The 72089-nt window shown below is 37.6% G+C and overlaps 1 protein-coding gene and 1 pseudogene across 2 annotated transcripts in view; one reads left to right on the top strand and one right to left on the bottom strand.

Moving 5' to 3' along the window:
- SCRG1 (stimulator of chondrogenesis 1) overlaps positions 1–14663 on the bottom strand; it is a 21689-nt gene extending 7026 nt beyond the window's left edge. The window contains exon 1 of one of the 2 annotated variants that reach the window (XM_019440991.2): positions 14528–14663. The gene's annotated coding sequence lies outside the window, so the exon portion shown is untranslated. Of the gene's footprint in view, positions 1–4061; positions 4085–14527 lie in introns of those variants that run through there. The other variant, XM_019440992.2, reaches the window with a different exon arrangement.
- An 11368-nt stretch (positions 14664–26031) lies between these two features.
- On the top strand, positions 26032–56589 carry LOC128776444 (60S ribosomal protein L38-like; annotated as a pseudogene).
- The last annotated feature ends 15500 nt before the right edge of the window (positions 56590–72089 follow it).

Here is a 72089-nt window from a genome sequence, read left to right as displayed (position 1 = left end):
CTTCTCCTGTAATGTCTTTTTCTGGTCTTGGCATTATAGAATGAGTTAGAAAATATTCCCTCTGCTTCTATCCTTTGAAAGAGATTGTAGAGAATTGGTATAATTTCTTCCTCAAATGTTTCATAAAATTTACCAGGGAAATCATTTGAGTCTGGTGCTTTCTGTGTGCAGAGATTATTACTAATTATTAATTAATTAATAATTAAATAATTATTGATATTAATTATTATTAATTTCTCTCATAGATATATATCTATTCAGATTGTCTATATCTGTGTGAATTTTGGCAAACTGTGCCTTGTAAGAAGTTGGTTCACTCATCTAGCTTAACAGATTTATGGGCATAGAGTTGTTCATAGTATTGCTTTATTATCCTTTCAATTTCCATGGGATCTGTAGTGATGTTCCTTCTTTCATTTCTGATGTTAGTAGTTTGTGTACTCTTTCTTTTCTTAGTTTGCTTGGCTAGAGGCTTGTTGATTTTTTAAATCTTTTTAAAGAACCAACTTTTGGTTTCATTGATTTTCTCTATTGATTTCCTGTTTTTAATTTCATTGATTTCTGCTCTAATTGTTTGTTATTAAAGTATTGATTTTTATTTTCTTTTTATTGTGAAAAACTTCAAGTATATACAAAAGTAGAGATAACAATTTAATGAACCTCCATATACTTATCTGCTAACTTCAATTATTGTCACCCCTTCGCCTCTCTTATTTCCACCTATACCTCCACTTTTTTTCTCCCTCAGTTTTGGGTACTTTGAAGCAAATTCTAGGCATCTCATCTTATCTACAAATATTTCAGTATATTTCAGTAAAGGTAAGGACTTTTTGAAAACATAACACAATATTCTTTATCACCAAAAATATTTAATAATTTCTTCATATCATCCAATTGTTTGATATCAAATATCATAAGTCATTGTTTAAATTTTTCCACTTCTCCTAATTTCCTCCTTTTATTTTTTTATTGAAGTATAGTCAATATATTATATTAGTTTCAAGTGTATAACATAGTGTTTCAGCAGTTATGTACATTATGAAATGCTCACCATGATAAATGTAGTTACCATCTGTCATTATACAAAGTTATTACCATATTGTTGACTATATTCCCTATACTGTAATTTTTATCCCTGTGACTTATTTAATTTATAACTGAGAATGGGTTCACAGAGATAGAACAAATAATCCTAAAATTTATATGGAACCAGAAAAGACCCTGAATAGCCAAAGCAATCTTGAAAAAGAAAACCAAAGCAGGAGGCATCACAATCCCAGACTTCAAGCTATACTACAAAGCTGTAACCATCAAAACAGTATGGTACTGGCACAAGAACAGACACTCAGATCAATGGAACAGAATAGAGAACCCAGAAATGGACCCACAAACGTATGGCCAACTAATCTTTGACAAAGCAGGAAAGAATATCCAATGGAATAAAGACAGTCTCTTCAGCAAGTGGTGCTGGGAAAACTGGACAGTGACATGCAGAAGAATGAACCTGGACCACTTTCTTACACCATACACAAAAATAAACTCAAAATGGATGAAAAACTTCAATGTAAGACATGAAGCCATCAAAATCCTTGAGGAGAAAGCAGGCAAAAACCTCTTTGATCTTGGCCGCAACAACTTCTTACTCAATACGTCTCGGGAGGCAAGGGAAACAAAAGCAAAAATGAACTACTGGGACCTCATCAAAATAAAAAGCTTCTGCACAGCGAGGGAAACAGCAAAACTAAAAGACAACCAACAGAATGGGAGAAGATATTTGCAAGCGACATATCAGATAAAGGGTTAGTATCCAAAACTATAAAGAACTTATCAAACTCAATACCCAAAAAACATAATCCAGTGAAGAAATGGGCAAAAGACATGAATAGACACTTCTCCAAAGAAGACACCCATATGGCCATCTGACACATGAGAAAATGCTCAACATCACTCATCATCAGGGAAATACAAATCAAAGCCACAATGAGATACCACCTTACACCTGTCAGAATGGCTAACATTAACAACTCAGGCAACAACAGATGTTGGCGAGGATGCAGAGAAAGAGGATCTCTTTTGCATTGTTGGTGGGAATGCAAGCTGGTGCAGCCACTCTGGAAAACAGTATGGAAGTTCCTCAAAAGACTAAAAATAGAACTAACCTACGATCCAGCAATTGCACTACTAGGCATTTATCCACAGGATACAGGTGTGCTGTTTTGAAAGGACACCTGCACCCCCATGTTTATAGCAGCACTATCAACAATAGCCAAAGTATGGAAAGAGCCCAAATGTCCATCGATGGATGAATGGATAAAGAAGATGATATATATATACATATATGTATATATATGTATATATATGTATATATATGTATATGTATATATATGTTTATTATATGTATATGTATATATGTTTATACACACACACACAATGGAGTATTACTTGGCAATCAAAAAGAATGAAATCTTGCCATTTGCAACTACGTGGATGGAACTGGAGGGTACTATGCTAAGTGAAATTAGTCAGAGAAAGACAAAAATCATATGAATTCACTCATATGAGGACTTTGAGAGACAAAACAGACGAACACAAGGAAGGAAACAAAAATAATATAAAAACAGGGAGGGAGACAAAACAGAAGAGACTCATAAATATGGAGAACAAACTAAGGGTTACTGGAGGGGTTTTGGGAAGGGGGGATGGGCTAAATGGGTAAGGGGCACTAAGGAATCTACTCCTGAAATCATTGTTGCTTTATATGCTAACTAATTTGGATGTAAATTTTAAAAAAATTAAAAATAAAATTTAAAAAAATGTGGAAAGTTAAAAAAATAAATTAAAAAAAAATAACTGGAGGATGGGTACCTCTTAATCTCTTCCACCTATTTTGCCTATTCTCCAACCCCTCTCCTTGGACAACCACTAGTTCTCTATATTTATGAATCTTGTTTCTCTTTTTTGTTTTTATTTTTGTTTTTGTTTGTTAGATTCCACATATAAGTGAAGTCATGGCATTTTATGTTTCTCTGACTTATTTCACTTGTTTTCTCTTTCTTTTAGTTCAAAATATTCTAAAATTTCTCTTGCAATTTCTTTTTAACACCAATATGTTATTTAGAATTATGTTAATCTCCACCTATTTTGAGATTTTCCAGTTCTCTTTCTGTTACTGATTTTTAGTTTAATTCCATTATGATCTGAGAGAAGACACTGTACAATTTGTGTTCTTTTCCATTTATTAAGTTGTGTTTTATGGCCCAGATCTCTGGGCTGTTTTATGATCTCTGTCTTGGTGAATGTCCCATGTGATTGTGAGAAGAATGTCTATTTTGCTATTATTGGGTGAAGTAGTCTATAGATGTCAATTATATTCAGTCCATTGGTGGTGGTGTTGAGTTCTGTTGTGTCCTTACTGATTTTCTGCCTGCTGGATCTGTCCATTTCTGTGGGGTATTGAAATATATGATAAATAATAGATTCATCTCTTTTTCCTCACAATCCTATCAGTTTTTACCTAGTGAAGTTTGATGCTCTTTCGTTAAGCACATACCCATTAAGAATTGCTATGTCTTACCAGAGCATTCACCCCTTTATCATTATGTAATATCCTACTTTATTCCTGATAACCATCTTTTGGTATCTACTCTGTCTCGAATAAATATAGCTGCTCCTGCTTTCTTCAGTTAGTGTTAGTATGGTGTATTTTTCTCCATCCATTTACTTTTTATCTATATATGTCTTTATTTATTTTTTTAAGATTTTGAGTAATCTCTACACTCAACATGGGACTTGAACTCACTACCCCAAGACCAAGAGTCACATGTTTCTCCAACTGAGCCAGCCAGGCACCCTTTTATGTGTCTTTATACTTGAAGTAGGTATCTTATAGAAAACATACAGTTGGGTCATGTTTTTTTTTTCTTCTTTATAACATCATTCTCAATTCTTTACTAAAACTTATAATAACTACCACAGCAAGATACCACAGTTTGGATATAATATCCAAATGGCTTTGGATAAGCCACAGTTTCTGGCTTAAACAACAGAAATTTATTTCTCACTGTTCTGGAAGCTGGAAGTCAAAGATCCCAGCAGATTTGTCCTCTCTCATTGGCTACCAGCTTGCCTCTTTCTCAACGTGTCCTCACATTGCTTTTCTCCTGTGCATACGTGGAGAGAGAAAGAAGTGTCTGGTGTTTCTTCCTTTTCTTCAGTCCTATCAGATTAAGACCCTGTCCTTATGACCTCATTTAATCTTAATTACCTCCTAAAAGACCTTATCTCTAAATACAGTTACATTGGAGGTTAGAACGTCAACATACGAATTTGGAGGGGGACACAATTTAGTCTATAGCATTTACTATTCAATAGGAAAGGTACTTAAGAACAAACCTTTAATGTGGATGATCCATAAAATCTACCAGTCAACAATAGTCAACCAGCATGACGAATGATGAGAATTTTGTTGGGTAATCTATTTTTAAATTTGTAATACCATCAATCCTACTTTAGAGCAAGAGCTTCTACATGATTTTTAATTTATTTGTTCAACCAACCGACTAATCAAAAGCAAAGATGAAACAAAACCAACCTCCCTCTTAAATATTACTGAATTTTTCAGTATGACTTGAATTTTATCACTAAAACAAATAAAAACAATTATAATCTGGTCATGCTTTTATTCAAACATCATTGCTGCCTTCAGAGATCCTTTTATTATTTGACCCAGAGGAGGATTGTATTTAAAGATGTTAGAATGGCACAGGTATAAACATAAATAATTAAAATGGGAAAAAAGATATAGATATGAGCAATCATTTTATTTTTCTTAACCAAAATTCAGCGCAGAGAAGTGGAAGATAACAATTTGAATTTAGAATAATTGAATCTAAACATTTCATGAACTTGAGGAAATGTTCATAAAATGGGGAATATTAAAATAAAATTATCCTGAATGTATAGTTTTCACGTATAAATAACAAAGCACAAAAAATGGTAAATATGTATATACATATACAATGGGATATTATTCAGCCATAAAAAAGAATGAAATCTTGCCATCTTCAACAACATGAATAGAGCTAGAGAGAATAATGCCAAGTGAAATAAGTCAGTCATAGAAAGACAAACCCCATATGATCTCACTCATATGTAGAATTTAAGAAACAAAACAAATGAGCAAAGGAAAAAAAGAGAGAGAAACCAAGAAACAGACTCCCAACTACAGTAAACAAACTGATAGTTATAAGAAGGGAGGTAGGTGGAGAGATGGGTGAAATAGAAAATGTGGATTAAAGAGTACACTTATCTCAATGGAAAAAAATAATTTAAAAATGCTTTTAAATTATAAAGCATTATATACAAAATTTAACATTGGGTCATGTTTTTTAATCCACTCTGATGATCTGTCTTTTAATTGGTACATTTAGACCATCCATTGACATCCAAAGTGATTATTGATATATTTGGGCTAATTTCTACCATATTTGTTTTTGTTTTCTATTTGTTGCCCTTGTTAAATGTTCCTATTTTCTCTTTGACTTTTTTTTCTGCCTCCTTTTGTGGTTAATTAAAACCACAAAATGATTCCATTTTCTCTCCTGTCTTAGCTTATCATTTATACCTTTTTTATTTTACTTTTTTTTGAGTGGTTGCCCTGAAGATTGAAATATACATTTGCAACTAATCTATGTCCCCTTTTAAAAAATACTATACCACTTCATGAGCAGTGTGAGTACTCTATAATAACAAATTATCTTAGTTCCTTTCTTCATTCCTTGTATCATAACTGTCATTTGTTTTACTTACATATAAGCATAATAAGTATATATGATATATACATAAACATGCATAATTGAATACATTATTGCTATTATTTTGAATACACTGTTACCTGTTTGATCAATTAAGAACAAGAAGAATAAGTTTTTCTTTTATGTTTACTTATTCTTTATTTCATGCTCTTCCTTTCTTTATGTAGATCTGAGTTTCTGACCTATATTATTTTCCTTCTCTCAAAAGAACTTATTTTAGCATCCATCCATGCTAGTTGCAAATGGTAAGATTTCGTTCTTAGTTCCATCCATGTAGTTGCAAATGGCAAGATTTCATTCTTTTTGATTGCTGAGTAATACTCCAGTGTATATATATACCACATCTTCTTTTTCCATTCATCCATCGATGGACATTTGGGCTCTTTCCATACCTTGGCTATTGTTGATAGTGCTGCTATAAACATGGGGGTGCATGTGTCCCTTCGAAACAGCACACCTGTATCCCATGGATAAATGGGTCATAGGGTAGTTGTGTTTTGCTTGTTGGTTTGTTTTTTTTTTTTGTTTGTTTGTTTGTTTTGTTTTGTTTTTTTGAGGAACTTCCATACTGTTTTCTAGAGTGGCTGCACCAGCTTGCATTCCCATAGCTGGTAATCTTTGATTGGATGTCAGACAGTTTAAATTTTGCCTTGTTGGGTACTGGATATTTTTGTATTCTTATAAATATTCTTGTGCTTTGTTCTGGGATATAACTAAGTTCCTTGGAAACAGTTTAATTCTTTCAGGGCTTGCTTTTATGATTTCTTAGGTGGTTCTGACTCAGCCAAGGGCTAATTATTCCTCACTATTGAAGCCATTTCTTCCTGAGTATCCTATCCAATGGTCAATGAGTTACAAGTTTTTCAATCTGTCTGCAAGTATGCCTGGCTTTTTGTGAGTGTCATAAACTCTGTTGTCTAATTCTTTCCGATTTTTCCCCCTGACCACGGATAGTTTCCTCATTTGCACACACATATCAGTGTTCTGAATTCTTCAGTGGGGCCCTCTGCAGACATCCAGCATTCTCTATGTATCTTTCTTCTCTCCAGTACTCTTTCTGTAAATTGTGACTGCTTTGGTCTCTCTGACTCTCTGATCCATTTCTCAATTCAGGTAGTCTGTTGGATTCTGTGTTCCCTCTCCTTTTATTTTTTCAGCCTGGAAATTCCTTTAAGGGAATAGACTGGGGGAAATTATACCTTATTTGTTTCCCATCTCTTATAGGAAGATGTCCTTCCCTGCTTTAAATCCAGTATTTTGACAGAGGTTGTTTCACATGTTTTTTCTGGGGTTGCTGTTGTTGTATCAGAAAAGTGAGTAAATCTGGTTCTTGTTACTCTATCTTGGGTAGAAGCAAAGCTTTCCATATTACTCTTAAATACTATTTGCAGCTATTTCAGGAGGCATATGAAAGACACATACCCAAATCTTACAGATTCTAAAAATGAGCTATATGGTATTTTGATAATTTTAATCCTTAAGCCAAATTCTCAGAACGTTGTTTCTTCCTTCTACAACCTTTCCCAATTTGAATTAATGGTTGCTCTGACTCTCATCTGTTGGATAGGGTAAGTAGCTATTGGGTCCCAAATTACAACAAATAAGACCCATTATGGTTTGCACAAGGAGCCATTCAGGTTGCTCTTCCTACTTCTGGAATGATGCTTGTATATTTTGTTCTAGATTATTTAGGCTGCTGAAAAGTAGCCTGGAATCATTCTTTTATCTTCAGGCTCAAATCTTCATATACTGCTTCAGGTGACTTAGAAATCCTCTACCCAAGGGGCACCTGGGTGGCCCAGTTGGTTTAATGTCTGACTTTGGCTCAGGTCATGATCTTACGATTTGTGAGTTCAAGCCCCACATCTGGCTCCACGCTGACAGTGCAGAGCCTATTTGGGTTTCTCTCTCTCTCTCCCTTTCTCTCTTCCCCTCCTTCACTTTTCTCTCTCTCTCTCTCAAAATAAATAAATTTTTAAAAAGTTAGAAAGGATCGGGGCACCTGGGTGGCTCAGTTGGTTGGGCATCCGACTTCAGCTCAGGTCATGATCTCACAGCTTGTGAGTTCGAGCCCCGCGTCGGGCTCTGTGCCAACAACTCAGAGCCTGGAGCCTGCTTCAGATTCTATGTCTCCCTCTTTCTCTGCCCCTCCCCTGCTCATGCTCTGTCTCTCTCTGTCTCAAAAATAAATAAAAACATCAAAAAAATATAAAAAAAATAAAGGATCACTAACAATTATTTTGGGGGCAACTGGGTGGCTCAGTCAGTTAAGGATCCAGCCCCAACTCAGGTCATGATCTCACATTTAGTAACTTCAAGCTCTACATCAGGCTCTCTGCTGTCAGCACAGAGCCTACTTTGGATCCTCTGTCTCCCTCTGTCTCTGCCTATCCCCTGCACACGTAAGTGTGCATGTGCTCTCTCTCAAAAATAAAAATAAACAAACAAAAGAATTCCTCTGCCCACACCAAAGACCAAGCTGCAAGGGTATCCAGAAGAGCAGCCAATATTGGTAAAGCAAGGAGTCAAAGAATAGCACTCATGTAGGACTCACTGATACAGTAATTAAGTAATTATGTAAGAGAGAGGAAAACAGGAGCAAGCTGGTTTAATTTGGTTCAATGTAACAGACATTTTTTAAGTGCTTCCTTTATGCCAGGCACTGTCCTAAGTACCAGCAGTACAGAAGAATTCAGAAAATATTAACTAAACCTATCCTCTTCCAATGACTCCAATTCCTTCAACTAAAGCTAAAGTTATTGCAATGGACTCCATATGCAATCTGGCTCTGGTATCTTTCTGAAATTATCTACTCTTCCCCCTTGGTGTTCCTGTTCTAGCTAATCCTCAAATTGCTAGACACCTTATTGCCTTAGGGCCTTTGCACTGGTTAATTCCTCTGCTTTAAAAGCTCTTTCAGGGGCATCTGGGTGTCTCAGTTGGTTAAGCATCGACTCTTGGTTTCAGCTCAGGTTGCAATCTCATGATTTGTGAGATTGAGCCCCACATCTGACTCTGCACTGACAGCATGGAGCCTACTTAGGATTCTCTCTCTCTCTCTCTCTCTCTCTCTCTCTCTCTCTTTCTCTCTCTCTCCTGTTCCCTGCTTGCATGTTATCTTTCTCAAAATAAATAAATTAATTTAAAAAAAAAAGAAAAGCTCTTCCAACAAATTAATGGCATGTCTAACTACTCACTCTCTTCAAGTTTTTGTTCACTCTGCTCCTCAATAAAATCTATTCTGTTTAAAACTGTATCTCCCCTCACATATTCTCAATCTGCCTTAATTGCTCTACTTTTTTGTGGCATTTGTGAACTTCTAAATTGTTAAAAATATTATGTCTACCAGAACTTGAATGTAAGCTCTAGAAAGGCAGGGTTTTGTCTGACTTTAAAATGCACTTCCCTATTTCTGTTTTATTTTTTCTTTTTTATCAAAACTATCATTTATTCCAATCAGCTCATACCTGACTTAAAATATATATTTATATGTGTGTGTACTTTTATTAGAAGATTCAACAATAACAACAAAGATCACTTCCCTTTTTTCTAGCCTTTCCTACCAGATTACTCTCTATCAAAAAATTAAGTGTAGGGAGAGAGGTGAAGGGAGAGTTATAAATTCTTTGTAACTTTTTTGCCAATTGTGTTTGAAGAATTTTTCTATTTTATTATTCAATAGCATTTTTCATATAGTTTTGGTCTCCCTAGGGTTTGTTTTGTTTTGTGTACTATGCAATCATGTTCTTATTTTCAGTGACCTAGCTTAATTTTGTCTAATCCTTGTGGCTTTTGGAAAAAGTTGTGCATTTATTAAACTTGGGCTCTGATTACCCTTTATATATTTCATGCATGTAGGTGTAGTTTGTTCCTGAGTTCATTTCATGACTGTTAACTGCTTAAGCTTTCTTTCCATTAGATAGTTCTAATTATAGCCAGAAACCTGATTGCAAATATTTTTTTAAATACTTAGTAAAAAAGTAATAATACTCAGTGTAAAATATGGAAAATAAAGAGAAGAAAAGGTAGAATAAAATTCAACTAGTGTCCATGTTGAGATAAGTGTTGTTAGCATTTTGGTGTCTTTCTTTTTGGTATGCATAAATGAAGGTATTAAGAAGGAGAAATTGAGATGACCAGGGACAGAACACTAGGAAACTAACATTTGTGGACTGGATAGAAGAAAAGTCAGAGAAAGATCTTATAAACCAGGGAAGAAGTTTGAGAAAGAGGTACAGGGTCATAAGATAATGAGAAAAGGTGAAAAGGATAAGCGAGTAAAAAGCTGAGGGCAAACTCATCACAAAGATTGGTATTAACTGAGATATATTCCTCAGAGTATCTCCACTACACCCTGCTGCATAAAAGCAGATGAATTCAAAATCCATATACCACCATTCCCATTCCTTGAACTCTTTTACACGCCTGTGTCTCTGATCAGATATATGATATTGCCACTGTCTTTAATACTGTTAAAATATATTTAATACTGTTAAAATATAAAGTTGTCAGGTGAAATACAGGATAATCAGTTGAATTTGAATTTCAGATAAGTAATAAATAATTTCTAATATAAATATGTCCTAAATATCACATAGTTTCCTTCTCTTGAGTTAATTTTGATAATTTATAGTTTGTTAGAAAATAGCTCATCTGACCCACTTAAAAATATTGCAATAAATATAGAGACCATTTCCTTATAATTAAATAGAAATCCTTCTTCCTCCGTTAGGATTTTTATACATGCTGCCTCTCTGCAAGGAATGCTCTTTACTTGCCTGGCTTATTCTTGACTTTCAGGTCTCCATTGAAATATCATTTCTTTAAAGGCTTTCTCTGACCATCCAATCTAAAGTAGTTTCAACTTGATTCTGTCACAGTGCCCTCTTCGTTTTCCTAATAATATTTATCACAATTTAAATTATATACTTATGAGCTTACTCATTTTATGTCTATCATTTCCATAAGACAGAAACTCCATGAAGGCAGTCTGTTTTGTTCACCATCACATACCCAGTGACTAATACAATAATGTGTGGTCCATATATGTAGTAATACATGAATTAGTCTCTGAAAACACTTTTTTTTTTATTCTAAGGAAGATGCTGCAGTGGTTTCATGGTATCTAAAAGGTGGTGAACTTCTTGGGACTAATCCTAATGCTTTCCTTCCACTTTCCCTCCACATCTACCATTCACCACTGCTCAGTGAATAGAAAGTCAGACCAGTTATCTCTTCAATCCTATATGTGTCTTTGCCTTGTTGTTCCCTCTCACCTCTTCCCTTTCTTTTAATTTCTGACCAAACCATCTTTTAAGTACAAACCTTAAACTCATCTCTTAAGAAGACTTTCCTGATCCAGCCCACATCACTCTAGTAGCTCCCTTGTTCTATGTGCCTATAGCAGTCATGTGTAATCCATTCTTTTAAGAACTGTGAATTTTATTAAATAATGCCCATTAATGATAGAGAATATGGCTTCAGTTGGAAATGGGAAATTCACTGAAAGGCATTTGGCCATTGAGTAAATTGGTCACTCTGTGTATTTACCTAGAACCAGGAAGGAAGAGATGGAAACATCATAAAGGGCCTTATAGAACATGATGAAGAGCTTGGATTTTATTGACTATATTAGGAAACCATTGGAAGATTTTTTTTTTAAGTTTTATTTGTTTAGAGAGAGAGAGAGAGAGAGGGCACATGAGCAGGGGTTAGGCAGAGAGAGAGGGAGAGAGAGAGAATCCCAAGCAGGCTCCATGCTGTCAGCATGGATTCAGGGCCCAATCCCATGAACTGTGAGATCATGACCTGAGCCAAATTCAAGAGTTAGACATTTAACTTACTGAGCCACCCAGGTGCCCCACCTCTGGAAGACTTTGATAGAATAGTCACATGATCTGATAATGTCTTAGATAATCCTTGATTGCTCTGTGAAGATGTGTTGTGGTGAGATAAAATTGGAAGAAGAAAAAGGCTATTGGTGAAAGTTGATGGAAGATATGGGGCAAGAGGGAAAAAATCAAGGATATCTGTTAGGTTTTTGACCTGAGTGGTATTAACATTTGTTAAACTGAGGCAGAATTGGGTGGGGTCAATTTGGGGGAAATTTAAGAGCAAATTTTCAGACAAGTTAAGTTTGAGATGCCTACTAGACATCCAAGTGAAGAGGTTGAGTAGGCAGTTGAGTATGTGTCTGAAGGTTAGGGCTAGGAATAAAAATTTGAGAGTGATCAGAATGTTTATTGATCATATTTATAGCTATGGGACTGGCAGGGTAGTGAGTATAGATTAAGAAGAGAAGAGACAAAAGACTGAAACCTGGAGCAAGCCAACATTCAGAGGACTGGAAGAGGAGATGCCAGCATCATGAAGGCGAGGGCTATAACTACCACATCTTTTGCATCTCTCAACAGTGCCTGCTTTAATACTGGGCTCACAGTAAATGTTCCAAAAACATTCACTGAAAGAATGAACAAATAAATTGCTGGAAAAGTAAGTGGGTATGTTGCCATACCATGAACTTCTTCTGACTATGTCCATGCCAGAGCACAAAATAGTGTTTCTGTCACAGTCTCTCAGTCACATACTATGATGGAAAGTTCCACACCTGGCAAGCACTTACTGGTAGGTTTTTTTTTTTTTTTTTAAGCACTTTATAAATTACATGTTTGAACTGAAAGTTTCTCTTCTTCTTTTACTTGAGTGCAGATAAATAGCTTTAACTTTTATTTAGCAAGTGGAAAAATGTTTGACCCAGTATGTTCCTGTGATACATTGATTATTTTTTTCATTAGAAGACACCAACCTTAATCCTTGGCAATCCATCAAAACCATATATTTTCATGTGCCAACAAGAGCGAAATGACTTTGGCAAATTTGAAGCAAACTGCTCTATTTTTTTTTCTATTTCAGTTGAAGTACATGCACTTAAAATTCCTCTTGGAGTACATCCACATTACAAAAGAAAATAAAGCTAAAAACTGAATATTTAAAGGAATAAGCAAGATATCCTTAGATAGCTATCTGTTGATTTTTTTGGATTCAAATTTATGTAACTAATATTGTTGCTAAAACTATATGATACTATTCATATCCCAATAGTGGCATAATTTTTAAATGATCAAGGCAGAAGATATAGAATCATGGGCAAGATATTTCTTTCTTTTTTTTTTTTTTTTCAATATATGAAGTTTATTGTCAAATTGGTTTCCATACAACACCCAGTGCTCATCCCAAAAGGATGGGCAAGATATTTCTAATTAAGCAACAAATCATTGCGAGAATCATATAGATAGGGAATTGCAAATTCTGATTGTGTGAGGGTATTTGGCACCAGAAGGCTTTTGAATGGTTAAGTTAAATGAAGACTTAAAAAGAAAACTTATCCCATTTAATGGCCAAAACTAACAGGGCTATGCAGTTTAAGTGTTCAGAGATTTATGGTGCAATACTCATACTGATGTCAATTCTGGGAACTGGTATTAAGAGCAGTGGAATGAAACACAGTTGATGTATTAGACAGAAAGGGCAGTCCATTTTCAGATTTCTTTCAAAACACAGCAAGAGAGAAGCAAAGGCTGTAAAAGCAAACGACAATTCCAGCCCAGAATTTGACATTTAAAGTAACAAAGATTATAGTTGGAAGAGATTAAAATTGCCATCTAGCCTGTGATGTTTCCCATTCATCTTTCTTTGATGATGGAAAAAACACTGTTATTTAAAAAAAAAAAAATCTTTCTTTCTCATTAACTGTGTCAGAAGAGGATTGTGGTAGAATGAGCTCTGGAATGGAACTTCTTAAAGTGTGTATTAAAGAAGAGGTGATATTAGTAAGTGGATAAGCCCTTCAAACATCATTAAAACAGATATGATCAGCTTAAGCACCCAAGAGACCTTCATCAGTGGAAAAATGAAGTTCACATCCTCCCTGAAAATGATCTTCCTTCAGGCCTCTGGGAGAATGCTATAAGATGATATTAATACTCAGTCTTGCACCATTCTACTTATTTTCCTGGCCACAATAGATCACCATCGCTGGAGAAAAGGACCCACATTTGGGAGAGCTTTTTACAGCTTGCATAAACTAAGTTAAGGAATTTTAAAGAGGAATTTTTATAAGCCCAAGAAGGAAAAAGTGTTCCCTTTATCTTAGTAGTACAGACACTGTAGTGTGTTCCATGGTGGGAACGCCAAGGATGAATTCAGTGAATTCGCTCTTTGTATCGCACATTTATACCAGTGCCTTTTTAGGAATCAAGATTTTTTAAAAGCAAAAACATTTACTTTCTTAGACATTGCAGTTAACTTCACGTAGAAATAGCTGCTGCATTAAAAGACTAAACTTATATACCATCATTCTCACATAGTTCTGAAGAGGTGGAATAACAAGGTCTTGTTACATGGGATCAGATTCAGAGTGGACACGGGCATTAATCAGGAATAACAGTGAGGGAGCTGTCTCTTTTTAAACCTATGATTAAGCGACTCTCCCAGTTAAGGAATAAGCATTTTCTAGTTCTTTTTAATCTGATTATTTTCCTTTATCCCAGGAGGTATCACCTTTGTCAAAATACATCCATCTCCTTAGAGAATGTCTTTCTCTCTGCATTTCTCTTTTGACTCAACACATAAATACATTTCTGCTTTAATCTATAGCAGTAATTTGGAGAGAATATGTACTACAAAATGATTTTTAAGGAAAAAAAAATACATACCCTTTCTTCTTCGTTCCTTTTGGTCTTCTTGGCAGAAGAATGTTCTTAAATGCTCCAATTCACTGGGTGAGTTTGGGCAAAAGGAGGAAAAAGGAGGTGCTAGAAGGAGGTCCTTTACAAATAAACCTTTGTCTGCCTTGTCTCTTGCCTAGGATTGACAGACTCACTGCTCCAGCCAGGACTGGGGGAGGAGGGGAGTGGAAGTGAGACAGGGCTGCAAGAACTGCCTCCTTTGGATTCTTCCAAACCAGGCAAGGATGAACTGAACAGCTTCTTTACAGAGGGAAATAACTAGTCTGAACAAGAACCTCAGGGAGGCAGACTCTTGGAGTAATAAAATATAAAACCTGAAGAATTTAGAAAGAACACAGAGAGAATAATTTTAAATTTAAGAGAAGTGTGTGTGTGTGTGTGTGTGTGTGTGTGTGTGAGAGAGAGAGAGAGAGAGAGAGAGACAGAGAGAGAGACAGAGAGAGAGACTGAAAGAGAGATGGGAATAGTGGAGAGAGTGGGGAGAGAGAGAGGAGAAGGAAGGGGGAAAATGGCTAATGTGATTTAGGCAAATAGCTGAGCACCTCTTCGTCTTTCACAATTTCTTCATGTTTTTTTCTAGATACCATCTACATATCTTATAACATTTTGGTTGAAGATGTATTCCAACTCTCCAAGTCCTCACCAAGGAGTCATTACCAGTCAATGGAAAGTAAAAAAGAAAATGACTAAAAAAGAAACCTGTACCTCAAGTAAAGGCACAAAAGGAATTTCAGTCTGTTTTTTGAGCAAACTGCACTGGAATTGTAGCATCTGTTAACTCTCCTTTAATTGTTGGTTAATTTTTAAAACTCAATTTGGACTAGTGTTGCAGGAGTCGGAAAAATTATAATAGGGATAATCTAGAATGGAAGGAAGGGCATTCTGAGTTGTACAGAGGAAGGCATGACGGTGAAGGGGAGGGTAACAACTTTGGGGGTTACAAGTAGTTCAGTGTAGCTGGAAGTAGGGATGGCAGGGGAAAAGATTAGAGGACTAGAAAGAGGCAAGTTGATGAAGTACCTCATATGCTACACTGAACATTTTGTATTTTGTCCTGAAAGTGAACGGAAAGATGACGAAAAGTATTAAAAATGATAGCCCCTGACTGCAGTGTGGAATAAGGATGATGTGGGAGGAAGGAAGCTAGAAACAGAAGAGGGGCTCTTGCAGTAACCCAAAAGAGAAGATAGTTAGGAAGCAGAACTGAAAATATTTGGTAACCAATGAGGTTTTTATGTTTAGGGTAGAGGTAGTTGAGAGAAAAGGGAGACTTTATTAACTCTCAAAGACTTGGAGCCTTGGATGAATAATGCATTACTTATCTTGGAAAAAGAATACAAAGAGAGGAGCAGTTTGGGCTGGAGCAGAGGGGGAGATAGAAACGAGTTAGTGTATTTTTTTCCATTGAGTTAGAAATGTTTTTATTTTTTTATTTTATTTTAATTCCAGTATAGTTAACATACAGTGTTAAATTAGTTTCAGGTACACAATGATTCAACACTTCCATACATTGCCTGGCGCTTATCACAATGAGTGCACTCCTTAATCCCCATCACCTATTTCCCCCATCCTCCTATCCACCTCCCCTCTGATAACCATCACTTTGTTCTCTAAGAATCTGTTTCTTGGTTTATCTCTCTCTCTCTCTCTCTCTCTCTCTCTCTCTCTCTTTTTTCCTTTGGTCATTTGTTTTGTTTCTTAAATTCCACATGTGAGTGAAATCATATAATATTTGTCTTTCTCTGACTAACTTGTTTCACTTAGCATTATACTCTCTAGCTCCATCCATGTTGTTGCAAATAGCCAGATTTCATTCTTTTTTATGGCTAAATAATATTCCTGTGTGTGTGTGTGTGTGTGTGTGTGTGTGTGTGTGTGTGTACCACATCTTCTTTATTCATTCATCAATCAATGGACACTTGGGCTGCTTCCATATTTTGGCCCTTGTAAATAATGCAGCGATAAAGATGGGGGTGTATATATCCCTTTAAATTAGCATTTTTGTATTTTGAAGGTAAATACCCAGTAGTGCAATTACTGGATCATAGGGTGGTTCTATTTTTAACTTTTTAAGGAAACTCCATACTGTTTTCCACAGTGACTGCACCAGTTTGCATTCCCACCAACAGTTCAAGAGGGTTCCTTTTTCTCCACATGCTTGCCAGAACTTATTTCTTCTGTTTTTGATTTTAACCATTCTGACAGGTATAAAGTGATATCTCACTGTAGTTTTGATAGTTTTGATTTACATTTCCCTGAGGATGAGTGATGTTGAGCATCTTTTCATTTATCATTTAGCCATCTAGAGGTCTTCTTGGAGGAATATCTGTTCATGTCTTCTGCCCATTTTTAAATTGTATTATTTGTTTTTTGAGTGTTGAGTTGTATAAGTTCTTCATATATTTTAGATACTAACCCTTTATTGGATATGTCATTTGCAAATATCTTCTCCTACTCTGTAGGTTGCCATTTAGTTTTGTTGATTGTTTCCTTCACTGTGCAGGGCCATTTTATTTTGATGTAGTCTCAATAGTTTATTTTTGCTTTTATTTCCCTTGGCTTAATAGACATATCTAGAAAAATGCTTCTACAGCCAATGTCAGAAAAATCACTGCCTGTGTTCTCGTCTAGGATTTTTATGGTTTCAAGTCTTAATTTAGGTCTTTAATCTATTCTGAATTTGTTTTTGTGTATGGTGTAAGAAAATGGTTCAGTTTCACTATTTTGCATGTAGCTGACCAGTTTCCCACCATTTGTGGAAGAGACTGTCTTTTTTCCCATTGGATATTCTTTCCTGCTTTGTTGAAGATTAATTGACCATATGATTGTGGGTTTATTTCTGGGTTTTCTTTTTTTTTTTTTCAACGTTTTTTATTTATTTTTGGGACAGAGAGAGACAGAGCATGAACGGGGGAGGGGCAGAGAGAGAGGGAGACACAGAATCGGAAACAGGCTCCAGGCTCCGAGCCATCAGCCCAGAGCCTGACGCAGGGCTCGAACTCACGGACCGCGAGATCGTGACCTGGCTGAAGTCGGACGCTTAACCGGCTGCGCCACCCAGGCGCCCCTATTTCTGGGTTTTCTACTCTGTTTCACTGATCTAAGGATTTTTGTGCCAATACTATTTTTGTGCCAATACCATGCTGTTTTGATCACTACAGCTTTGTAATATAATGTGAAGTCCGGTATTGTGATACCTCCAGCTTTGCTTTTCCTTTTCAAAATTGCTTTGGCTATTCAGGGTCTTTTGTGGTTACACATAAATTTTAGGATTTTTTTGTTCTAGTTCTGTGAAAAATGCTGTTAGAATTTTGGTAGAGTTTGCATTAAGTGTGTAGATTGCTTTGGGTAGTATAGACATTTTAGCAATATTTGTTCTTCCAGTCCATGAGCAACGGAATATCTTTCCATTTCTCTGTGTCATCTTCAGTTTCTTCCATCAGTGTTTTATAGTTATCAGAGTACAGATCTTTCACATCTTTAGTTAGTTTTATTCCTAGATATCTTACTATTTTGGGTGCAGTTTAAATGAGATTGTTTTCTTAATTTCTTTTTCTGCTACTTCAAGAAGTGACTTAGTTTATGAATGTTGAATTTGAGGAGTCCTAGATGCAGCTAGGAATGGTTAGTAAGCACTTGGTTAAATGGACTTGGAGTTCAGAAAAAAGTATGGGCCAGACAATTAGAGTTTACTGATTAATCAACAAAATATTGACTAAGTAACTAATCAAGTTATTCAACTAAATGATAGTTGAAGCCATGGCTTTACCCGTTAAAAGTTACCAAGTATTTTCTGTGTGCCAGGCACTTCACATGTCTGAAACTCATTTACTCTCCTTTATGAGCCCATGAAGTAGATACTATTATTAGTCCCATTTTATAAATGCGGAAACATCAGAGATTTTAAGTAACCTGCCCCATATCTCACGCAAAGCCAGAAAATGGCAAGTCCCTTGCAATGTAGTTCTAGTGTCCATGCCCTTCACTATTGTGCTTCTCAGAATGGATTATAGAGTAAGAAGAAAATAGGGCTAATCAGAATCAGAATCAGAATCTTAGGGACCACTGGCATTTAAGGGATGACTAGAGAACAAGAAGCAGTGGAAAAATCAGGAGAGTATTATCATGGAAATCAAAGAAAGGGCATGTCAAGAAGAATGGAGGTAAGTGAAAGGCCCCTGTTGACAGCTGTTTGAGGGAAGCCATACATGCACACCCTGATATGGAGGTATGTAGAGCAAAGCGTAGAGAAAAGCAACAAGACCAGAAGCAGTTGTCAGTCCTAAGAGAGATCACATCTCTGGTCTCCGTTTTATTGAAGCTGGAGCAAAAGGTATGGAATTCAAGAAAAGAGATGAGAGGCATATGTGCAATTAACTACATATATTCTTTGTATATTTATAAATGTGTTTCCTATGATACTGGCTAAAAAAATACTATGCCACAGATAGGGTTAATTTATGTGTATGACTTAAAAGTATAGAAATATGTGCATTTGAAGAGGAAGATGGAAACTATACAGCCTTCACTCCGTCTTGTGAGCTATCCGTCTTGTTTACCCCATGTCAGTCAATCTAGACCAGAAGTATGGTGCCAACAACAAATTGATTTGCTTGTAGATGAATTCTCTCTTTTCCTCTTTATTTTACTGTTATTTTCCTGTGTGTTGATTCTTTTTTTAAATTTCTTTTATTGCACTGCTCATTTTGTTTCCTTGCATTTAATTGACTTTTAATTTGGGATTCAAATCTGAAACCACTGTTTGTCTTCTTATATATGGAGACTTAAGACATCTTGTTTGTTTTGTTTTCTCTCCTGACAGCCGGTTACTTAGAGCTCATCAAACCCTGGTTTATGTTGCTCTGGAGGCCATCTCTCTCTTCGAGACAGTCTCTGGAGTCTCCCAAAGTAAACCTCTTATGTGTGGTAGGTGAGGACATTTAAATATACTGCCCATTTTCTAGAAAATACTCCCTGCTATATTTTTATGTGATAGTATATGTATGTGTATGTGTGTGTGATTTATATAGGTGTATCTTATCAACCTAATGTCCAATCAGATTTGTTACAAATAGAAAAGCCCCACAAATTAGTGACATAGTCAACTCATGAGTAGAAAAAAGTATGATATAGGACTTAAGCAATTTTGTTAAAAGTATTGGTATTAAATTTAAAAAGCAAGCTGATTAGTATTTTATAAACAAACAAACAGTAACAACAACGACAAAATCCTTCCCATCATTTGGAGTTTCGGGAAATGTCTTAGATATAAATAATTTTAGGCATCAGATATCTAAAGCTTACGAAAAACTGGAAACCCACATAAGCGCTTCCTCTGATTTCTGGGATCTCTGGGAGCTCATGCATATGCCCTGATTTAGAATCTGCTGCTCCACTGTTCCATAATTGACCCCTTTCTCTCATCTCCCTCAGGCTTACATCCTTCTGGAGTCACTGAGGGTGGCAGTGTGGGGAAAAGCAGCATCTGGTTTTAACCTTCACAGTTTCCTCCCAAGAGGGAAACAGGACCTGTTTTATGTGAGTATCCTTGACAAAAGGAGTTTCAGAATAATCATGCTCATTGTAAACTAATTTGCAGTCTGTCTGTTGCAGTACTAATGAGCCACAGATAAAATTACTTTCTCAAATCCCTTTAAAGTCTTCAATCAGTTAAAAAGAAACAGTTAACCTGTTTTATTAACTTTTTTGAACTTGATAAAAGAGTATTCTTTTTTATTAAAACTATTTAAAGTTTCCCTTAAGATGTCCTCTGAAGTTGGACCACTTGTGCTTAGCATGGTTTTTACAGCTGGGTTGAACAAGATAACCTCTATTACTGAGATGTAGCTTTCTGCCACTGACGTGGAACTTATGAGAACAGACCCCACTGAGTAGTCTCAAGTGAGGCCCCAAAGGAGGCAGCAGAAGTACCAAGAAGCTGTTGAGTAAAAGTGTTCAGCTGATGCCATTACAACTACAGGAACAGCACCGCTTCCAAGAGGCATTCCTATGGGGGTGCAATTTCAAAGGGCTGATGTACTTGGCAGCTGCTAGGATTCCCACACAGGCAGCCGTGGCTAGAATGGGAATTGGAGGCGGAGACTTCTTGCTCAGAAACTCTTAGTCAGAATAGCCAACACAAGACCTCTTTTACCTGGGCATGGAGAGGGGGGCACCACCCCCGCTGGGTGGGCTGGGCTTTTGCTCAGCGTTTATACACAGAGGTTTTGAGTAACGTGATCTTTAAATATGATAAAAATATGATAACATATGAGCACCTTGAATGATGTGATCTTTAAATATAATATTAAGTATGATTTAAAAATGAACATCAGGGGAGAAGTGTATCAGGAAAAACTATCCACTTTTAAGGAGCCATGGAATATTTAGAATGAATGATAATATTAACATAAAAAAAAAAAAAACGTTGGCAGGAAAAGAGGCCAAGAAGGAAAGGAACTTGAAAATAACCCCTTTAGTTTCCTAGCAGTCTAAAAGAGGCACTGGGCTGACAGTAAATAGAATCATAGCCCAAATCCCAACAACAATTCTGTGGTTTGTTAGAAACAACCCACTTATTATACCTAGAAAAAACGAACGATTAAGTGTGCCAGCGTGTGTTCTCTTGTAGACCCTGAGTTATTGCCCTAAGCCTCCCACAGTTATTTCACCGCTACAAGCATCTGGTAGGTTGGTAATGATAACAATAATAGTAATGATATTAGGAATAATAATGTCATTGCCAAGTGTGTTAAACACTCTAGCAATGTTGGTTTCTTTAACCTAAGCAACATTCTTTTATGAGGTAATTTTTCAGATGAGGGAACTGAACCTTAAAAAGATGAAGTAGGTTGGCCAAGATCACGCTCACAGCTGGCGAGAAGTGGAGCAGAAACTGGAGAGCAAGACAAAACTAGGCTCTTAGCTTATTGCTTTCATAAATAGTGAAAGGGGTAGAATGAGAGATCGGAGATCTGAATACCGTTCAAAAAGGTCGTAGCCCATGATTTGAGTGTAAATGGACCACATATATGCTCTCGTAAGACTCCTAAGAGCCATCGTTCTCTTAAGGTGTCTCCTCCGTCTATTTAATGTTAATACTTGGCTTGCAACAATTCTTCCTTGGATACTTAGAAACTTAAATCAGCTAAACAGAGTTTTCAACAAAGTCAGATATGGAAAATGGCCAAAATGTCATTCCTTTGGATAGAGTTTCTAAGTAATTATAGTTCTAGGAGTAAAAATTATGATACCAGACACTCAGTAAATATTTGTTAAATGAATGAATGGGTTAATAAATAAATTGAAAAGGGGCGCCTGGGTGGCTTAGTAGCTTGAGCATCTGACTTCGGCCCAGGTCATGATCTCGTGGTCCATAAGTTCAAGCCTCAAGTCAGGCTCTGTGCTGACAGCTCAGAGCCTGGAGCCTGCTTCAGATTCTGTGTCTCCTCTCTCTTCCCCTCCCCCACTCGCACTCTGTCTCTCTGTCTCACACACATAAATAAACATCAAAAAAATTTTTTTAAATAAATAAATTGAATGGACACAACACTTGGGTAGAGGGTAGTTTTTTGGAAATTATTCACCATTCAGTAATTACTTATCATCTGTCACATACTATGACTAATGTTATAGTGTCCCTGAGAACGAAGTTCAGCAGCTAGCCACCACTGTTGTCTCAAGGACTTCTCCAAAGTGCAGGCTACTAAGTTCTACTATACATCCTCAGTTTTCCCCCTTGTAAATTAAAGGGTTTAATTGGTAATTTTTATGGTTCCTTCTATTTCCCACTTTCTATAATTGTATGATTCTCAATCTTATTTTAATAAACTTAAAATGTTAGAATAGTTTTTACACCCAGTATTCTCTATTATTTCACATCTCAGATTATTGTGGTGCATTTGTTACAGTTAGTCAATATTGATACATTACTACTAACTAAAATCCATACTTTATTCTTTTTTTTTTTTTTAAGTTTGTCCCTAATATCCTTTTCTAGAATCTTCTCCAGGACACCACATTACATGACATCTCCTTAGGCTTCTCTTGGCTGTGACAGCTACTTAGACTTCACTTGTTTCTGAGGATCTTAACAAAAAAACCATTTTTTTTTTTTTAAGTAATCTCTACACCCAGTGTGGGGCTTGAATTCATGACCCTGAGATTAAAGGTCACATGCTTTCCAACAGCCAGCCAAAGTACCCTGATCTTGACAAGTTTTGAAGAGTATTGGTTGGTTTTATAGATGTCCCTCAATTGAGATTTGTCTAGTATTTATCATATTATTAAACTTGGGTTGTATGTTTCAGGGAAGAAGACCATAGAGTTAAAGCACTGTTTTCATCACATCATATGAAAGGTACCTACTATGAATGTGACTTATCAGTGTTGATAGTAGCCTTAGTCAGCTGGCTGAGGTAGTGTTTGCCAGGTTTCTGCACTGTAAAGTTGTTCTTTTTCTCTCTCTCTCCATACTGCACTCTTTGGAAGGAAGTCACTATGCTCAGTCTACACTGAAGGAGTGGGGGAGTTATATTCCATCTTCTTGAGGACAGAGTATCTACATACATTTTTTGGGATTCTTCTGCACATGAGATTTATCTTTATTTATTTATTTGTATCGGTATGAACTCATGGCTCTTTACTTTATACTTTGGATTATAATCCAATATTACTTTTAAAGTTTTTTGTTGTTCTAATAGCTCTAGCTTTGGCCACTGGGAGCTCTTTCAGCTGTATCCTGTGTCCTTTTGGTATACACCCTCATCAAGTGTTTTCTCAGTCGGCATGCATTAAGATTCAGTTTTTGTGTTGTAAGGTTTATGGGTTTTGATGAACACATAGCATCATGTATTCACTATTACATTATGATATAGAGTAGTCTCACTGCCCTAAAATATCTCCTGTGCCTCATTTACTCAGTCTTCCCCTGCCTAGAACCCCTGGCAACCATTGATCTTTTTACCATTTCTATAGTTTTACCTTCTCCGGGCTGTCATATCATTGGAACCATATATTATGTAGCCTCTATAAATTGGATTCTCTCACTTAGCAATATGTATTTAAAAGTCATATTCATATTTTTATGGTTTGATGGTGTATTTCTTTTTATCACCGAATCATATTCCATTATATAGATATGCCACAGTTCATTTATCCTTTCACTTGTTAAAGGACATCTTAGTTGCTTATAGTTTTTGCAATCATGAATAAAGATGCTATATACATTTGTGTGCAGGTTTTGTTTGGACATAAATTTTGAAACAAGTTAATATCTTTTTAACATTTATGTTTCAGTTTGTAATTGTTGGTTTGTAATCATCTAGCTTTTATATGGCTTCTCACATAGAGCTATTTTAAAAATAATGAACAGTTTCACATAATAAATCTGTTCAGAATCAGGTACCATCTTTTATAAAGTATAAACAATAAACCCATTAATATTTTGTGGAATAAAGGGAACTTTAAATATAGGGCACTTTAGAAATATTTACATTTAATGTTTTTTGAAATATGAGCGGACCTGTGGTCTGACAAGGCCATTTCTTTCATATCACAAACAGGGACATTTATAGGTGTTAAATTAGCTGCAAAATTGTTCCTTTATTTCTCCCTCACTAATAAAACATGTTAAAAATTACATGTTTGGAAATCCAAATACAAGGATTTGTAAGTTGAAGTAATAAATATACCACTATATTAGATAACTAAAACCAGCTTCCTTTATGTGAATACCTATCAGATAGGACACATGAAATGCCAAGCAATAACAAGCAATGGAAATATTCTCCCTAGATATTTCATCTCTAAATGCATGAATGTGTTACCTATAGTATAATCCTATTAAAACATAACTCGTTATTCCATAATATATGGCTATATATTAGAGTGGGAGGCAAATATATTCACTGAAAGTCTAAAACATGGTAACAATTCTACAAGGAAGGAAGGAAGGAAGGAAGGAAGAAAGAAAGAAAGAAAGAAAGAAAGAAAGAAAGAAAAAAGAAAAGAAAAAAGCCTTTCTATAACACTGTCTTTTATCAAATTGCAAGTTAGTCTTTGTCTTTAATACTAGTATTCGAAGAGAGTTCCTTCTTTGGGGATGAATTAACAAAAAATTGCCCCCACATTGTTACCACCTTATAGAATTTTCACTATATTTTCCCACAGTATCCTTGTGCTGACTGGTCCAGCAAAGCTGAAGTATAAAATATCCTGGCATCAAGAAAGCTTTAACATTGAATGTTGTATTTTATGTCTTAAGTTAATTGACGTAAAATATTTGAAAAACTGGAAAAGATCAAGTACTAGGAGAATGAGGGGCTTAAGAATATACTGGCTTAGGGCACCTGGGTGGCTCAGTCCATTAAGCTTCCAACTTCGGCTCAGGTCATGATCTCACAGTTTGTGAGTTTGAGCCCCACGTCAGGCTCTGTGCTGACAGCTCAGAGCCTGGAGCCTGCTTCAGATTCTGTGTCTCCCTCTCTCTGCCCCTCCCCTGCTTGTGTTCTCTCTCTCTCTCTCTCTCTCTCTCTCTCTCTATCTCTCTCTCTCTCCCTGTCTCTCAAAAATAAATAAACATTTAAAAAGGAATATATTGGTTCAGTATATTTCTCCTCTCCATAGGAATTATGATCTTTTTAGTATCAGAAAATTAGTGAGTCTAAAGCCATGTTGGCAAATGCTGGCATTCCCTGACCAAAGGTTCTGAGATTTTTCTGTTAGGAACTTGACTCACTGAGAGATGAGGACTGGTTTACCAAGAAGCCTGGAGGATTTTAGGGCTTTAGTTCAGTGGAAGAAATTCAGAAGAGAATTTTTGGGAATCAGATTCTCTCTGAAGTAGAACACCTTATGAATACCTTATGATGCATTGCTTGGGGGCTTCTGTAGATACACTAGCCCCCATTACTACTACTACTACTATTATTATTATTATTACTATTATTTTAGAGAGAGAGCATGAGCAGGGGAGAGGGGCAGAGGGAAAGAGAGGGAGAATCTTAAGCAAGGTCCATGCCCAGTGCAGAGCACAACATGAGGCTCGATCCCACGACCCTGAGATCATGAACTGAGCTGAAATCAAGAGCCGCATGCTTAACTGACTGAGCCACACAGGCACTTCGCACCTTTTCATTACAAAAAATAAAGCAAGGAAAATCCTTCTCTTTCTCTCCCCCATTTAACAGGGGGCCCTTCAGATCCTTAGTGCCTCCATATCCTAGAATCTTTTTCTATCCTTTATTCCCATGAAACTTTATAAATGACATGCTCTATATACTCCTATGTTTTAGCTACCTCTCAAATAAGGACAAATTATAATCAATAATTTTTAAGTGTTCCAACTTTCCAGAAACATTCATAGTGATTTGAAACTTTGTTTGTTTATCTGGAGAAGTGGCAAGATAGAACAAGACATTTACTTCCTGGATCTTCTTTATAGTTCCCTGAATAATCTTAATTATGCCAACATGAAGTGAGTTGATATACATGTCTCTGGGGAAAGGAAATTAACAAAGATTGTTCTTCCCACTTTCCCCGTGATATGCCAAATTAAACTTACCTAGGGCCAAAGATCCTCCAGAAAGAAAGGGATCAAGACCCTATCCCCTACCTTTTGGAGATTAGAGCTTTCTGAAGGGCTGAGAAAGCCCTAACAGAGATCCCATGGCAATAGAACACATTGAAGTTACCTCAAGAAGAAAGAGGGAGTCTGGCATAGTGACTTAGGCTCAACACCAGGGCCTAGAGGTTTGTAGGGACAGTGTATTTAGGGACAGCATGTTTAGATACAGTGTGTAGCTGTGGTTAGAAACCCAATTATACCTGGCCACTTTGGCAAAGCTGTCGGGTCTAGAGAACAGTGGCTGATTATATGAGTATAAAGCCAATAAGCTGTCATCTTGCGAACCCACGTCCTCAGTGCTACCCTGCTGCCTCTACAGGGTTCTTCAGCTTAAAGGACACCCTTATAGCAAGCCAGGGACTCATTGGAAACTTAGGAACCAGTTTTCAACAATAACACCACGTAGGAGTGATTAAAATCAGAACTTTAAGTGGACTGATTAGTTCTTTCCACACGGAATGTTGAAACAATACTGCTCCCTTTGGACTAAGTAACTTCCCAGGGTTCCTGGACAAGTTGAAGAATGGTGAGTCCTTGAGAGCGAGAGATACCGAATTACCTACAATCTGGAGGAATGGGGGTTTAAGCAAGTAATTAGAAAAAGAAGATGCCCGGGAACCCTCTTGCACTGTTGGTGGGAATGCAAATTGGTGCAGCCACTCTGGAAAACAGTGTGGAGGTTCCTCAAAAAATTAAAAATAGACCTACCCTATGACCCAGCAATAGCACTGCTAGGAATTTACCCAAGGGATACAGGAGTACTGATGCATAGGGGCACTTGTACCCCAATGTTTATAGCAGCACTTTCAACAATAGCCAAATTATGGAAAGAGCCTAAATGTCCATCAACTGATGAATGGATAAAGAAATTGTGGTTTATATACACAATGGAATACTACGTGGCAATGAGAAAGAATGAAATATGGCCCTTTGTAGCAACATGGATGGAACTGGAGAATGTGATGCTAAGTGAAATAAGCCATACAGAGAAAGACAGATACCATATGGTTTCACTCTTATGTGGATCCTGAGAAACTTAACAGAAACCCACGGGGGAGGGGAAGGACAAAAAAAAGAGGTTAGAGTGGGAGAGAGCCAAAGCATAAGAGACTCTTAAAAACTGAGAACAAACTGGGGGTTGATGGGGGATGGGAGGGAGGGGAGAGTGGGTGATGGGTATTGAGGAGGGCACCTTTTGGGATGAGCACTGGGTGTTGTATGGAAACCAGTTTGACAATAAATTTCATATATTGGAAAAAAAAATTCTGTGGGAAAAAAAAAAAGAAGACGCCCAAATTTGGAATCCAAACTGGTGGAGGTCATACAGATTATATTTTGTTAGTTTATTGGGAATCTCCAAAAGATGAAGTGTTTGCCAAATTTATTTAACCACCAAACATTTTTTCCCCTAAACTAGGCACCTCGAGGGACTAGATTCCAAGGAACACTTGTTGGAAAATGCTGCTCGAATGGTAGAATTTTCTCTACTAAATCATGACAAAGAAGCAGGAAATGGCACCCACTCATATAATCGCTTAACAGTTCTGTGGTGTCAATGACAATATTCTAGTAACTCTAACTCGAGGAGAGCAGAGTGCACAGGGAGAGGGTGCTGAAATCATATCCACAGCTTTCTCCTTGACTCCATCTATCCTTTGCCTTTGAATAATGATCACCACCTGCAATCACTTGTTGGCTCCATGAGTAAGGATTTTCATCTCACTGTGTTAAGTAAGTATCCTCAGTGCCTAGAACTTTGTTTGGCACCATGTAGGTTTTCAGTAATTTGTTCAGCTATTTGTTGAATGAATGAACTTCTGGCCTTCACTAGCAAATTTACTGAAAATTTAAGTAGCCTTTTTCTTTTTTCTTTCTCTTTTTCTTTTTTCTCTCTTGCATAGCTTACACCTTGCGGCTGCAGAATAGATCCTTCTAAAAATTCAGGAAGTATGAGAATAGTAATGACTGGGAAATCTTGACTAGGTTCAGTAGGCCCAATTCTCTAAAACAAATTGAAAATAACATTTTATTTCTAAATCAAGTGAAATCCATATTTACCCAAGTCAAACCAACCTGGGATTGGGGCAAGGGTCCAATGAAGCCATTGGACCAGTTGAATCACTATTGCCCCAAGTCCACATTGCCCAATCTAAGGATGATATGTAACATATTTAACAACTGTAAGTCTTATAAATAAACTTAATTTAACTCAATAAATCAGTATATAAGTAAAAATATTTAAGAATTACCCCAATTTAAAAAAAATTACCCCAATTACCACAATGTGCATAATGACATTGTTCTATGTCTTGACTATTGTAAATACTGCTGCTATAAATATGGGGATGCAGATATCTCTTTGCCATTCTCTTTTCATTCCCTTGCCATATATGCCCAGAAATGGAATGGCTGGATCATATGGTAGTCCTATTTTTATGGAACTAAAAATAGAACTTTGCCCATTTTTTTAAATTGGATTATTTATCTTTCGTTTGTTTGTTTTGTTTCACTATTGAGTTGTATGAGTTCTTTATATATTTTAGATATTAACCCCTTAGCAAATATATGCTTTACAAATGCCTTTTGTCTTACTCTGTAGGTTGTTAATCATTTGTTGTGCAGCCTGTGGATTTTGACACTCTTTTTGTCCTGGGTAAATTTTCCCCCAATGGCTTGAGAGCTTGAGAAGAGATCTTTGATTCTCAGTAGTTTAGGAGAATTGTTCTCAACATGGCTGTGCGTCAGAAGCAGCCAGTTGTGTGAGACGAAGGCACGAAGACCGAAAACTCCGTAGGTCAATTGGGTCTGCATCCAAGGTTGGGAACCCTTAGCTTAGGGGTCTGTTTTGGCTCCAAAGCAAATACTCACTCTTCCCCTCCATTTATTAGGCGCACTGCCAGATGTACCCTCATGCCTCAACAGGATTAATTCTTAGGAAATTCATAAACAGTTCGGCTGTTACTTTGGGATTCCTGCCACTCTGTGAACCACTCCTATGAACAGTGATGCACAATTTCCTTTAAGTTAATTCCATAAGTTGCATTTCAAAAAAAAAAAAAAAAGAAAAAGAAAAGAAAAGAAACAACCTGTGACATCACAAGGAAACCACTTTTAGTTGCTCCATTTCCTGGAGCCTACAGCTGGCAAAATGCCTGGGACAAGATGTATTCAATTCAAGTCAAAGCAGAGCTGTGTTAGGAGAAACAGATGGCCCACCTAAGGTGAAAAAATTACTTTCTTGGGGGAAAAGGCAGGGTGGTTTATTCATCTCTTCCTCTAGGAAGGCGGGAATGTGCGCAGGCAAAATAAACAAAACACATTACAAACACATTCCACAGAGGAACACAATAAATGGTGCTGAACAAGCCTATGGGAGGCATCTTCCTGCCTCCAGGCAGGCTGTAGGAGCTTGTCGCATGTACATCAAAGTGCCCCCCAAACCTGAAAATCATTCTGTCAGAGGAAGTAATAAGAACCAACACATAATTGAAGAGACAGACCATCAGTGACCCTCCCTAAGAGCTGGTAATGGAAGACTGAAAAGACGGGAGAGTCAAGATGAGCCAGATACAGGTTCAGGAAAATAGCTGAACAGAAAACAAAGCAGTGGGAATTGGCTTGTGCTCCATTTGAGGAAAACTGGGATTGATGTGGCTAGAGGGGTGGTAGATAGATCATCTGCATTTATTTAGAAAAGGGGAGACTAGGCAGTGAAAATTTGTTGCCCATCATTTCACATTTTCCAGGAGAGAGAGGCACTTTTCCTGGAGGCTGCCAGTGTTCAGATCACCTGGAAAGCACATTCCCCTCAGAAGGCTTTTCTAATACCCAGATGAAACACTCCTTAAGTTTATCCAACTCATTTGTTGGATATCCAACTAGTTTAGAAATGTGTGTTCAACAAGTAACATTCTGATTATGAATTTGGTCTCTCTGCCCTTAATAATGGGCAGGATTGAGGCAACAAGTTTGGAGGTCACTGGAGAGATGTATTATATACCTGTTACAAAGAAATAAATTTGTGTTTTATTTGATATGTCAATCTTTTGAGGGTTTCGTTAGCATAAGTTAGTTTTGCAACCTAATTTCCTAGAACTGCAGACAAAATCCACTCTTTGGGCCTGCAGAGCTGAGTATCAGACCCCAGAACACTGTGACCACTCCCCCATATTGCCATCACGTAGGCTTCACTCATGAAGCCTTAAGCCACCTTCCTAAACATCTGTGCCTCTCTCTCTATTCAACACAAACCATCCCCAAAAGTTATCTCCTTACTTCTTTAAAATCAGCAGAGGATAATTCTAAATTGTGTTCTCTGTAATGCATTCTAGTGTCTCACAGCCCTGAACCTTAGGAAACAAGTCACATTATCTGTGACCATGTAGTTTCACTGAATACACTGTAACTATATAGTTTCACCAAGTAGCAAACTTACAGCTTCTTGTGGGCCTTGCTGTTCTCTTCATCTCAAGAGGGTGGGCCATGGTGAGGCTGCATGATCATGTACTGAAGGTCTTTCAACAAGGGGTGGGAAAGGAAAGACTACACTATCAAACACTGTTCCTACCCGGACCCCCTCATGTGATCAAATACAAGGGACAAAGTAATTTGAAAGGGAAGGTAATTGGGTCAAATGAAGAGAACGTAGAGTGTTCTCATCCAAAAGCGCAGAACTAGGGGCGCCTGGGTGGCGCAGTCGGTTAAGCGTCCGACTTCAGCCAGGTCACGATCTTGCGGTCCGTGAGTTCAAGCCCCGCATCAGGCTCTGGGCTGATGGCTCGGAGCCTGGAGCCTGTTTCCGATTCTGTGTCTCCCTCTCTCTCTGCTCCTCCCCCATTCATGCTCTGTCTCTCTCTGTCCCAAAAATAAATAAAAAACGTTGAAAAAAATTTTTTCAAAAGCGCAGAACTAGAAGGGTACTTCTTTCTGTCAGCTGTGCTCACAGTAGCTGTGGGAGAGTGTGGAGCTTTGCCCATTTCTTTCTATCAAAGAGAATGTATGCTTCTATGACTTGCCCAACATTGTCATCTCTGGCTCTTATAAAGCTGGAGCACCAACCCTTCAAGTACTCTTGCTTGGTTGTCTCTCTCCTAGGCAGTAAATGGTTGACCCTGTGCACCCCCTTGGTGGTTACTGCACACTTGTTTGCTGTAGGGCATTTGCCCATTGGTCTTTTGGTGATGAATAACTTTTGCCTGTCTCCAAAATGAGATGGAGGCAGCAATGACCCAACTCTGGAAAATATCTGTTAGTCTTACATCCCAGAAATTGTCCTGTATCCCTTGAAAAGAGCAGACTGTCTTCCCTTTCAATGCAAAATAGAAATATTAACGTTGCACATTAATTTCTTTTTCTTCCCTATTGGAGAGTCGGCTGAAGGACTAATAATGATGACTATTGTAAAAATTCTCTCAAAATATTCATTTCATAAATAGGGTAAGAGATACATTCACTAAAACTGAGATTTAAAGGGTTCTGTGAGGTGACAAAATGGGGTTTGCAATTCAGGATGTTTATTGCTCTCAGGGGCTATGGCTAGTCCCTTATGAAGCAAAGTTTCAGTTGGGTAGAGATTGAGTAATTAGAACACAGATGCATTGTGTAACTCCTTCTTCCTCTTTATTTACTGTGGACCAGTGAATATTTTAAGCCTCGAGCTCTAGGCCAACTCAATAGATTTAATTTTTTGGTATCTTGTATCACGAGAGCTCAGCACTTCTTATACAAAATGGCTACAGATTACGAAGGCCATTATATGTCTCTGTACTGATACTGAATTCGTCTGACAGAATTCACATAAGAAGATCCTAACAGCTTTGTCTTTAAAGGGAAAGAGAATGGACATTTACTGACTACTGACTCTGTAGCCACAATACCTTTATTGACAAATCTCTGAGATTGATACTATTTCTCCTATGTTATGAATGGGATTGAGACTCAGAGAGATTAAGCAACTTGTTGAAGATAATAGAGTACCTTAGAAGCCTAAATGGACATGTTCTCTTCTAGCCAATATTACACAGAATGGAAGTGATAGTACTGTAGTCCTGGACTTTAGGATTTAAACCCAGTCTCTCTAACCCCCAAACCACTGCTCTTTTCTACACCATGCTGCCATATTAACATACAAGAAGCTAGAGAATTGCCACAGAGTTTGTTCTTTCTTCTATGTTGGATTTTACTGCCCCATTTTTTTTTTCCATTTTGTTTTTGGTGTATTAAAGTACATATAACATACAATTTACCACCTTAACCATTTTTAAGGGTACAGTTCAGCGATATTAAATATATTCTTAAAGTGCAACTATCTCCACCATCCATCTTCATAACTTTTTTCATCTTATAAAACTGAAACTTTATACCCATTAAACAGTAACTGTGGGAGGTTTCCCCCCACTCCTTGGCAACCATGATTGTACTTTCTATTTCTATGAATTTGACCAATCTAAGAACCTCATATAAGTCACATCATACACTATTTGCCTTTTTGTGACTGTCTTATTTTAGCATAATATCTTCAAGGTTCATGCGTGTTGTAGCATATTGTAGAATTTCCTTCATTTTTTAAAATGTTTATTTATTTATTTTTGAGAGAGAGAGAACACAAGTGGGAGAGGGGCACAGAGAGAGAAGGAGAGAGAGAATCTCAAGCAGGCAATGTAGAACCTGACGTGGGGCTCAATCTCACAAACTGTGAGGTCACGACCTGAGCTGAAACAAGAGCCAGATGCTTAACCAACTGAACCACGCAGGCGCCCAAAATTTCCTTCATTTTTTAAAGCTGAATAATATTCCATGTATATGTGTATCACATTTTGCTTGTCCATTCATTTGTCGATGGACTCTTTGTTTTATCTATTGTGAGTAATGCTGCTATGAACATGGGTATAAAATATTTCTTTGAGACCCTGCTTTCAATTCTCTTAGGTATACACCTGAAAGTAGAATCGTTGGATCGTATGATAATTCTACACTTAATTTTTTGAGGAAACTATACTGTTTACCAGAATGGCTGTCCCATCTCATATTCCCACCAACAGAGCACAGAGGTTTCAATTTCTCTACATCCTCACCAACAGTTTTTTTTTCTTCCATCATAGTCACCTTAATGGGTATGAGGTGGTATTTCACTGTAGTTTTGATTTGCATTTCCCTAATGATTAGTGATGTTGAATATCTTTTCATGTGCTTATTGCCCATTTGTATATCTTTGGAGAAATGTCTATTCAAGTCCTCTGCCAATTTTTGATTGGGTTGTTTTCTATGTTGTTGAGTTTTAGGAGTTCTCTATACGTTCTGGACATTAATGCAGATATAATCAGATATATGATTTGCAAATATTTTCTCCCATTCTGTGAGTTACCTTTTTACTCTGTTGATGGTATCTTTTGATGCACAAAACTGTTTAGGTTTCATGAAGCCCAGTATGGTATCACTTTTAAGAAATCATTGCCAAATCTAATACTGTGAAGCTTTTAACTGTTTTCTTCACAGAGTTGTATTGTTTTAGGTCTTCCATTTAGGTCTTTAATCCATTTTGAGTTAATTTTTATATTTAGTGTTAGGTAGTGATCCAACTTCATTCTTTTGCATGTGGTTATTCAGTTTTCCCAGCACCATTTGTTGAAAAGTCTGTCTTTTTCCATTGAATGGTCTTGGCACCCTTATCAAAAATCAATTGACCACATGCGCAAGGGTTTTTTCTGGCTTCTTTATTCTATTCCATTGGCATATATGTCTGTCTTCCTGATAGTACCATACTGTTTTGATTACTGTAGCTTTGTCATAAGTTTTGAATTCGGGAAGTGTGAGTCCTCCAGTTTTGTTCTTCTTTTTCAAGATTGTTTTGGCTATTTGAGGTCTCTTGAGGTTCTATCTGAATTTTAGAATGGGTTTTTCTATTTCTGCAAAAAAAAATGTCATTGAGATTTTGATAGGAATCACATTTAATCCGTAGATTGCTTTGGGTAGTATTGATATTTTAACAATATTAGGTCTTCCAATCCATGAATATGGAATGTGTTTCTATTTATTTGTCTTCTTTAGTTTCTTTCAACAATATTATATATTTTTCATTGTACAGGACTTCCCCTTCCTTGTTTAAGTTAATTCCAAAGTATTTTATTCCTTTTCATGCTATTATAAGGACAATTGTTTTGTAATATCCTGTTTGGTTATTCACTGCTAGTGTATAGAACTGCAACTAATTTTAGTGTGTTGTCTTTGGATCCTGCTATTTTGCTGAGTTTATGCATTCTAATAGTCTTTTTCTTTGTGTGTGTGTGTGTGTGTGTGTGTGTGTGTGTGTGTGTGTGTGTAAACGTTAGTTTTCTACATATAAGATCATGTCAGAGGTAATTTTACTTTTTTTCCAATTTGGATGCTTTTTATTTATTTTTCTTGCCTAAAACTAAAGTTCTGACTAGAACTTTAAGTATTATGTAGAGTAGAGGTGGTGAAACCAGGTATCCCTGCCTTTTTCTTGATCTTAGAGGAAAAGCTTTCAGTCTTTCATCATTGAGTATAATGTTTGCCCTGGGTTTTTCATATATGGTTTTTAATGTGGTGAGGTATTTTCTTTCTATTTCTAGTTGTTTTGTTTTGTTTTGTTTTGTTTTGTTTTGCTTTGTTTCTGGTGTTTTTACCATGAAAGGCTGTTAAATTTTTGTCAGGTACTTTTTTTGCCTCAATTGAGATGATCATGTTTCCCCCTTTATTTTGTTAATGTAATGTATTACACTGATTGTTTTTTTGTATGTTAAATAATCCTTGCATTCCAGGAATAAATTCCCTTAGTCGTGATGCATAATCCTGTTAGTAAACTGGTGAATTTGATTTGCTAGTGTTTTATTGAGGATTTTTTGCATCAGTGTTCACAAGGGATATTAGTTCGTAATTTTCTTTTAGTGTCTTTGTCTGATTTTGGTATGAGGATAATTCTGGCTTTATAGAATGAGTTAAAAAGTGTTTCCTTGTCTTTAATTTTTTGAAAAACTTTAAGACAGATTGGTATTAGTTCTTTAAATGTTTGGTAGAGTTTACCAGTAACGCAATTGGGTCCAGGACTTCTGTTTGTCAGGAGATTCTTTTATTGATAATTCAATCTCTTTGCTAGTTATAGGTCTATTCACGTTTTCTATTTCTTTGTGACTTAGTCTTGGTTGGTTTTGCGTTTCCAGGAAATTGTCCATTTCATCTAGGTCCAATATATTGGCATATAATTGTTCATAGTACTCTCATATCTTTTATTTCTGTGGAATCAGTAGTGATGTCTCCATTTTCACTTCTGACTTCAGTAATTTGATTCTTCTTTCTTTTTTTCTTAGTCCAAGTAACTAAAAGTTTGTCAATTTTGTTGATCTTTTTGAAGAACCAACTTTTTGTTTTATTGATTTTCTCTATTTGTTTATCCCTGCTCTAATCTTTATTATTTTCTTGCTTCTGCTAGCTTTCAATCTAGTTTTTTCTTCTTTTTCTAGTTCCTTAAATTATAAAGTTAGGTTGTTGATTTGAGGTCTTTTTTGTTTTTAATGTAAGTATTTATAGCTGAAGATTTCCCCATTAGCACCACTTTCTCTGCATGCCGTATGTTATGGCATGTTTTGTTTTTGTTTTCATCAGTTTCTAAGGATTTTCAAATTTTCCTTGTAACTTCTTCTTTGACTCATTGGTTGTTTAAAAGTATATTATTTAATTTCTATAGTTTTATGAATTTTCCAGTTTTCCTTCTGTTATTGATTTCTAACTTTTATCTGTTGTGGTTAGAGAGGATACTTTGATTGATATCTACCTTTCAAAATCTATCAAGACTTAATTTGTGGCCTAAGATATGATCTATCCTGTGAAATATCCCATTTGCACTTGAGAAGAATGTGGTATGCTGTTGTTGGGTAAAAGTGTTCAGTGTGTCTGTTAGATATAGTTGGTCTATTGTGTTAAGTGTTTATTTCCTTACTTATCATCTGTCTAGTTGATCTGTTTGTTATTATGGTAATGTATGTTAAAATCTCCAACCAGTATTGTAGAACTGTCATATTTTCCCTTCAATTTTGTCAGTTTTTACTTTATATATATATATATATATATATATATATATATTTTTTTTTTTTTTTTTTTTTTTTTTTTTTTTTAATCACTTTGTGCTGTCTCTTGGTGGGGAGCTTTTATTTCTGATCTGGTTTATTGACCACTGATTTCTATTTTTTTTTAACATTTATTTATTTTTGAGACAGAGAGAGACAGAGCATGAACGGGGGAAGGGTCAGAGAGAGAGGGAGACACAGAATCCGAAACAGGCTCCAGGCTCCGAGCTGTCAGCACAGAGCCCGACGCGGGGCTCGAACTCACGGACCATGAGATCATGACCTGAGCCGAAGTCGGCCGCCTAACCGACTGAGCCACCCAGGCGCCCCTTACTTTATATATTTTGATGGTCTGTCATTAGGTACACAAATGTTTATATCTTCTTGCTATACTGAAACTTTTATTAATCGATAATGCACTTCTTTGACTTCTTGTAAACGTTTTCAATTTAAAGTCTATTTTGTCTAAATAGTGTATCCACTTGTGCTCAATGTTAGTTACTATTTGCATAGAATATCTTTTTTTCATCCTTCACTTTTAATCTATTTGTATATAGATCTAAAGCAAGTCTTTTGTAGGCAACATATAGTTAGATTGTTGAATTGGATTCTGCCAATCTCTGTCTTTTGATTGGAGAGTTCAGTCTATTTACATTTAAAGTAACTACTGATTGGGAGGTTTACTTCTGTCATTATGCTATTTGTTTTCTAAATGCCTTATAGATTTGTTATCCCTCATTTCTGACATTACTGTCTTCTTTCATGTTTAGTTGATTTTTTGTAGTAAGATGTTTAAATTCTTTCCTCATTTCCTTTTCTTAATATACTTTAGCTATTTTCTATGTGGTAACAAAGGACATGGTTAATGTCCTAAAATTGTAACAGTATAACTTGAATTTATACCAGCCTAACTTTAATAATGTATAAAAACTCTGCCCTGCTATATAGCTCCATCCCACACTTTCAGCTCATGAGGTCTTAAAAATTATATCTTTGTATATTGTATGCCCCAAAATATAAACTAATACTTTTTTTAAATGTATTAGTCTCTTAAAAAATGTAAAAAGATGGGGGTGCCTGGGTGGCTCAGTTGGTTAAGTGTCTGACTCTTGATTTCAGCTCAGGTCATGATCTCACAGTATTGAGATTGAGCCCCACACCAGGCTCTGTGCTTAGCATGGAGCCTGCTTAAGATTCTGTCTCTCTCCCCCCCCCCCCCCGCCCTCCTGCTTGCATGCTCTCTCTCTCTCTCTCTCTCTCAAAAAAAAAAAAAAAAAAAAAAAGTGAAAAGCAAGCTTTGGAGCTACAAACCAAAGTTACAATAATACTAACTTTTAGACTAATAATTTTTCTTCTTTAACTGTATTAGTTTCTTAAATCACGTAGAAAACAAAAAGTACAATTACAAACCATTATTACAGTGATACTAGCTTTTTAATTATCATGCATTTACCTTTACTGAGGTCTTTATTTCTCTGTACCCTTGAGTTATTGTTATGGCTTCAAGTGTTCTTCCATTTCACCTTGCAGGACTCCCTTAATCACTTCTTCCAGAGCAGGTCCAGTGGTAACAAATTCCCTCAGCTTTTGTATATCTTGGAATGTCTGTCTGATGATAATGTATGTTGTTGTGAATCTCTTTGAGTTCATCTTGGAATTCACTGATACTCTGATGTTTATAGTCCCATCTTCCATCAAGTTTGGGAAGTTTTCAACCATTATTTTCTTCAAATATTCTTTCTGCCCTGTCTCTCTCTTTTCTTCTGAGACTCCCACCATGTGTATATTCATCTACTTGATAGTGTCCCACGGGCCCCATAGGTTCTGTTCACTTTTCTTCAATCTTTTTCCTTTCTGTTCCTCAGACTCAATAATTTCCATTGTCTTTTGTTCAAATTCACTCTCTTTCTTCTACCTGTTCAAATCTGCCTTTGAATTCCTCCAGTGAATTTTTTATTTCATTTGTTGTACTTTTCATCTCTAGAATTTCTTTTTGCTTTTTTTTTAAGTTTCCTATTTCCTTATTGATATTTCCATTTAGTTCATACATTGTTTACTTCCTCCACATCTTCCTTCAGTTCTCTGAACATCTTTAAGATAGCTTTTTTAAAGTTTTTGTCTGGTATTTATGCTATCAGATTTTTTTTTTCAGGGTCAGTTTCTGTTGATCTATTCTTTTTGCTTTGAATAAGCCATAATTGCCTCTTTCTTTGTATGCCTTATGATTTTTTTGTTGTTGAAAACAACATTTGACTCTAATAATGTGGTAACTCTGGAAATCAGATTCTCCCCCTTTCCCAGAGTTTGCTGTTTTTATTTTTGTTGCTGTTGTTGTTTTTATTGTTGTTTTTGTTTTTGATTGTATAGACAGTCTCTGTGTCAAAGTATAAACTTAAAGGCTTAGATCTTCGCTAAGCCTTACCCTCGGTGCCTGGTTACTTTCTGATTTTCCCTGTATATACAGCTGTATTTTAATGGTCTGGTCTTTAATGTCTGACTACTAGGAAGGGGAAAAGGAAAATGAAAGGGGTACAGAAAAGGTGCTAGCCTTTTAAATCTCCTGGATGTCATTTCACCCAGATGGGGAGAGATGTGCTTAATGGAGGGAGGTGCAACAACAATGGCTGCCTGCCTCTTTGTCTGCACCTCTGTGATCAGAAACAGCAACCAGTGATCAGAGCACAGATCTCTGATATTTGGAAGATTGGGTCCTTTTTGCCTACCCTAGCTCCTGCAAGCTGTGTGCAAGCTGCTTTAGGAGCATGTGCACAGCTGCCTGCCTCATGGCTGGAGGTGGGGAATGGGTAGCTGCTACTGTGCTAAGACCCCCCAACTGAGACCACAATAAATGTTCCAAGTCTTGCCCCCAACATTGCAAGCCTTCAGTAAACTGTCCAGAGTTCCAAAAATAGTTACATAACACTAGTTCCACCAATGAAATTGTTGCCTAGTGGAGGAGACAGATTCTTAGTGCTTCCTGCCTCACTGTCTTTCCAGAATCCTCTAGGGTTTTAAAAAATAGATTTCATTTTTTAGAGCAGGTTTAGGTTCACAGCAGAATTGAGTGAAAGATACAGAGATTTTTCCATATACCCCCTGCCTGATAGGTATAGTCTTCCCCATTATCTTTTTTTTTTTTTTTTTTTTAGATTTTATTAATGTTTATTTATATTTGAGAAAAAGAGACAGAGTGTGAGCAGAAGAGGGGCAGACAGAGAGAGAGAGGGAGACACAGAATCCGAAGCAGGCTCCAGGCTCTGACCTGTCAGCACAGAGCCCAATGCCAGGCTCGAACTCAATGGTGGCTTGAACTCATAACCTAAGCTGAAGTCAGACACTTAACTGACTGAGCCACCCAGGCATCCTATAGTCTTCCCCATTATCAATAGAGAAATGCCTCAAGATTTTAAATAACCACCAATAAAATGTGTAAAAAAATATTTTTTGAGAAAAGGCCAATTATCTTGTTGGAGTGTTTCAATATTCTCCAATAGCAGGCAAGTCTAGCAGGCAAGTCTGGCCCTTTTAGGACGAGCGTTTGTGCACGAGAGGGTAACCTCAGTACCTAAGAGGGCAGAAACACTCATGGTTTCTTCTCAGTTTATATGAGAGGTACAGGAATAATAACAATACTGACAACTCAAAGTCATTCTGACACTTTCTGTCCGTGGCCCTAACATTTACCTAGTTTTCTAAGAGTCACCTCTCAGAATTACTTATCCTACTTGAAGCTTCTTTATCAAAATAGTTGCCAAGTTCTAAAGATCCTATTATTGCAGCCTCTTAACATGTCTATGCTCACACCTACTACTCTGTTTTGGACCCTAGTATGTGGATTCTGGTCTGTTATTAAGAGTCCCCTAAACAATTCTCCCTCTTACCAGACACTCCTTTCTCCCATAACTGGGATACTAGATGTATCATCCTAGATCACAGCTCCAATTATCTGATCCTTCTGCTAAAAAAGAAAAAAGATCCCAAATTCTAATGTTGAACCCTAGAAATTGCTCAGTTAAGTCACTAGGTTCCTGGGGTCCTCTCCTAAAGTACATGGTACTAGAACTAGAGTGTTCATTTTGTTTTTGGATGCAATTTCCTCAAAATGATGCTTTCTGGGGGAACTATCAGATACAAGAGTTCTGTTTTATAATAGTCTGTAAGAAGAAAATAGTAATAGTCTAGAACTCTCCAGTCTTCACAAAAAAGCCTTTATATTCTTTCATTAAGTTGTTGTCTAGCGCCACCTTGTGCTAAAACTAAGCAGTGGCTATAGCAAAAAACAAGAACCTCCTGTACAAGGTTCATATTTGCAGATCTTGAGACTGGAAAGAAAATTTAAAGATCATTTAGACAGCTGCCTCATTTTATTGATTAGTAATTCATTCAGGATTTAGAGGAAGAACTGAATTCCTATTTCTTGAATCTCATGCTCCTCAATTTTCTAACACATCCTCATGGCCTCTTTAGCCTCCAAAGGAATTGAGACAGAGTGATGATGCTTCCTTTGGAAGAAGACAAAAAAAATAATAACCGATCCTTTATTATAATCCAGTTATTATGATAAATACATTTATAAATATCTCATTTGTTCTTTATAGGAAGTCTGTCCTTATTTCTGTTTCACAGATGGACAAGGTACGATTCAGAGATGTTGAGGAGCTCATTAAAATTATGTTGTATTATTTGTTCACAATTTTATTCATTCCCTCTTTGCCCTTGCCATACTTCTATGCACAGGCCAGATATATACTACCCTGCCCCCATTGACTTTGGGCTTGTCCAGTTCAACTTTCTTTGCTCAATGGAATGTGGATGAACTCAATATGTGCCACACGTGAGCAGAAGCTTTGACTTTTGTGGTTTGATTAGGTACACTTCAGCCTGACCTCCTTCATGAAAACAACAAGCCTTAGAGACTGTTTCTTCAAGTGTGGGTCCTGGAACGAGATGACACATATAGCTGAGCTGAAGCCAGATGAGCTGGCTCATCAGAGTCAAAGCTGACCCACAGTTAACCTGTAGCCCTCATAAAACGCGAGCAAAAAATAAATATTTGTTTTGTAAGCCGCTGAGAATTCGGTTGCTGTGGTCAAAGCTGACTGATGCAGGGTTTAAACACAAGTCTGAGTGACTTCAAAATCTCGGAAACTCTGTGAAAAAGAACACTGTTCCTGGGGTGATGTTTCATTTAACTAATTTGAGAACTTATGTGTTAGATCTTAAGTTGCTGAGGTTCTTACCTCCTTCAAGTCTGCTTACTTCTACTCTCTGACACTTACTCTGAGCGTCCAATTTAATTCTGCAACCTGCTTCTCTGGCTCTGCCTCAATGCTTTGGATTCCCTTTATCTTGACTTATCTTTTCTTTTTTTGAAAGCACTCGTTACCTTCCAAAATGCTCTACAATTAAATTATGTATAATACATATCATTTAAATGTCTCCCCAGCTGAATTTTAATAAGGAAGTGGGGTTTTTTTGGTCTTTTTTGTTTACTGTAACTCCTTAAACAGTGCCTGGTACATCATAGGTGCTAAAAAGTATTTGGTAAATGAGTGAATGAAAAATGTGAAAGTGCTTCTGAAAGAAGGGTAGATGTATTTTAATAAGATGACCAGTAGAGGTCAGAGATGAGTTCTTTAAATATCTTGGACCTGGAACTACTTCTAAGTCTGTGTTTATACAAGGATCTGTTGACTCTGGATGTCTGAGGGATTCGTGTGTATTGCCACATAGTCAGTATGGTGGTGGCAATTAGCATAGGTCATGAAAACCACTGAAAGGTAAAAACTGATGATTCCTCCGATTGGTTTCTCCTCCACAGACGACCTAGTCTTGGGAGCCAAGCATTCAGGTGGGGGTAGGAGTGAGAGCAAATAGAAATAGAAAATAGGGTGCAAGATGGGACAGAAAGTGTTGGCTTCAGGGTTATGTTTACTTATATAAATTATTTATATAAATTTATGTGAATAAAAGTTACATTCAAACAACCAGAGAAGATAATAAATGCTTAATTTCAATCACAAAGCTACTGCTTAGATTAAGAACACAGGCTCCCCAAAGTATGTGTGTGTGTGTGTGTGTGTGTGTGTGTGTGTTCACAGATAAAGCATACTAATACTAGAACACTTGACTGACTTTTCCTCTTTTACAACACAAAATGGCAAGCCAAGAGTCACAAGCCATGATTCTGCCTAGTGTTTTTTATTCTCCCTAGCTTAATAGCTCATCCCTAACAGTATATAACTACATAGAGGGAGGGATTAAAGAAATGACACTGGATTGGAAGCAAATCACTTTCTTTAGATTGCATATTGGTTTTGATTGATTAGTTCAAGGATAAAAATTTGAGAAGGAAGGAAAATTCATGTTATTGGTTACCTCCCACACATCAGGCCTTGTGATACGTACTTTTACATATTATCTCACTCTCTGAAGTAAACAGTGTCAAAGATAGCACTTAGAATTTAGTACAGACTCAAATAATTACTGAATATATGAATGAGTAAATGACTTTTAGGAAAAGGATCTGCTTCTTTGTTTTGGTTTGGCTTGTTTTATTTCCTTGATGGAACGAAATCCAATTTAAACCCAGGATATGGGTGCACTTAACATTCAGAGTTCTTTATTCATTGCATATGTCCATTTCCTGGGCACTGAAAAGTATGCATACAATGTGGTTCACTGAGATACTGAAAGGTAGGCATGGATAGAGAGCTAAATTAAGTGGTCCTGCTATGAAATTTTACCTTTTATTCTGTACAATGAAAATAATAATTCCATAGTTCTCACCTTTCCTATTTTACAACATGTCATGAGATAAATACGAGATGACATATGTGAAAGAGGTGATTAAAATTTGGGGAAAGTGAATAAATGGGGGTTTCATGAAAAATTTTCTGTGATATCCTTTGGGGAGGAAATATGATGTTGTTCTGGCTGTCTTTGTCTAAATGAGTGGACAAACAAAACAGAACAATAATCTCAAGATTATACACCATCTACACCTATTCTGTCTCTATGGGTCGTGTGGATTTCCAGACTGAAGAACGCCATTGTGTTGGAATATCAGAGACGGTGGTTTTCTTGAGCTTTGTGTTGGTTAACAGCCAGATAACATACTTTTATTCTGAGGCTTGTGGCCAATTACGTGCAAGGGTAGATTCTCTTATGTGATGATATGAAAGAGAATACACAACCTACTCGAAAATATGTTTAGTGTTGGGCAGGTCAGGTGGGAGGATGGGCAAGTGACCATTGGAAGAGTTTTCTCCAAGCGTTTATGGAGGATCATTCTCACTCCAACAGAAGTGAAATAGGACTTCTTTCCACCTCACCCCTCTCCTTTCCTCCTCTACCACATTTAGAGCTTTAGTTGACCAGCAAGCATGTAATATATTCATTGCAAGCATAATCACCACAAAGAACATAAAGATGCCAAGTACACATGAACAAATTAGAGGTTCTTAGTCAAATCCAAACAAATATATACCTGATAATGGCTTTGGCTGAAATATATTTTTATATTTTATAGCATGTTCACATTTGCCAGTGGTTAGCAAAGATTAAGCTTGCCAAACTTTAATGTGGTACAAATGCCATGTTCAAGGCAAAGTAAGTGGACTGTTACAGGATCTGGCAAATCAAAAGCATTATCAACAGCTGTGGTTTTCATGTGCTTTGTGAGACTGGAATAATAAAGCACATATGCATTTCGAGAGGGCATTAATTCTCACGTTAAATTTTTTAAATATGATTTATGCCCACTGGTAGTTTCAAATGGTATGATGGTTACAACCAACCTCTGCTTAGATGTGACAGTAGACAGAAGGCACAACTGATTGAGTCCCAATTAATTAATTAATGAAGAATTTATTCTTCACCCTTGCTGCCACTTCTATGGCATCACTGCCAAGCCATCAGGTACTGGGACCCCCAAGCTGGAGGTTCTTCAGAATTAGCAAATAAAAATACAGAAAGCCCAGTTAAATTTGCATTTCAAGTAAACGAGGGGAAAACAATTTAGTGGAAGTATGTCCCAAATATTGCTGGGGTAGGAGGTTACTTACATTAAAAAATTATTCACTGTGGGGCGCCTGGTGGCTCAGTCGGTTGGGCGTCTGACTCCGGCTCAGGTCATGATCTCGCGGTTTGTGAGGTCGAGCCCCGCGTCGGGGCTCTGTGCTCCAGCTCAGAGCCTGGAGCCTGCTTCGGATTCTGTGTCTCCCTATCTCTCTGCCCCTCCCCGGCATGTGCTCTGTCTCTCTCTCTGTCTCTCAAAAATGAATAAATGTAAAAAAAAAAAAAATTATTCATTGTTCATTTGAAATTCAAATTTAATTGGACTTTCTGCAGTTTATATGGCAACCCTATCTGGGAGCCTTTCCGTGCTGCATCTGTGGAAGTGAGCCACAAACCCGGCTTCTCCCCACACCCTTCCAGGTGTTTGAAGTTCTGCTCAAGGAAATGAGTGCAGAGAACAAAGACACTGGTGTCTGCCTTCCCCTTCTCCCCTTTCCCCCTTCTTGGACTTTCAACTTCCTCCACCTCATATCCTCCTTGTTACTCCATGTGTACATAAAACTGTATCTAGTCAGTCAGCCTTCTTCTTTTTTTTTTTCTAACTTTATTTATTTATTTATTTTGAGAAACGTGAACACATGTGTGAATGGGGAAGGGACAGAGAGAGGGAGGGAGAGATTCCCAAGCAGGCTACATGCGGTCAGCACAGAGCCCCACACAGGGCTCGAACTCACAGACCATGAAATCATGGCCTCAGCTGAAATCAAGCAACCCTTAATCTACTGAGCCACCCAGGTGTCCCTAGTCAGTCAGTCTTCTTGATTCAGTTTGTACAAAAACCCTGGGTTTCATAAATTATCCTGCTCTTGATTCAGAGACCCTATTTGGATTTCAGCAACTAAATACTCTTTAAATCATTTTGCATTCCTGCTACATTACTCTATCCCCTCCCCTAGTCGTTGGTAGATAAATGGCTCTGCCTAACAGGATACCAAGAAATGAAAAAGAGAAAGGCACACTGATGCATTTGTGAAGAGAGGAATTTCGCCCATTAAATTATACAGATATTTTGCTTATAGTTTGTCTTTTCCTCCTACCCCAAACTAGAACTTAATCTCCATAAGAACATGAACCTTGCCCTGGGAATATTTTTTTAAATTAAATTTATTTATTTTTGAGGTGGGGGGAGGGACAGAGAAAGAGGGAGAGAAAGAATTCCAAGCAAGCTCCATGCTGTCAGTGCAGAACCCACTGAGGGCTCCAACCCACAAACCATGAGATCATGACCTGGGCCGAAGTCAGACCCTTAAAGGACTGAGCCAACCAGGCACCCTGCCCTGGGAATATTAAAATATTACCGGGCACATAGTGGACACCTAGTAAATATTTGTTGGATGAATGAACAAACTTGCATTTTACAGTGAGAAAACGAGACTTAGGAAGTCAATTGACCTAATTTGCACAGCAGAACTGGGCCTCCAGTGGTGATCTTGGGATGGTGGGAGACTGTCCTTCCCTGACTGGTTGAGATTAGCTATGGGGAATGGAAGGAAATATTTGATTAGTTTTCCTGGGAGAGAATCCCAGTTCAAGTTGGGAGGGAGACAGTAAGAGACCCAGAGAGCAGGTGGTTAAAAAACAGACAAAGCTCTGAGAGGAAAGAAGAGTTTCCTAACTTTTAACAGTTCCTCCAGTAGAAACTATGAACAGATGGCCACCTATGCCAAGAAAGGAGCCAACCAACTGGTGAGCCCTAGCACTACAGTTCTACATATATCTACCTGTCTGCTAACAGCTCACACAGCCCTGCTTTTTTTTTTTTTTTCTTGTAACTTTGGTCCCAATTTGAGAAAAGCAGAAGTAAGAATCGCATCTCTTTACTTCTTTAGCTAAAGAAAAAAAAAAAAAAAAAAAAGGAACTTTCCAACAACAGCAACAACAACAAAAACTTTAAGGGAAATAAAAAAAAATCTCAAAAACATAAAATTATTATGTTAATAAAGTACTACTTTCTGATTCTACAATAACCAACAAGCGGTGTTCTATCCCACAGCACAGAGGAGTGATCTGAGGGTCTGATTGCAAAGGCCCTGATCTTGAAGTAATGATTTCTTGGGCCACAGGTAACCTTTGCAATGCCTTTGTGTAAATTAGAAAAAAGATGCACTTTTTGCCGACAAGGCACAGCGCACCTCCACGGCACACAGCTTAGTTGGGGGAATGCAGGCCGAATTTCAGTCCCTATTTGCCACCTTGGCCAGACACCTTCATGGAGTGAAAAATCTACTCCACTGTAGCTAATGGTTCCTTTCTTGGCATAACTGGCCATCTGTCCAGCGTTTCTGCTGGAGGAGCTATTCAAGTGGGGAAATTCGTCTTTCCTCTCAGATCTTTGTCTGTTTTTTTAACGACCTGTTCTCTGGGTCTCTTACTGCCTCCCTCCCAACTTGAACTGGGATTCTCTCCCAAGAAAACTAATCAAATATTTCCTTCCATTCCCCATAGCTAATCTCAATCAGTCAGGGAAGGACAAAGTCTCCCACCACAACCAAAGGCCCTCCCACTCATGTCTGTTCAATTGCTCACTGATGTCCAGAGCAAGGTAATTGATACCCTTGGCACCAGTGGATAACCTTGCTTTCCCAGATCAGCTCAATGGTTCTACTACCTCTTGAGTTTTCTGCGGTAACTCCTGAAACATGGAGAAGTGTCTTCTACAAGTTCACCTCAGAACAAACAATATAAAAATACCTTGACTATACAATTTTAGGTATACTCTGTAAGCCTGTGTACAATGCGTGTGTTTGTGTGTGCTTTCTTATATATATAGATGAAGAAAAGAGCTAACAACTTAAGTTTGGAGACAGTGTGTATAGTGGAAAGCACCCAGGCCGTCAAGCAAAACAGATCTGCAGTAAATGATAGCCCTGCACTTAAAACCAGTGTGGCTCCGGGGAAGGTTTTTAATCTTCCTATTCCTCAGTTTCCTTGTTTATAAAAAGAGAATAAGGCTTAAATTGTAGGGTTGTGCTTTAGTCTTCTAGGGCTGCCATAACAAAGTACCACAAACTGGGTAGCTTAAACAGCAGAAATTTATTTTCTCACAGTTCTAGAGATTGGAAGTTTGAAATCAAGGTGTTGGCAAGGTTGTTTCATTCTGAGGGCTCTGAAGGAAGGATCTGCTCTGGGGCCTTGTTCCTTAGATTCTAGATGGCTGTCTTCATATTCACATGGTATTCTCCCCATATGTGCATCTCTGTTTCCAAATTTACACCTTTTATAAGGAGACCAGGCATACCGGATTAAGACCCATCCTAAAGACCTCACTTTAACCCAATTACTCCTGTGAAGACCCTATGTCCAAATAAGGTCACACTTTGAGATCCTAGGAGTTAGGATTCCAACATATCTTTTTGGAAGGAACAAATTCAACTCATAACAGGTTGCTAAAGCAATTAAATATCATAACTTATATAAAGTATTTAACAGAAATCTTGGGTTGCGACAAGTACTTAAACAGCAACTATCTATTTACTGTTAATGGTTTTTCCTTCTGTTCTTTGTAATGATCTTATAAATACATAGTTACTATCTGGGATTAATAGACACATATAGAGAGGGTCTATATGGGGAAAAAGTATAAATATCCCAAAAATGTCAGACATAAGAACAATTATTGAGAATAAAAGGCTTTATATTTTTGTATGTGTTTGGGGTAGAAGTGGGAAAGAGCAGGGATATAGGATAGATGTGGATGAAGGGCATAGAATTTAATTATCCAGGTTGATTGATTTTGAATTGATTAACACAGGGTGCTACTTTGAAAACAGAGTTAAAGAGAGACACAGAATCAAAGTTTACCTTTGAACAAAATAATACATGCCAGAAACAGTCTGAATCATTGTGTTCTTAGAGCAAAGAGAATCATTAGAGAATCAGCCACTTGATACTAATGACAGAAAGACTCAGACTGTAATTATTCTACAAATAGTATTATTTAGAAAACGTTTACTAGAGTAACATTTTCAAGCCTCTATGGAGTTTAAAAGTGATACATTTTCTGTGGCATGTTTGGTTTCAGAGTGTTATTTGAAGAGAAATTCTCTCTGTTAATAAAACTAGAAAGGGGAAAATTGTATTTGCAATTTCATGAAGAGAGACATCTCGTTTGATCTTGAACTTTTCCCTTCAGGATATCCTCCATGGTGTTGGGTAACTAAGACAATGCAGTGGAATGCATGGCTGAGAGGGTGGGTCTTCAAGAAGATGAAGGGTTATTATTTAAGAATCTGGTCTCCATTAAGAATAGAACAAGAGGAAGTATGTTTGATTTGCAGAAGGAAGAATTTAGGTTATATCCAAATACTCTCTGTATTGGCAATCAGTAAAATAGATGCCCAAGAAAGGCTAAGTAATACCATTCCTAAGAAGATTTGTGAAATTATGACAAAAATTGCATTAATAGTTTTCAAAAATCATAGGGCCTTATGAATATTCTATCCAGCATATGAGATTTGCATTACCCTAGGCAATTTTTCAGTATAACTCTTTTCTCGATAATATATATATTTTAATGGATGGTTGAGTTTGATTAAATTGACCAAGTTGAAAGTGAATTTTAGTGTTATAAAAGCATAGTCTTATAATTTTCCCACTCAAAGATTTCTATTTAAGTCAAGCCAAAGAAAATGAAAATGGAGAGAATTTTAAATATTAGAGTTAGGTTCTAAATCCTGATTTTCTTAGGAAGAACCTAGATTTCTTAAGGGATAGGAATCCATCTTTCTTCCTCCCGCCCTCCCTCCCTTCCTTCTTTCCTTCCTTTCCTCCTTCTCTCCCTTTTCTCTTTCTTTCTTTCTTTCTTTCTTTCTTTCTTTCTTTCTTTCTTTCTTTCTTTCTTTCTTTCTTTCCCTTTCTCAAAGCTGATTCCAAAGAAGCTTTCTTATAAGGAAGCACTCATACTATCTGTTTTGTTTTGGAGAGTACCAGAAAACTTTTGAACAATGTTTGTGAGAGGTATACAACAAGCGGTGCTGCACTCCCCATATTGATTGTGTCTGTTGATGGAGGCCAGAAGATAATTGCACAAATCTTCTTTTCACGAAGAAGATATTTTCATTGTAAGTCTATAAGAGATCAAAAGTGGTTACCAAGCAAGTCCATTTTCAGAAGTTACTTCTATACAAAGAAATCTTGACAGATAACAAGAACAGAAATGTTAGAAGTATAAATACCTGAAAAATAATAACAGAGGAGTTCCATTTCTAGCAATATTGCTGACTAATCTGAAAACTGTCTTATTAAAAATTATTCAGATATAATGGATACAAATATAATAAATATACTTTGAAGTGCTAATAAGAAAGTAAAGAAAATACTCTGGAAACTGATCTTTTTACTGTTTTGGGTTTATTTTTTTCCCAGTCTAGTTAACAATGGGCTTGTGTTTTAATGGCTTTGAAAGTACAGGAGACACATTTCAGGTCCAGGAGGGGCAAAAACTTGTATCTAAGACCCTCAAATAAAGAACCTTTGACTGACTGTACATCTGTGAAAGAGAACTGAAAATGTTTATCCTCTCCCAAAGGGAGGTTTAAAGGAAATTCTTTTGTTTAACCTGATCTGCTGGGGAAGGGGGAAGGGAAGGGAAGGGAAGGGAAGGGAAGGGAAGGGAAGGGAAGGGAAGGGAAGGGAAGGGAAGGGAGGAAGGAAGGAAGGAAGGAAAGAAAGAAAGAAAGAAAGAAAGAAAGAAAGAAAGAAAGAAAGAAAGAAAGAGTGAGTCTGGAAAAATCTGAAAACCTCAGTCTCCCCTAGGTCAGATTTGAGGTTTGAGTTTACACTTTCTGGAAGGCCTAGATTCTCCAACAAAATAGTATAAAAACCATTCTCAGGCTGATAACAATACTGGTGCCCTCAACAGAAGTAATTAAAAATCTTCTCTAGAAAGACATATTTTCAACCCTGCACAGGATTCCTCTAAATAAAGTATCCCCAAACATGAACTCACAGTCCTAAATTACAAGATACATGAAGAAACAATCCAGAATCATTAGCAGTAACAAAGTTCTTAGACCCTAAGAACTTCAGAAATAGATTATAAAATAAGCATATTTAAAAGTGTTAAAGAGAAGAAACAAGCACTACTAAAATATTTACTAAGATTAATTTTTCAGGCCTTTAAGGGGTTAATTTGTGCACTCTTTCATAGGTTGTTTGACTTACCAAAACAACCCAGGACCAGAGTTGTGCTTTTGGGCAAGAGGATACTCTGAGTTATTTTCAGAACTTTCCCTCTTGCATCTGCTGGGCTTCCATGAGGAAACCTAAATGAGATAGGCCCAGCTGCTAGCCTTCAACTGTGGGCCATTGAGCAAAAGGAAGTTTAAATTTGTATTTCAGCTGAAGTCAAGTTTGGAATGTAGACTAATTCCAAAAGAGTGGAAAGAGCGAGAACCAAATAAAAAAGAAGCAAGACAAAGCCAGTGAATTTGGGAGGTGGAGGATGTGTTGTTCCTTTAGGCAAGAGAATACAAATGGAAGCAACCCTTTGTAGGTCACCTTCAAAGGGGACTGAGGTTTGGGGAAATATTAAGCGTTGTTTTGACTAGTAGTGAAGCCGGATCCAGTGAAAGAAGCCTGATTTCAGAGGAAGACTGTGTCTGCTAGGATGTGAATGGGAGAGTTTCTTTTCTTTTCTTTCTTTCTTTTCTTTTTCTTTTAAGGATTTTATTTTTAAGTAAACCTGTACACTCAACATGGGGCTCAAACTTAAGAGATCAAGAATTGGGGGCGCCTGGGTGGCTCAGTTGGTTGAGCGTCCTACTTTGGCTCAGGTCATGGTCTCACGGTCGTGAGTTCGAGCCCTGTGTCGGGCTCTGTGCTGACCACTCAGAGCCTGGAGCCTGTTTCAGATTCTGTGTCTCCCTCTCTCTCTGCCCCTCCCCTGTTCATGCTCTGTCTCTCTCTGTCTCAAAAATAAATAAACGTTAAAAAAAAAAAAAAAGAGAGATCAAGAATTGCATGCTCTGCCAACTGAGCCAGCCAGGCGCCCATAGCAAATTTTAACTCCTAGAACTATACATATTTAACCAGTAGGCTTGGTTTCTCCTGTCTCCGGCTCAGGAACTTCTGTCCTTTGTGATGTTGTTGTTGGAGATAAAACTACCAGAGTCTTCTGTCTTAACTGATCAGCTTCCAAATGAATAGGATGGAAAAGTTCCTCAGAACTAAAATTGGGTCTTAATGTCTTAATACGAAGTTAGTACTGTATCAGGTCTGTAGGTAGCACATCATGATGAAAGGCAGTGTGCTCAAGTCATGTGATGGCTATCTTCGCCCACAAGCAATTGTTTGGAACTTTCTGGTACCTGTTTTTAGGATAAGGAATGGAATAGATAAAATTAATTCACACTGCTTTTGCTTAAGAAATTTCCACATTTCCAGACAGGAATCAGCTGTCTTCATGAGCAAAATCCAACTCAAAGGTAAAAGCCAGATTAGCATAACTTCATGGGGACACTCATAATTAGTTGGACATTGTGGTGTTATAAAATGAAACATTCTAGTTAAATAGGGAAAATTTAGAGCTAATCCCCAAGGAATCTGGAAAATCATCAGGCAGTTATTTTTAATTCCTTCCTTCCTCTCTCCCTCCCTCTCTCCTTCCTCCCCTACTCCCTTCTTTTCTTCCTCCCCTCCCTTCCTCCTCCTCCACCTCCCCCTCCTCCCCCTCCTCCTCCTCCTCCTTCCCTCCCCCCTTTTCTCTTCTCCCTCTCTCTCCATCCTGGTTGTTCCTTTTCTCTCAGCATCCGCCTTTGCAGACAAATTTTTCTCCCCACTCATCTGCATCTGCCACATGGTGGCCTCAGACCCACCCCCAAGATTACTGTGCTATGTTCTGTACTTCAGTCTCAGTCTGTGTCAGGCATTACAGTTAGATGCCTCTTCCAGCCTGAGGCAGGCATGGAAGGGGTAGAATAATCATCGTCCTAAAGGTAATCAAGTTTCCTTTTCTCTCCTTGAATAAAGATAAAGTCATCCTTTGCCCCACGGGATAATTTTATATTTAAGGGAAGCCAGTATCCCAGGGCTCTTGGGATGACTTATACAGTTTCATGTAACACTTCCCTGTTTCCTTCAGATTTTGTTGAAGCTGATGATTTTTGTTACAAGTCATAGTGATTTTCTGGGAGTTGAGTGAGTACCTAAGAGTATGGTTAAGAGCAGAGGAGAATGTTCCTTTTACAGATATCAGGAAACATGAAAAAGAAATAGGTCAAATCCTTTACAGACAGAATTCTATTTTTTTTCCTATTTCACTCGGATATGTCCCCAACTTTAGAAACTAACATAAGACTAAACTAACATAAAAAAAAAGTTTATTTTTTATTTATTTTTTAATTTTTTTAATGTTTATTTATTTTTGAGACAGAGAGAGACACAGCATAAGCAGGGAAGGGGCAGAGAGAGAGGGAGACACAGAATCCGAAACAGGCTCCAGGCTCTGAGCTGTCAGGACAGAGCCCGACGCGGGGCTCGAACCCACAAACTGTGAGATCATGACCTGAGCCGAAGTCGGACGCCCAACCGACTGAGCCACCTAGGCGCCCCTAAAAAAACAGTTTAGACTTAAGTGGTGCCTTTTATTAGAACATTTATGATACTGTTTGCATGTTCTAAGGAATATTATATCTGAAAAAAAAATAAGGAATCACATTAAATACACTTTAGAGGGGCGCCTGGGTGGCTCAGTTGGTTGGGCGGCCGACTTCAGCTCAGGTCATGATCTCGCGGTCCATGAGTTCGAGCCCTGCGTCGGGCTCTGTGCTGACAGCTCAGAGCCTGGAGCCTGTTTCGGATTCTGTGTCTCCCTCTCTCTGACCCTCCCCCGTTCATGCTCTGTCTCTCTCTGTCTCAAAAATAAATAAACGTTAAAAAAAAATAAATACACTTTAGAAATAGTTAATTAAACAAAATAAAGGGATGCCTAGGTGGGTCAGTCGGTTGAGCATCCAACTGTTGATCTCAGCTCAGGTGTTGATCTCAGCTCAGGTCTTGATCTCAGATTTATGAGTTTGAGTCCCATATGGAGCCCCACTTTGAGCCCTACATCAGACTCCATGCTGACAGTGTGGACCCTGCTTAGGATTCTCTCTCTCCCCCTCTCTCTGCCTCTCCCCTACTCACGCTCTCTCTCTCAAAATAAATAAATAAACTTTAAAAAATTAAAAATAAATAAATAATAAAGAGTAAACATTTTTTAAAATAAAGCAGATTTCTTTACTGCAGGACTTTTCAATTCCTTTAATATGCAAATGGGCATCATGACACTTCAAGAGTGGATTACACTTTTCCGAAAATTATTTGACCATCAAAAAAGCATAGTCCTGGAAACAACAGCTTTTAACCTTATTCCTGCCAAAACAAATTTCACTACTGTCTTGACTCAAAGGACTGTCTGATGCTGTGCTTGATTCAAATACCATCCCCCAGCTCCAAACCTTCCCTTCTCTCCTCTGCTTTGTGATACAGGGGCCAAAACTCTGGAAACCATATTTCACTTCGGTCATCTGGCTTCCTTTGGGGTTGCCCTTGTGAGAGACAGGGCAGCAGGTGGAAGGGAGAAGGTTTTTCCTTCTTCCTTTCTGTTTGCTGTTTCTAGGCATTGCCCTATCAGTGGCCTTTCACTTGGCAGCAATAACTAATTGTATCTTCAGCTTCTCTCTACGCTCCCGGAGCCTTACTGCAGTCTGATGTGAGGCGGCAGCGGCTCCAGGAATTGGCCCTCTTGGGAGTCAGAGCTCCAGATCCATGAAGCCTCTCCTCAAAGCACCTGACTACCAAGGGTGTTGGGTCCCATCTCTTGGTGGCCTCCCCCAACTTCCGGTTCTGGCAGTTCCAACCTCTTCCCTAAGAGTAGAAGCTGCCTGCTACCTAGCTCTGTTATCTTGGTCCTCCTTTTTGCGGTTTTTTGTTAGCCCTCCAACACCTGCAACAAATTTCCCATATCAAATTCTCTCTGTTCAAATACCTAGTGTGGTATCTATTTTCCTAACTAGACCTCAGTGGAAAAAAGAATGCACATGAGAGCTCTTCCACAGGAGTGCCTTTGGAGATGGAGGGAGGCTGGGAGAGTGGGTAGAAGAGAAGGGGAGGAAAAGCCTTGAATTCTTGTCTTGAGTCTAGAGCAGTGTTTTTCAGACTTTGGAAATTCACGTGACCTCAAAGAAGTTTCATTTTGAAGATTTCACAACACCCTTTGTGAAATAATAGGATATATTCCAGGGTGTTATTAAAATAGAAGTATGAAGTCCTTTTTCATCTGTTAAGTTACCCAGTGATTTTAGTACAATGTAATGAAATGTAACCTTTCTGCAGGGCCATATTTACCATAATTATAAACCACAGATTCACCATTCCAAGACAGTGGCAAGAGATAGTGTGATTTAGTAGAGTATTGGAATTGGAATATTGAAAATGCAAGCAGTAGGTTCGGATGGAATCTCTGAGGATATATTTTAAAATATTTGGTTTGGGGACACCTTGGGTGGCTCAGTTGGTTAAGCCTTGGACTCTTGATCTTAACTCAAGTCTTGATGTCAGGGTCGTGAGTTCAAGCCCCACTTTGGGCTCCACACTGAGTGTAAAGACTACTTAAGAACAATTGGTTTTAAAAAATAACTAAATCTCTGGGTCTCAAATATGACTAATCATTAGAGTCATCTGGGAGAGCATTAAAATGACAGATTACTGAATTTGACCCCAGGACCAGGGACTCAGACTTTACTGGGTTGGGCCCCTGGAACTGTTATTTTTGGAAAACTATGTGATCAAGGAATTCTGATAATTGAAAGGATTAGGGTCCATTATTATATAGAATAAAAACTTATCTAATTTTTTTTAGAACTTAGATTCAAAATTCAGTGTTTTAGTGTTTTGTTTTTGTTTTTTTCTCCACTGAAAGTCTGAGCTAAGGGGCACCTGGGTGGCTCAGCCAGTTCATGCCCTGCTCTTGATTTCGGCTCAGGTCATGATCTCATGAGTTTGTGAAATTGAGCCTTGCATCAGACTCCCTGCTGACAGTGTGGAGCCTGCTTGGAATTCTCTCTCTCTCTCTCTCTCTCCCCCTCCTCCTACTTGTGCTGTCTCTCTCTCTCTCTCAAAATAAATAAACTTTAAAAAAAAGTCTGAGCTAAGAGCACAAGTGTTGACAGTCTCTATCCTAGCAGGGGGCAGTGGGGAAACACTGGGTTGGAAGAAACAAAAGGCAATGGAGCTTCCCTCCCAGGCTGATTTTTGAAGGGCTTTTGATCGTCTCCACCCAGTGTCAAAGCCAATCATGGAATCTCAGGACTAAGGCAGTCCTGGCAGGTTTCCACACCACGACACCATTTCTGTCTGCTTGTTGGAGCTCCAGGGGGATGCCTGCTGTCAGGATGCTGAGATTCCAAGTTATAAGTGGCCCTTTTATGATCAGTGCAGAGCTTAGAGCTTTTTCCAGGTTGTTACCTTCGTGGGATTCTAAGATATAGTGACCAGGTGTGGGATTCTAAGATACAGTGACCAGGCATCTGACTTCTTAAATATGGTTTTTTACATTTTTTTAATGCTTACTTATTTTTGAGAGAAAGACAGAGTGTGAGCGGGAGAGGGGCAGAGAGAGAGAGAGAGAGAGAGAGACAGAGACAGAGAGACAGAGAGACAGAGACCCAGAATCCGAAGTGGGCTCCAGGCTCCAGAGCTGTCAGCACAGAGCCCGATGCGGGGCTCGAACTCACAAGCCCTGAAATCATGACCTGAGCTGAGGTCAGATCCTTAACCAACTGAGCCACCCAGGTGCACCCCTGGCTTCTTAAATAAACATCCATATATGTCTACAAATACTGCCAGGAGCTTAACAAATAAATGGGAAGGGAAATAAATGAAAGAACACGCCATGGTCAGCAGCAAGAAAATGTCTCATTTAACTTTAGCTAGGGCCAGTTGTCTTGCTTCAAGAACCTCTGTATTTTTTTTAAAACTTTTTGTGGAAAAGGTAATAAAGGGCATCTCTCTGGCAGTACAGGTCCTTACACTCTCCCTGTGTGTCTCCTACTCATACCTGGCAAAATTGAGGAAGGCAAGAACTTCGTGCTCAAAGCCAGGGGAAAGGATACCAAATATGTTAAGATTAAGAAAAATAAAGATAACGTGAAATTTGAAGTTTAGTACAACAGATACCTTTACACGTTGGGCAAAGGGAAAAGGCAGGGAGCCTGAAGCAGTCCCTGTCCCTGTGTTTCACAGTGAAGCAACTGAAATGAACCAGACATGCCGATTTACCTGTTTTAAAGTTTTTAAAATTCGAACAAACAAACAAGCAAATAGATACTTTTTTTTAGGAGGTGGGAAGGATACTTGTTTTCCAGTTGCTCCAATCGGACAATTGCGGTGATGTCCAGTTTGGATAATATCGCTGGGTTACTTGGAATAGTAGGTTCTGGATTTGATCAGGAAATTCACCGGGCTTGTGACCTTTCAATAGTGGAACCTGTTGACACAAAAAATCCTCAGCCCGTTGGGTGATTCAAGTGCACTTTCATAATTTGCTCTCATTTTACCCTCTTTGTTATTTCCACGTTCCGCAAGAATCCATCACTCCCCTCTGAATTATGTGCTGCGCAGAACTGATGCTCATACCACCCACTCAGGGAGGGCAACCTCAGCTCCTTGAACTCACAGAACCTATTGTTCCGTCCGTTTCTTACCCGGCACTGTCACTGCAGCCCTATACTCCAGCTGGGAGGGCATGGAAATGACTCCCCAGAGAGCCATTCATCACAGTAATAAATGGCCTGTGTTTTACTAAGTTCCATCAAAGTTCACTTCCACACCAAAGCAAAACATTTGTTCTCTATGCATTCCTTTTCTGTGTGTGTCAAAATATCCTGTTCACAAATGTGTAAAAGCTATTTGTATATGTGTGATAGTAAACTTGAAGCTGTGCATGCACCTCTGTACATAGACCGCGTGTGGATGTGTTTGTTTTTCAGTAGATGTGAGCATCTGGTGATTTACTAGGCCTTACAAGACACCTTGATGCCTGACAGAACCACCACCTTCACAAGCTTCATGTAGATACTATAACGACTTAGATGCATGGATTTTAATGAATTATTATTCTCCAGTTTTCTGCCTAGCCTCCCAGGTGTGTTGATTTTAATTGCTTTACTCATTTAAACATCTCTAAAGGTTGTCATAGGTTATTCAGCACTGCAACCCTGTGGCTGGCTTTCTCCTCTCCCTCTTTTACGCAAAAATTAACCAGAATACCCACATACCCAAATTAACCAGAAACATTCATGACTCAGTCATGAGGTTGGGATTCTTCTCTGTGGAGTCCAGGAAGACATAAAAGGCAACCTGTCTTTATGTTAACATCAACTGTGTTCATCATCTTCTTTCTCCTATATGCTCTCTGCTGACTTACTTTAGAAAAGAAGCAAACATTACCCTAGCTCCTCAGAGCATGCAGCCCTGTTATTGAGCAATCTTAGAACAATTTACTCTGTAAGCCACCCAAAACAACACACACACACACACACACACACACACAATGTCAATGTCAAAACAACAGTTTGGATATCTTTCCTTGTTTTTAAACCTCATTTGCTCAATAGCATATTTAATAAAATATACACCAACTTATTTTGTCCAGCACTATTTAATGCAATAACTTACAAAAAGGCCTAAACATTTAGCCACAGATGTCATCAAATGAGAGGTTTTGTAATAATACTCTGTAATTTAACATTTAGATTTTAAGATATGCCTTATTAAGAAAAACAAAAGGGCTTATTAACTCATTTGCTTTCCTTATTAACTCTATTTTTTAATTTACTGAGCAAACGTACAATTAGAATGGCAATTTGTTAGGGTCATACATTAGCTGAAAAGAAAAGGAAAAAACAAAAGCTATAGCAGAAGCTAGGAATTACCAAAGGCTTATTTTGTTTGAGTTAGGATATGATATCTTTTAAATAGGCTGATGACAATCTGTCCCTTTACACACTAAAGATAAACAACTTAGACGTAATCCCTGTCTGGCTACCTTAATCTTAATTGCAGGAAAAGACAAAGTGGAACACAGATTAAACAAACAAACAAAAAACAGACTGTGCCAACAAGCCTAAGGAAAGAACAGTTCCAAATTTTTTGCTGAATTCAACTTTGCTTCAGTTAATACATATAGCCTGCTATACCATTCCAAGAAACACTAAAACTTTGTGGGGTTTTGGTATGGATACTATTAGAAGTTCAATTGGTTTCATCAAAATTATGGTTGTGTAGACCCACCCATTCTTAGATCAACAATAGGTAACGGTACAGATTATAAGTTGACAATTAAGCTTTTTGTAAGGGAATCTGCGATTTATAGCCAAATCTCACATTAAGTGTCTGTCATGTGTTACACATGCATTACTTTAAATTCTAAACTTTTTGTTCACTAGTTTTATTGACAAGTAATTGACATACAGGATATCACTGTATAAGTTCAAGGCATACAGCATGATGGTTTGATTTATATATATTGTGAAGTGATGACCACAATAGATCCATCTTTTATCCAGATACAATAAAAAGGAGAAAAGAAAAAAATTTTCTCCTTGTGATGAGAACTCATAGGATTGATTCTTTTAACAACTCCCCTATGTATCACACAACAGTGTTAGCTCTAGTTCTCATGTTATATATTACATCCCTAGTACTTAATTGCTTTATACCTGGAGGTTTGTACCTTTTGACCACCTCTGGTAACCACAAATCTGATCTTTTTCTATGAGTTTGTTGTTTTTGTTTTTTCTTCTTTAGATTCCACATGAAAGTGAGATTATACAGTATTTGTCTCTTTCTGTCTGACTTCACTTAGCATAATGCCCTCAAGGCCCATCCGTGTTGTTGCAAATGGTAGGATTTCCTTCTTTTTTTTTTTTATGGCTGAATAATATGCCTCCCGTGTGTGTGTGTGTGTGTGTGTGTGTGTGTGTGTAAAAACATGGGAGTACAGATGGAATTTTGAGTCAGTGATTTCATTTTGTTTGGATATATTTCCAGAAGTAAAATTGCTAGATCATATGGTATGTCCATTTTTAATATTTTGAGGATCCTCCATACCGTTTTCCACGGTGCCTGTACCAATTTACAATCCCACCAATAGTGCACAAGGGTTCCCTTTTCTCAACATCCTCACCAGGATTTGTTCTCTCTTGTCTATTTGATGATGGCCATTCTACCAAGCATGAGGTGGTATCTCATTGTAGTTTTAATTTGCATTTCCCTAATGACTAGTGATGTTGAGCATCTTCTCATGTACCTGTTGACCTTTCATATATCTTCTTTGGAGAAATGTCTGTTCAGGTCCTTTGCCTATTATTTAATTGGGTTGTTTTTGTTTTGTTTTGTTTTTTTGGTTTTGTTTTACTATTGAGTTGTATGACTCTTTATATGTTTTGGATATTAGCCCCTTACTGGATGTTTGCAGATATTTTTTTCCCATTCTGCAGGTTGTATTTTTACTTTGTTAAAGATTTTTTTTTCCTTTGCAGAGCTTTTTAGTTTGACGTAGTCCCAACTTGTTTTTGGTTTTTCTGCTTGTGCTATAGGTATCATATCCAAAAAATCATTACCATCACCTATGTCAAGGAGCTTTATTCCTATTGTTTTCTTGTAGAAGTTTTATGATTTCACATCTCACATTTATGTCTATAGTCCATTTTGAGTTAATATGTTGTGAGTAGTATAAAATATGGATCCAGTTTCATTCTTTTACATGTGAATATCCAATTATCCCGGCACTATTTATTGTAGAGCTTGTGTTTTCTCCATTGAATATTCTTGTCTCCCTTGCCAAATATTTGTTGATCATAAATGATTGAGTGTATTTTTGGGCTCTCAATTCTGTTCAATTGGTCTATTTGTCTGCTTTTATGCCAGTGCTATACTGTTTTGATGACTATAGTGTAGCTTGAAACTAGGAAGTATGGTATCCCTGCTATGTTCTTTTTCAGAATTTCTTTGGCTCTTTGAGGGGTTTGTGGTCCATATAAATTTTAGAAGTTTTTTTTCTATTTCTGTAAAAAATGCCATTGGAATCTTGATAGGGATTACATTGAATCGATGGATGGCTTTTAGTAGTATTGGCATTTTAAAAATATTTATTCTTCCAGTCTATGAACAGGGACACATTACCATTATTTTGTATCTTCTTTTATGTCTTTCATCAATATCTTGTAGTTTTCAGAGTACAACTCTTTGACTTCCTTGATTAAATTTATTCCTAAGTATTTTATTGTTTTTCATACTATTATAAGTGGGATACATGTCTTTATTTCTTTTTCAGAAAATTTATTGTTAGTGTATAGAAATGTTACTGATTTTTGTATGTTAATTTCTTTTTTTAGACATTTGTTTATTTATTTATTTTTATTTTTGAGACAGAGAGAGAGAGAGTGCAAGTGGGAGAGGGGCAGAAAGAGAGGGAGACAGAGGATCTGAAGCAGGCTCCACACTGACAGCAGAGAACCTGATGTGGGGCTCAAATTCACAAATCACGAGATCGTGACCCTGAGCTGAAGTTGGATCTTAACCAACTGAGCTACCCAGGTGCCCCTTTGTATGTTAACTTCATATTCTGCCATTTTATTGAATTTATTGATTAGATCTAATAGGTTTTTTTGTTGAGTCTTTTTAGGATTTTTCTGTATATAAAATTATGTCATCTGCACAATGAGACAGTTTTATGTCTTCTTTTCCAATTCTGATACATTTTATTTCTTTTTCTTGCTTGATAACCATGGCTAGGACTTCTAGTACTGTATTGAATAGGAGTAGTAAAAGTGGGCACCCTTGGGGCGCCTGGTGGCTCAGTCGGTTAAGCAGCCGACTTCGGCTCAGGTCATGATCTCGCAGTCTGTGAGTTTGAGCCCCACGTCGGGCTCTGTGCTGACAGCTCAGAGCCTGGAGCCTGTTTCAGATTCTGTGTCTCCCTCTCTCTGACCCTCCCTTGTTCATGCTCTGTCTCTCCCTGTCTCAAAAATAAATAAAACGTTAAAAAAAAAGTGCGCACCCTTATCTTGTTCCTGATCTTAGAGGAAAAGCTTTCAACCTTTCACCATTGAGTATGATGTTAGCTGTGGGCTTGTCATAGAAGATCTCTATGTTGTTGAGATATGTTTCTTCTATGCTTAGTTTATTAAGAGTTTTTGTCATGAATAGATAGTGAATTTTGTCAAGTGCATCCCAGGAATAAATCCCACTTGATCATGGTGTATGATCCTTTTAATGTACTGCAGAATTCAGTTGGCTAGTATTTTATTGATAATTTTTGCATCTTTTTATATTTATCAAAGATATTGGCCTATAGTTTTCTTTTCTAGTAGTGTCTTTTCTGGTTTTGGTGTCAGGATAATGCTGACTCATAAAATAAGTTTGGAAGTATTCCCTCTTCTTTGATTTTTTGGAAGAGCTTGAGGAATATTTGTGTTAATTCTTCTTTAAATGTTTGGTAAATTTCACCAGTGAAGCCATCTGATGGGGTTTTTCTTTGATGGGGAAATTTTATTTACTGATTCAATGTCCTTGCTAGTAATTGCTCTATTCAGTTTTTCTATTTCTTCCTGATTCAGTCTTAGTAAGTTGTATGTTTCTAAGAATTTTTCCATTTCTTCTAGGTTGTTTGGTTTTTTGGCTTACAGTTGTTCATTAAAACCTATTATGATCCTTTGAATTTCTGTAGTATCAGTTGTAATATCTCCTTTTCATTTATAATTTTGTTGTTTGGGTCCATTGTCCTTTTTCCTTGGTTAGTGTAGCTAAGGGTCTGTCAGTTTTGTTTATCTTTTCAAGGAAACAACTCTTAATTTGGTTAATCTTTTCTATTGTTTTTCCATTTTCTATTTCATTTATTTCTGCTCTAATATTTATTATTTCCTTTCTTCTGCTAACTTGCAGCTCAGTTTATTCTTTTTCTAGTTCCTTAAGGCATAGAGTTAGATCATTTATTTGGAATCTTTCTTACTTCTTAATACAAGTGTTTTATTACTATGAACTTCCTTCTTAGAACTGCTTTTGCTGCATCCTGTAAGTTCTGGTATGTTGTGTTCTCATTTTTCTTTGTCTTAAGAAATTTTCTATTTATCCTTTAATTTCTTTTTGAAGAAATTGGTTGATCCATTGGTTGATCAGGAGAGTATTTAATTTCCATGTATTTGTAAATTTTCCAGTCTCTTATTAAGAGACTGGAAAATATGTATTGTGTTGTTTGGGATAAAATGTTCTGGATATGTCTTTTAGGTTCATTTGGTGTATAGTGTTTTTCAAATATACTGTTTCTGTATTATTTCTCTGTCTGATTTATCTGTTGTTGAGAGTAGGGTATTAAAGTCCACAACTAATCATATTACTGCTTATTTCTCCTTTTAGCTCAGTTATATATTTGTTTTATATATTTTATTATATATATATGTTTTATATATTATAAACATATATATATGTTTTATATATTATATATATATATATGTTTTATATATATTCCTTTTGTTTTATATATTTAGGTGCTCCAATGCTGGGTGCATAAATATTTTAAATGTTATATCTTCTTGATGTACTGAATATTTTATCATTATATAATGACTTTCCTTGTCTTTTTTTTTTTTTTTTACTATTTTTAGTTTATATAATTATTGTTTTTTTTAAATGTTTATTTATTTTGAAAGAGAGAGAGTGAGCACATGATCAGGGGAGGGATAGAGAGGGAGGGGGAGAGAGAATCCCAAGTAGACGCCACACTGTCAGCACAGAACCCAATGTGGGGTTCCATCCCATGAACCATGAGATCATGACCTGAGCTGGAATCAAGAGTCGGATGCTTAACCAACTGAGCCACCCAGGTGCCCCTACCATTTTTAGTTTTAAGTCTTTTTTGTCTGCTATATATATAGCAACCCCTGTTTTCTGTTGTTGTTGTTGTTGTTACCATTTGCTTGAAAATTTTTTTTCATCCCTTCACTCTCAATGTGTGTCTCTAAAATTTTTTTAATGTTCATTCATTGTTGAAAGAGAGAGAGAGAAAGAGCACAAGTCAGTGAGGGTCAGAGAGAGAGGGAAACACAGAATCCAAAGCAGTCTCCAGGCTCCAAGCTGTCAGCAGAGCCCAATGCAAGGCTCGAACCCATGAACTATAAGATCATGACCTGAGCCAAGGTCAACGGCTCAACCGACTGAGCCACCCAGGTGCCCCTAATGTGTGTCTTTAAAGCTAACGTGAGTCTCTTATATGCGGCATATTTTTTGGATCTTGTTTTTTTATCCATTCACCAACTCTGTGTGTTTTAATTGGAGAATTTAATCCATTTACTTTTAAAGTAATTATTGATAGGTAAGGACTTAACAGTTGTCATTTTGTTCACTGTTTTCTGGTTGTTTTGTAGATTCACTGTTCTTTGTTTCTTATTCTGCTATCTTTTTGTTTTGTTTGGATGTTTTTTGGTATCAGTATACTTTGACTTCTTTATTGTGTTCTTTTGTGTAATTACTACAGGATTTTCTGTTGTGATTACCATGAGACTTACATAAAATATCTTAAACTTACTTTAAGTTTACATTTGTAACTTCAATAGAACTTGTAAATTTTACACTTTTATTTCCCCTCTCCCTCACATTTTAGGTTATTGCTGTTACAATTTACATATTTTTTATCATATGAAACTAATAACAGATTATTGTAGTTATGGTTATTTGTATTATATTTTTAAACTTTTAAACTATGGTTATAAATAATTTATGTACCACTATTACCATATTGCAGACTCTAACTATGACTATATATTTATCATTACCAGTAAGATTTATACTACCTTTTTATGTTTTTATGATGTTAATTAGCATTCTTTTACTTCTACTTTCCATCCCTTTCTTTTACTCTTTTCCTTCAGGAATTCCCATAAGGCAAATATTGTTTCTTTTCTTGGTGTCCTATTATTCTCAGAGGCTTTCTTCACTCTTTTAAAAATTTTTATTTAGTTCTTATGGGTAATTTCGAATGTCCTATCCTCCAGGTTACTGATACTTTCTCGGATTTCTGTTTGTTTGTTTGTTTGTTTGTATGCTGAATACAGCTGTCAGCCTGTCCTACCAGGGAATTTTACCAGAGCATATGGAAGCTGTATAACCCATTCAATAGCCCCACATACAGTGGCACTTAAACAGAAAGCACAGCCAGTGGCCTCCCCTGACTGCAGAGCAAAACTGGTGGCCTTACCTAACCAGGGAATTAAGTGCACACTCTGGCCTGATTTGGATCCCCAAACTATGAGGTGTACAGGCCCTGGGTGCTGCCCTGCTACCCTGCCAGGGAAGGGAAGCTTATTCATAGTCCCACCTATTACTGAATGTAATACCCAGTCCCATCTAGTAAGCATGACCAGGAAATCCAGGCAATTGTGGAGTCCTTCCTGCAGCCTTATTTGGATAGGGAACCAAGTTTCCTGGTTAGAGTGTGCCCCTGACATGGTTCTGCAGATGAGCAAAACTACTGGTTGGAATTACTACTTGGGAACTGCAGGTATGAAGTTGGTCTGCCAGCATCCATGTGCTGCTTATTTCAAGCCCCATATCCATCTCTGTCAGAGTTAGATTTTCAGTGGTTGAGCCCTGCAGATACCCCTGCAATTCCTATGGTGTGAGATCAGAGTAAGAACTCCTACAAAGTCATCCACAATACTAGGCATGGCTGGTTATTTCCCCTGGGTTCCCTTTTCCCACTGGGAGAACTAAAGGTTCAAGGGAGATCTCTTCATGTGGTGCTGCACTGGCCTAGGGGAAGGGCAGTTTGGTCAATGTGTAGCCACTTCTCTTATCCATTTAATGCATTGTGCCTTAGTCTCTGTGGCACAGGGAGGTGCTTCAGCCTTACCCCCATATGCTAGGATTCTCTCAGTATTGTCTTGTTCTTGAATAGTTATTAGTTCTTCTTGTGAGAAGGAGTGAAGTCAGGAACAACCTATGTCGCCATCTTTTGACATCACTCCCTAGATTCTAAACTTTGATTGGAGATGATAAAGAAACGTACACATGTGCACGTGCACACATACACACATATAAATTATGTACTATCCAATGTATATATATATTGGAATCTGAGAAATATGTTGATTAGTCAGTGACTAACAGATTAATCACAAACTTGTTTTTTTTTAAGTTTATTTATTTAAGTAATCTCTACATCCAATATGGGGCTCAAACTCATGACCATAAGATCATGCTACTCCAACTGAGCCAGCCAGGCATCCCAATCATGAGCTTCTTAATAAAACATCTACAAGAGGGGCATCTGGGTGGCTCAGTCGGTTAAGCGTCCAATTCTTGATTTCAGCTCGGGTCATGATCTTGTGATTTCGTGAGTCCGAGCCCCGCGTTGGGCCCCGTGTTGACCGTGCAGAGACTGCTTAGGATTCTCTCTCTCCTTCTCTCTCTGCCCCTCCCTGCTCATGCTGTCTTTGTCTCTCTCAAAAATAAATAAATAAACTTCAAAAAAATAAAAAAATCAAACATCTACAAGAAAAGTTATGAAAATATCATCCAGATGTTTGATGGATTCTAAATGTCTACATACCTTGTTTTTGTCAGAGTTCACATTTTTCAATAAAGCTTTCATTGTTTAATTTAATTTTTCTTGTAAGACTGCATCATTATAATTTTGCTTCTTCTGATTTAAGACTTAAACTTTTTTGAATTGTTATAGTGGATAATAATAATAGATAGTAAGACATAGATTGTTGGTTATTCACTAAACCAGATTCCTCTTCTTCCTGAGCGCACATGGTTTCCAAGGCCCTTGTTGCTCTTAGACGTGGCCCTGAGTCTAGGCCCTGAACCAATGGGACGTGTGCAGAAGTGATGTGGACACTTCAGGGACTCTCCCCCTGAGAGCATCTCATGACCACTTCTTGATGCTTTTTCTTTCCTCTTCAGCCAAATTAAATGCAAATAACTTCAGGGCCCTTGAAAACCATGTACTGAAAATAGCAGAGTCACAAGATAGAAGGAAGTTGGGTACCAAAAATTACTAATTGAAAAAACACTTCCCATTGGTCAAGAATATCCATTTATATGGTCAAAGAATAAAGCTTTTTGTGTGTTAAAAAAATTTTGGATATACATGTTACTATAAAACATGGGAAATTCTCTAGCACATAAAAGTCTTCTATTTGGGGCAAATATATAGGACAGGTCCTCACCTCCTACCACTATAGCTAATGTTAGGACTCTTCTCCCTGACAGGAAGAACATGGTATGTGGCCCTCACCCCAGCAATTAGATGCTCCTGCCGGGGCCTTTGACACAGAATGATATGGTTACTTATTATTTCCTTGTTTTGAACAAGGACATATGACTGTCCCCACCAAACTTATATTTTCTTTTAGGTTCTAATATGGATAACTTCCTTTATGGCTCTTAATTCAACTAATGAACAAGTGAATTAGATTCAGAGAAATTCACCTCTAGGTTAAGACTCAAGAGAAATCCTTCTGAGATGTTAGCTGTATTTCTGCAAAGAATATTGTGATATTACTGTCAAAATTAGGTGGTTTATGTTTTAGAATGTGCTTGAATGAACATCATATTCTCTCCCTATTTTTCCTGTCTGGCAACTGGTAAACCCTACAGGTTTTGTGTTTTTGTGAATACTCTATGGGTTGGGCCAGTGATATTCAGCATGTTTACCATAAAGAATTCATTTTCTAACTTTTGCCCTCTACAAAATCTATGTATATTGAAAGATCTTAAATCACTAAAGACTTTTATTAAGTGGTAATAAATTTGAGTTTAATAGTTTGTTACTTCTCTCCTACTTCTCACTTTGGAATAAGTGGCAGGATAAGGTAGGGCCTTTCTAAGGCTTTGACAGGGGCTAGTACAAGTTTTGAATTTTGGTAGACATCAGAAATGAGAATTTGGTGGACATTTAGAATTGCCAATCATATCCCAATCAGTTTACTTTTTCGTTTTTTTTTTTTTTTAACTTTTATTTATTTTTGAGAGACAGAGCGTGAATGGGGAAGGAGCAGAGAGAGAAGGAAACACAGAGGGAATCTGAAGCAGGCTCCAGGCTCTGAGCTGTCAGCACAGAGCCGGATGCAGGGCTCGAACCCATGAACCATAAGATCATGACCTGAGCTGAAATCAGACGCTTTAACTGACTGAGCCACCCAGGCACTCCCCGCAATCAGTTTACTTTAATAGCATTTATTTTCCCAGACATTATATGAGTACTAAGGACACAGAAATGAGTAAGACATTCTCTGCGTTCAAGAAATTATAACCTCAGAGAGGAGCATATACACAAAATGACACATCCACAGTGTTGTGGAGGCCTTGTGTGCAGGTGGATATAAAAGAAAAAGAGTTCTGAGTTAGTTATCTAGGGCTACTGTAACAAATTACCACAAACTGAGTGGCTTAAAACAACAGAAATTTATTCTCTCACAGGTCTGGAGACTAGAGGAGTGAAATCAAGGTGTTGGGAGGGCCATATTCCTTCTGAAATCTCCCAGACAGAATCCTTCCTTGATTCTTCCAGCTTCTGGTGGCTGGTGCTAGTCCTTGTCACCCAGTGGCTTATAGACGCATCCCTGCAGTCTCTCTCTGGCTCTGTCTTCACATGGCCTTCTCCCCCATGTGTGGGTCCGCATCTACTCCTTATAGCGACGCCAGTCAAATTGGATTCAGAGCCCACCCCAATTCAGCATGATCTCATCTTAACTTGATTATGTCTGAAAGAGCTTATTTCCAAATAATGTCACCTTCGCAGCTTCCAGGTGGACATGAATTCTGAGGGGACACTGTTTAATCCAGTATAAGCTTTCCATGCGAGTCAGAAAGATGATCACAGGTCACTTCCTAGAGGAAGAAAGAGATGATAGCTGAGCTGTATCTCGCAGGATAAATGGAAGTTAAAATAGAAATAAGGTGGCTTATCACCTAAACATGTGTGTTACCCCAGAAAGCAGATTTTTAAAAATGCCTTCCAAACAGAAAATTTTACTGTGTTGAGACAAGGTTCCGTCTCAAACATTTACTTTGTCTTTCTTTTTAGCGATGTCTCCTTCACTGCTTTAATCCAGGCAATCCTGCTTTATTCTCAGCTGTGAAATATTTAGAGTCCATGTGCTAAATACATATCACATTAACACTTCCTAGTGCAAGAATCTCACTGTAATCCCAGCCTCCTGGCCTTATTCCAACTATAAACATGAAACACCTGTAGGCCTCTCACTTTCCTCTGATTTGGAGGCTGAAACTATTCTCACTCATAAGAAAGTGTAAAAGCTGACTGCATTAGGATCAGACCCGACTTCATTCATTCATTCATTCAATCATTCACTCCACAGGTTTTTTTCAGTACTAACTCAAAACACCACTGTGTTAAGTGTGCAAACCACTGTCCTAAGTGTGAAGATGTTTAAAAAGATAAATATAGCATATGTCCTGTCCTCAAAAACTCTATAGTCTAACAGGGAAAAAGAAAACATAAACAATATGTTTTCTGGCACCCAATAGTTACTCAAGAGATATTGGCCAAAGTGAATAAAAAGGTTTAAACATTATGGGGCAGAAGGAATTATTCCTGACATTAAACTTCTTGAGAGCTGGATTCTAGGCCTTTGCCTGCTTGGATCTTTTAAGTGTGCTTAATTCCTCAAGCCTTTGAGTCATCGTCAGCTTTGAAATTTAGTACTTAGCCCTGCTGGGATCCCTGCCACCTTGTTATATTTCCATTGTGACTCTCACCCTGTTTTTGGCTTAAAAAGAAGGTGTGTAACTTTCTGGGAGCAACCATTTCTCAGATGTGTCTCTCAGAACTTCCTGCTAATAGTTTGAGAATCACTGATGGGACAAACCTATCGCTGACTCCTTGGTGGGACAGATGATGCACCTGCTAATAGTCTGAGGGTCACTGAGAGGACAAACCCATCACTGACTCCTTGGTGGGACAGATGATGCAGATCTTTCTCCTTCCTTCAAACTGCCAGGACTACTTCCCATCTCGTTTTCACCTCATGACATTTATGAAGAATCTAAAATCACCACCTTAACTTCAAACTTAGTGTTCAGAGGAGTCCTATAGGACAGATGGGATAGGAAATTTGAAGAATATTTCTCTGTATTCTTAGGGAATTGTTGGATCATATGATAGATCTATTTTTAGTTTTTTGATGAAACTCCATACTGTTTTCCATAGTGGCTGCATCAGTTTACATTCCTACCAATAGTGCACGTCCTTATTGACACCTGTTACAATTTCTCAATGATAGCCATTCTAACAGTGGGAGGCGATATCTGGTGGTTTTGATTTACATTTCCCTGATTATTAGTGGTGTCGAGCACCTTTTCATGGACCTCTTGGCCATCTGTATGTCTTCTTTGGGAAAATGGCTGTTCAGATCCTCTGCTCATTTTTTTAATCGAATTGTTTGGGTTTTGATTTTGGTTTGGTTTGTTTGTTTTTGTTTGTTTGTTTTTGCTGTTGAGTTGTATGAGTTCTTTATATGTTTTGGATGTTAACTGCTTGTCAGATAAATGATTTGTAAATCTTTTCTCACATTCAATAGGTAGCCTTTTCATTTTGTTGATGGTTTCCTTTGCTGTGCAGAAGCTTTTAACTTGACGTAATCCCATTTGTTTATTTTTGTTTTTGTTGCCCCCCCACTTAGTGCCAGGTCCAAGAAATCATTACGAAGGCCAATGTCAAGGAGCTTACTGCCTTTGTGTTTTTCTAGCATTTTTGTGGTTTCCGGTCTCACATTCAAGTCTTTAATCCATTTTGAGTTAATTTTTGGATGTGATGTAAGATAGTGGCCCAGTTTCATTCTTTTGCATGTGGCTGCCCAGTTTTCCCGACATCATTTATCTTTTCCCCATTGTATATTCTTGCCTCCTTTGTCATAAATTAATTGACCATAATGTGTGTGGGCTTATTTCTGGGCTCCCTTCTGTTCAATTGATCTGTGTGTCTGTTTTGGTGCCAATGCCATACTGTTTGTACTACAATGGCTTTGTAATATAGTTTCTTTTTTTTTCTTTTTTTTTAATATATGAAATTTACTGTCAAATTGGTTTCCATACAACACCCAGTGCTCATCCCAAAAGGTGCCCTCCTCAATACCCATCACCCACCCTACCCTCCCTCCCACCCCCCATCAACCCTCAGTTTGTTCTGTTTTTAACAGTCTCTTATGCTTTGGCTCTCTCCCACTCTAACCTCTTTTTTTTTTTTTTCCTTCCCCTCCCCCATGGGTTTCTGTTACGTTTCTAAGGATCCACATAAGAGTGAAACCATATGGTATCTGTCTTTCTCTGTATGGCTTATTTCACTTAGCATCACACTCTCCAGTTCCATCCATGTTCCTACAAAAGGCCATATTTCATTTTTTCTCATTGCCACGTAGTATTCCATTGTGTATATAAACCACAATTTCTTTATCCATTCATCAGTTGATGGACATTTAGGCTCTTTCCATAATTTGGCTATTGTTGAGAGTGCTGCTATAAACATTGGGGTACAAGTGCCCCTATGCATCAGTACTCCTGTATCCCTTGGATAAATTCCTAGCAGTGCTATTGCTGGGTCATAGGGTAGGTCTATTTTTAATTTTCTGAGGAACCTCCACACTGCTTTCCAGAGCGGCTGCACCAATTTGCATTCCCACCAACAGTGCAAGAGGGTTCCCGTTTCTCCACATCCTCTCCAGCATCTAGTCTCCTGATTTCTTCATTTTAGCCACTCTGACTGGCATGAGGTGATATCTGAGTGTGGTTTTGATTTGTATTTCCCTGATAAGGAGCGACGTTGAACATCTTTTCATGTGCCTGTTGGCCATCTGGATGTCTTCTTTAGAGAAGTGTCTATTCGTGTTTTCTGCCCATTTCTCCACTGGGTTATTTGTTTTTCGGGTGTGGAGTTTGGTGAGCTCTTTATAGATTTTGGATACTAGCCCTTTGTCCGATATGTCATTTGCAAATATCTTTTCCCATTCCGTTGGTTGCCTTTTAGTTTTGTTGGTTGTTTCCTTTGCTGTGCAGAAGCTTTTTATCTTCATAAGGTCCCAGTAATTCACTTTTGCTTTTAATTCCCTTGCCTTTGGGGATGTGCCGAGTAAGAGATTGCTACGGCTGAGGTCAGAGAGGTCTTTTCCTGCTTTCTCCTCTAAGGTTTTGATGGTTTCCTGTCTCACATTCAGGTCCTTTATCCATTTTGAGTTTATTTTTGTGAATGGTGTGAGAAAGTGGTCTAGTTTCAACCTTCTGCATGTTGCTGTCCAGTTCTCCCAGCACCATTTGTTAAAGAGACTGTCTTTTTTCCATTGGATGTTCTTTCCTGCTTTGTCAAAGATGAGTTGGCCATACGTTTGTGGGTCTAATTCTGGGGTTTCTATTCTATTCCATTGGTCTATGTGTCTGTTTTTATGCCAATACCATGCTGTCTTGATGATGACAGCTTTGTAGTAGAGGCTAAAGTCTGGGATTGTGATGCCTCCTGCTTTGGTCTTCTTCTTCAAAATTACTTTGGCTATTCGGGGCCTTTTGTGGTTCCATATGAATTTTAGGATTGCTTGTTCTAGTTTCGAGAAGAATGCTGGTGCAATTTTGATTGGGATTGCATTGAATGTGTAGATAGCTTTGGGTAGTATTGACATTTTGACAATATTTATTCTTCCAATCCATGAGCAGGGAATGTCTTTCCATTTCTTTATATCTTCTTCAA

The sequence above is a fragment of the Panthera pardus genome, unplaced genomic scaffold (assembly GCF_024362965.1).
Source record: "Panthera pardus isolate Hobbes unplaced genomic scaffold, ASM2436296v1 HiC_scaffold_13, whole genome shotgun sequence".
Taxonomy (NCBI): Eukaryota; Metazoa; Chordata; class Mammalia; order Carnivora; family Felidae; genus Panthera; species Panthera pardus.
The sequence above is the reverse complement of the archived record's forward strand: the minus strand, read 5'-3'. Positions and strand labels throughout refer to the sequence as shown.